General features: G+C 45.6%; 2 long non-coding RNA genes across 3 annotated transcripts; one reads left to right on the forward strand and one right to left on the reverse strand.

Moving 5' to 3' along the window:
- Nucleotides 1-29,201: 29,201 nt before the first annotated feature.
- On the reverse strand, nt 29,202-31,473 carry LOC132538131 (uncharacterized). Its single transcript, XR_009549560.1, has 3 exons — nt 31,353-31,473; nt 30,774-30,939; nt 29,202-29,612 (listed from the first exon to the last, which is right to left on the reverse strand). It is a non-coding gene; the product is annotated as an uncharacterized LOC132538131 (long non-coding RNA).
- Nucleotides 31,249-34,469, forward strand: LOC132538130 (uncharacterized). 2 transcript variants are annotated; one of them, XR_009549559.1, is made up of 3 exons: nt 31,249-31,498; nt 32,047-32,208; nt 32,940-34,469. It is a non-coding gene; the product is annotated as an uncharacterized LOC132538130 (long non-coding RNA). The 2 variants fall into 2 exon arrangements; XR_009549558.1 differs by having other exon boundaries at nt 31,249-31,409.
- The last annotated feature ends 37,379 nt before the right edge of the window (nt 34,470-71,848 follow it).

The following is a 71,848-nucleotide window of genomic DNA, read 5'->3' on the forward strand; positions in this document are numbered from 1 at the left end:
AGATCATTTTCTCGACCACCTTTTGTGTTTACCTGGATATAAATTATCTGGATTTTACACATGGTTGGTGGTGCACAGGCTCTGTCTCTGTCTCTCACTCTGCCTCCCACATCTCTAGGTGACCTGGCTGCTGGTCCTGGGCTCCCTCAGCTCATCACCAGGTGGCTGGCCACCTTTGACCCTCCCCCCACCTTTTGTTAACTGCAGCTGAGGACCAGAGAATCATTTTCTGGTAATCCCTGGTAGGCTTCCTAGAACTGGTGTAGGGGAGCCAGGGGACACCCCAGAATAGCCCACGGCCTTACCTAGGACTCCACCTACAGGAAACCCCCTTGGCTGTGGCTCCTTTGAAAGGCAGTTTTGACCAGCTGTTTGCTGGTAAAATCCAGGGAGACTCAGAATCTTTTGAGCCCTGGTTTCCTCCTTCTAGCCTCTCCACCTCCCCAGCTTCTTGTCCCTGAGGCTAGATGATGAGTTGTGGAGGGGGATGCTAGAAAGTCCATCAACTGCTGTGGCCTTTGCTTCTGGGCAATTCCACCCCCACCCCCACCCCCACCCTCACCATCCACAGCCACCCAGATAGGCTTGCTTTCTTGAAAATTAGGAAGTGATTGACACCTGTCACTGAGGGTGATCAGGGTTCTGTTCCCCTTGTGTATCATTTCCTCATCCTTTCGAAATCAAGTTTCTACTCTAAAGGGTCCATGGCTTCCCAACTCTGAATCTGTTGAATCATCATCATCATTATCATCACTGCCACCATCACCACCACTATCACCATTCCCCCACCACCATAATACCAGCACCATCGCCGTCATCACCACTGTTACCATCATCACCACTACCAACACCCCTGCCATCACCACCATCACCCACATCCATAGCTACAACTACAACCAATACCATCATGGCCACCACCATCGTCACTATCACCATCATTGCCACCAACACTACCACCACCTCCAATACCATCAACATAACCACTACCACTACCATCATAACCACTACCACCATCATCACCACCCTAAGAACCACCACCACTGTCCCTATCACCATCACCACCATTACCACCACCAATACCAACACTGCCACCATCACCACCACCATCACCATTACCATCACCACCACCAGCAGCACCACCATTGAGCTGTGCCAGCTTGATTCCACTGTTCTTGGCAAACACTTTCTTGTTGTTTTCTTGCTCGTTTGTTTCAGACAGAGACAGTAGCAGAGAGAGGAAGGACACCACAGTCCTGTTCCACCATTCATGAAGCTTCCCCTGGTGCTATTCACATGGTGATGGGGATGCAAACTAAGGTCCTCCCCCATGTTGAGGAAGAGGTGAGTTCCACCAGGTGAGATCTATCTCCTGGCCCCTCATTATGTCTAATGAATGGTTAGCTGCATAAGCAAAGGAAAAACAGTTCTTCCTGTCAGACTTGAACCCCTCTGGTAAAGCTCTGTAGAACCCAGCAGAAGCTTGTCCACATGCTGGGGCTCTCGCCTTCCTCTGACTTGTGTGGTAGTCACCTATGAACAGGCAGCCTTGCTCTCACTCCTGTACTTGCCTTGGCTCCCCAGCGGCTAAGGAATGGGTTCAGACAAGGGGCTCACAGTGGCCTGGAAGTGGTTCAAGTCTCTCAAACAGAGAAGAGAACTCCAGGGTCCCAAGTGTTTGGTGTGGTGGGGGTGGTGGTGGTAGGGTGTGTGTGTTTGTGGAATTTGTAGTTAAACCTAGGACTCTCTATCCAGAGGGAGGGGTCCCACTAGTCCGGAGGAGGTACTGGTGTCCTCAGCCACCAAGAGAGTTTCTCCTGATTTACTGACATACAGAATGCTTGCACCTGTGGAACACAGAAGATGGGATGACAAAATAGCTTACTTGGATAGTGCACTGCTTTGCCATGTGTCTGAGCCTGGGCCCATTACATTGAAGACAGCTTCAGTGTTGTGGTCTCTTCCTCCCCACCCCACCCCCACCCTGCATCTCTGTCTGTCTGTATTAAAAAATCAATAGTAATTTCTAAAGGATATAGAAGGTGTTGCTTTGAAGGTTATCCATAATTGGCATCACTCTATGAACTGTGCATTTTCCTCATCCCCACCCCCCACTAATAGAGGAATAGAGGAATGGGGATTTTACCACAGCTCTGCATCTTTCTTCCTATCTTTTTTCTTCCTTTTCTTTTGTGCTGCTCAGCTCTGGCTGATGGTGGTGCTGGAGATTGAACATAGGACTTTGGAGCCTCAGGCAGGAGAATCTCCTTGCATAACCAGTATGTTCTCTACCCTGCTCTTTATTTTATTTTATTTCAATGAGGAGGAGAGAGAGAGAGAGAGAGGAGCACAACTTATCTCTGGCTTATGGTGGTGCTAGGGATTGAATCTGAGACCTCAGAGCCTCAGGTAGGGTAGTCTTTTGCAGAAACATCATGCTGTCTCCCCAGCCCACAATGAACATATGTCCTCCTTTCAGGTAATTGAAATCCTGTTCCCCTCACTGGATCATCATCTGATGATCCAGACCTTGCAAGCAACGGGGCAACAGCAACCAACAGGGCTGGTGGACATTCCAAATAACACATCTTGTGAGGTTGCCTCCAGGGTTAAAGGTCACACACACTTCTGAGAGTGTGGTTTCCTGCAGAGGGTTAGCCCAGCAGGTGGAGGAGGGTGCTGGGCAGGTGAGGCAGGAGGAAGTGCCACCGAGTGCCACCTGCTTCCTGAGATGAGTCTTTTCATCCCCCTCCCTCCCTCCCTCCCTCCTTCTCTGAATGAAAACAATCAGACCAGAAACTGAAATTGTGTATATGTGAGGCCTCAGCTCCAGTCAAAATAAAATAAGATAAGATAAAATAAAATAAAATAAAATAAAATAAAATTCTCTGCACAACTCTCAGAGAGTCCCTGCTGGTCTGTTTGACAAGGTTTTAGGGCACCTTTACCTGTGTCAGGTGAGGCCAGGGAAGGGACTGGAAGAAAGAGAGAGAGGTATGGGGGAGAGATTCCCCTCTGCATGGGGCCAAGGACATAGAGAACAAACAGAGCCAGGCTTGTTTTGGGTTTTGAGAAATTGAAACCAGGGTAGCAACTCCCACTGAGGACTGTGGTCCAGGGCCTTGGTCTGGGGGCTACTCCTGCTGTCATCGGTCACCACCTCTGGGTACACAATGTCACCTCACCCCTCAGGAATCTCCTGCTTGCTTCGCAAGACCCCTGGCTCATGCCAGCAGTGGTGGCTGGAGCTCTCTGGGCTTCCAAAATCCACCCACCTCTGAAAGACTGGTCCTGGTTTCTCAGTCTCTTTTTGTGCCCCACCCCCCCATCGAAGGTGACCATCCTAAGGACACAGGACTGGAAATCCAGTGACAAAGTCCCACATAGAAGTAGAAGGAGAGATAGCACCTTCAAGACATTGATCAAGTATAAAAGCTTAAGTGCTGGATGCCAGCACACTGCCATTTGGGATTAAAAGAGTGCCAAACACAGCCATCTGACAAGATCTATGTATTCCTATGTTCACAGCAGCACAATTTGTAATAGTCAAAACCTGGAAGCAACCCAGGTACCCAACAGCAGATAAGTGGCTGAGTAAGTTGTGTTATATATAAACAGTGGAATACTACTCAGCTATTTAGAATGATGAATTCACTTTCATCATCTCATCTTGGATGGAGCTTGAGGGCATCATGTTAAGTGAGATAATCCAGAAAAAGAAGGATGATTATGGGATGATCTCACTCATGGACAGAAGTTGAGAAATAAGAGCAGAAGGGAAAAAAAAAAGTAGAACTTGAGGAGGACCTAGGTGAGGGTTGGGGGTGGGCGGCTGGGTAGAATGTTTTGCAGAAAACTGAGAAATGTTACACATTTACCAACAACTGTATTGATTGTAAACCATTCATCTCCCCAATAAAAAAACCTTAAAAACTAGTGTGCAGAAATCATCTCTACATGTTAGTGGACATCTCTGGAGTGATGACTGGGAAATTGGTTAACCCTGTCAGCCTGGAGGAAGGGGCAGTGTCAAGTGCAGGGGTGAGGCAATGGGCAGGGAAGGCTCTGCAGCATCCCGGCTTGGAAACAGGAATTTCGAATGATGGGATTCAATGAACTTGAATGACCAGCTGCTCTTATCTGCCATTTAGTGACTCTGGTCTTTTAGTGAGTGACCTCATGGTTTTGGTTCCTCATTCAGAAAAACTATAGCTGCTCCTTAATATCAGATGGGGTAAAATGAAGGAGAAAATGCAAGTAGGAAAGCAGAGTTGAGCTGGGGAGCTAGTATAATGGTTCTGCAAACGACTTTCATGCCTTCATGCTTGAGGTTTTGAGGTCCCAAGTTCAAGCCCCAGTACGAGCAGAGGCCAGAGGTGAACAAGACTCTGGTTAAATAAATAAGCAAAGAAACAAATAAGCAGTAACAACAATAACAATGACAAAATCATAAAAGTAGAGCAAGGTGCCCAACTGGCCCTGAAACTTCACTGAGCATTGAGGGAGTGATCCTTTCTTACATGAAAGGATTTTAGAGCCGCCAGGTGGTGGCACACCTGTTTTTTTTTTATAGTGTGCAAGGACCTGGGTTCAATCCCTCGGCTCCCACCTACAGAAGGGGAGCTTTACAAGCAGTGACCCAGGGCTGCAGGTATCTCTCTATTTTTCTTCCTCTTTCTCTCCCTTTTCCCTCTTAATTTCTCTCTGTCTTTATCTGAAATAAATAAAAAGCTATTTTTTTAAAGAAAATATTTAACTCCAGTGGTCCGGGAGGTGGTGCAGTGATAAAGCTTTGGACTCTTAAGCACAAGGTCCGGAGTTTGATCCCCAGCAGCACATGTGCCAGAGTGTTGTCTGGTTCTTCCTTTCACTCCCTATCTTTCTCATAAATAAATAAATAAATAAAATATTTAAAAACAAACAAAAACCATATTTCACTCCCTTGACTCCAAGTGCCAGACACACAAGACAGTCTCTGTGAGGAAGAACAGAACTCTGCAGAGGGCAGGGCATTACAAGGCTGTGATTGACACACTTTATCTTCACCAGTGTCTAGTGGGGGAACTTGTGGGGCTCTCACATCTTTCCGTTCTGGTTTCCAGGGCCCACACTCCTATAGAGAGGATGCCATTCTGCATTGGTTTGGAGGGTCAGGCTAGGGGTGAGGGTGAGGAGGCTATGTTTATCCTGCCCAGAGATGACCAGGCAGAGAGGCCATTTAATGGGGACTTCCTGACTTGAAGTCACAGCTCGGGGATGCCTACTCTCACTCAGAGCCATCCTTATCAACAGTTTCTTCATGCCTTCTAATCATTGTTTATCCTTTCTAATTCTTTTATTTTATCCTTTAGATAGACATAAGGAGGCAGAAAGGCAGAGAGAGAGAGACCAGAGCATTGAAATTTCCTTCCATGCAGTGGGGGTGGGGCTCCAACTTGGGTTGTGGCAAAGCAACACACTGTCCAAGTGAGTTATTTAATTAATTAATTTATTTATGAGGGTTGGTATAAAAGAATAGAGGTAGAAATAAAGAATAAAAAAAAAAAAAAGAATAGAAATAGAGACTAAAAAAGACCACAGCATCAAAGCTCCCTTTAATGCAGTAGGGATGGGTTTAAACCTCTTTTTAAAAATTTATTTATGTATTTACTTATATGAAAGAGAGAGAGAGAGGTGAGTAGATTATCACTTTTGCACATGTGATGCTCAGGATCTTATGCTTGAGAGTCCAACACTTTAGCCACCGCTTCCTGGGTCTTTTTCCTTCTAATTCCTGCTACCACTTTGTGGGGGCCCAGTCCTTGGGACTACACAGGTGGTTTTCTCAACTTTGAAGGAAGCGGCCCACCTGAATCTCGGGATTCTAGGCCACAGGCATAGATAGAGCAGGTCATCTACCCAATTGTTCTTCCATGTCCAAGGAAGGCAATCAGGGCCTGAGGGGCCACAGTGATATTGCCAGGGTCATGTATTACTTAGTACAATTGTGAGACTCAAACCCATTTCTTCAGATGCTAGAATTAGTGTCAGAGGAGATTCTAGACATTTTTAGCTTCAGGAAATAGCAACACAGCCTGGGAGCTGGCACAGTGGTTAAAGTGCTGGGATCTCAGGCATGAGGTCCTGAATTCGACTTTCTGTGTTATATGTGCCTTAGTGAGGCTCTGGTTCCCCCCCCCCCATAGGTAAATAAATAAATCTGAGAGAAAGGAAGAAAGCAAGGAAGACAAGAAGGAAGGGAAAAAGTGGAGGCCAGTTGTTGGAGCACCCAATTCAGTGCACACCATGTACAAAGACCTAGGTTCAAGCCCCTGCTGCACTTCTGCAGGGGGAAAGCTTCATGAATGGTAAAGCAGTGCTGCAGGTGTCTCTTTCTTTCTCTCTCTCTCTATCTACCCCTTCCCTCTCAATCTCTCTCTGTCCTATTAAATAAAGAGGAAAGAGAGAGAGAGAGAGAGAGAGAAGAAAGGAAGGATGAAAGGAAGAAAAAACAGCATCACAATGAATCAGACACAATGTTCAGAGGAGAGAAAACTGAGGTCCAGAGTGTATGCCAGCTTTCCAGATCTCTCCACTAGGGAGAGATGAAGGCAGACTCTGAAGTCACAGCCAGATCCTCTGAACTCTCCTGTGGCTTCCCAGTCTGTGGTTAGAGGCGGTGCAGGAGCTTTCCTTTAGGGAGTTTCCTAGGGCTCTGTCACTCAGCCACGGGGCCAGGGAAATGGAGCTGACAGCTACTTGCCCAGGACATGGTGAGTCAGCCTCTGAAAGCTGAGGACTGCCAGCAAAACCCCCTCTGACGGTGGGTGCTCTAGGCCTCCTGAACCAGTGTGCCAAGCAACTGCTTCTCAGAACCAGCCCAGGCTGTGTTTTCTTTCTCAGGGTCACAGAAGACTGAGTGTGGGCTGTTCCCCACGGAGCTCAAGATCTGGCTCCCTTGAGGAATCTTGGTTGGGACTGTCCTGTAAAAGCCTTCTGTCTGTCTGAGATGGGGACTCTGGGAGCCATTTGGCTCTGTTCTTTTGGAAAGAATGAGTACCAGGAGCAGCTGGGATCTGTGTCCTGAGCAGTGGTGGGTGAGGGAAAGTTCTAGGAGTCCTGATGGTGATGATGCACACAGCTGTCTCTCAGCAGCCACTGACTGGACTTCCACATCCTCAGCATCAACCAAGGCATCACCCAAGGTTCCCCCATGCACTGACCTTCAGAGAGTGCTCTTTGCCCTGGTGCTCCATGGCCTAGGCTGGAGTGTTCTATCCTGGTAATTGTAGGGAGTCACAGCACATCTGAGAGCATTTCCCTTCCTTTCCCTTCCTTTCCCTTCCTTTCCCTTCCTTTCCCTTCCTTTCCCTTCCTTTCCCTTCCTTTCCCTTCCTTTCCCTTCCTTTCCTTTCCCTTCCCTTCCCTTCCCTTCCCTTCCCTTCCCTTCCCTTCCCTTCCCTTCCCTTCCCTTCCCTTCCCTTCCCTTCCCTTCCCCTCCCTTCCCTCTCCTTCCCTCCCCTTCCCTCCCCTTCCCTCCCCTTCCCTTCCCTCTCCTTCCCTCCCCTTCCCTCCCCTTCCCTCCCCTTCCCTCCCCTTCCCTCCCCTTCCCTCCCCTTCCCTTCCCTTCCCTTCCCTCTCCCTCTCCCTCTCCCTCTCCCTCTCCCTCTCCCTCTCCCTCTCCCTCTCCCTTCCCTTCCCTTCCCTTCCCTTCCCTTCCCTTCCCTTCCCTTCCCTCTCCTTCCCTCCCTTTCCCTCCTCTTCCTTCCCCTTCCCTCCCCTCTCCTTCCCTCCCCTCCCCTCCCCTTCCTTTCTCTCCCTTTCCTTTTGTCACCAGGGTTATCGATGGGGTTTGGTGCCAGAATGATTAATACACCGCTTCTGGCAGCCATTTCCTCCCCGCTATTTTCTTTCTTTTTTTTCTCCAGGGTTATTGCTGGGCTCGGTGCCTGCACCATGAATCCACCGCTCCTGGAGGCCATTATTTCCCCCTTTTGTTGCCTTTGTTGTTATAGCCTCATTGTGGTTATTATTATTACCATTGTTGATGTTGTTCGTTGTTGGATAGGACAGAGAGAAATGGAGAGAGGAGGGGAAGACAAGAGGGGGAGAGAAAGAGAGACACCTGCAGACCTGCTTCACCGCCTGTGAAGCGACTCCCCTGCAGGTGGGGAGCCGGGGGCTGGAACCGGGATCCTTACGCCGGTCCTTGCGCTTTGCGCCACGTGCGCTTAACCCACTGAGACACCGCCCAACCCCCCTCCCTGCTATTTTCTTACTATTTTTATTTTTGATAAGACATAGAAAAATTGAGAGAGAAGGGGGAGATAGAGAGGGGGAAAGATAGACACCTGAAGACCTGCTTCACTGTTCCTGAAGCTCCCCCCCAGCAGGTGGAAGCTGGGGCTCCAGCAGAGGTCCTTGTACATGATGATGTGTGCACTCAACTGGGTGCACTACTGCCCAGCCCCCTAAGAAGCTTTTCTGAGAAGGGGGTGAGAGGAGGTTTTAGAGGCCTCTACCAGTTCCTCCTACTTTTCAACTCTATGGGAAGACAGAAAGGGGAGGACTTGTGAGGAGAGTTATCATCCCAGTGGGTTGTCATGGAATTATTTGCCACCAGGGTTGTTGCTAGGGCTCTGAGCCTACATTTTTTTTTTAAAAAAAAGATTATTTATTTATTTATTCATGAGAAAGATAGGAGGAGAGAGAGGACCAGACATCACTCTGGTACATGTGCTGCCAGGGATTGAACTCAGGACGTCAAGCTTGAGAGATCAATGCCTTATCCACTGTGCCACTTCCCAGACCACTGAGCCTACACTTTTAAGCCACTGATCCTACCAGTCACATCTTTAAAAAAAAAAAAATTAATTAATTAATTAATTTTGTATAGAGACAGAGAGAAATTGAGAGGGAAGGGAGAGATAGAGAGTGAGGGAGAGAAGGAGAGAGAGACCTGTAGTACTGATTGACCACTTGTGAAACTCCCCCTTTGTGAATAGGGATAGAGGATTTGAACATGGGTCCTTACATGCTGTAATGTGTGCTCTCTGTCATGTTTGCCATTGTCTGACTTCTGTCCTTCCTTTTTCCTTCCTCCCTCCCTCCCTTCCTTCTTTCTCTTTCCTTCTATGTCTTTTGATAGAGACAGATAGAAATTAAGAGGGAAGGAGAGAGAGACCTGGAGTTCTGCCTCACTGTGAAGCTTCCCTCCTGCAAATGGGGACCAGGGACTTGAACTTGGGTCCTTGCACACTATAATATGTGCACTCTACCAGGTGTGCTACTGCCTGGCCCTGGTAAGTAGCTACGAAGAAAGGGAGAGGAAAGGACATCAGGTGGGATGGAGTAGGTTTTTTGGGAACTGAGATTGTAGAGGGAGCAAGCTGGCCAAACAAGAGGTAGGATGGAAGTGTGCAGCACAAGAAGTCAAAGTTCTGGTGGGGACTGAGATAAAAGGTGACATCCAAGTCTAGTGTGTGGGGATGGGTGCAGATGACTGGGGGAACAGGGGCATAAATTCAGTGCAAGCAGGGGTCCTTTGGTCCCAGGTCTCTTGAAAAGTAAAATCCCCCAGACTTAGGAGACAGGAGTGATGACAGAGACAGTGAGCTTGAAGCTAGTGGTATGAAGGAATAAGTGACGGAGAAAGAGAGAATCAGTTGGACCAGAGGATGTTAGCACTTGTCCTGGGATTGTATTTTCTTTTCCGAGTCCAGATTTTATAGTGGATTGTTGGGGAAAGGGTGAGCTGCTTGTGAATTTGTCTCTTGGATGATGCAAGGTGATACTCTTTTTAATGGGTCATATGGATACCCTCAGTTCACTGTCATAGGGCTTTTTTTTCTTTTGAAGGAAAGAGCCTATCTTATCTATCTTTCTCTCCTCTTTCTCTCTCTCTCTCTCCTCTCTTTTTCTCTCCCTCTCTCTCTTTCTCTCTCTCCTCTTTTTCTGTCTCCTGCTCTTCCTACATCCTAACTGGGTGATCTTGGTCAAGTTTTCTCAACTTTTCAGACTCCCAGGTAACAGTGTATAGTCACAACAATTCTGTTGCATGGACTGAGAAACAGAAACAAACAAAAAAACCACCAAATTAGCAGTGGCTCAGGAGGTACAATGGATAAAGTAATGGACTCTCAAGCATGAGGTCCCAAGTTCAATTTCCTGCCATCTCAGGTAACACAATGATTTTCTGGTTCTTTCACCTGTCTTTCTCTCTCCTGTTAATAAGTCAATTGATCAATAACTCTTACAAAATGAATTATTGAAGGAGGTGGTTTTTGCAGAAAGGAATTGTAGTAGCTATGCCTTTTATTTCTACAGTGTTTGATTTTATTTTTCTGTCTGAGAGGGTAGTCACTTTTGTATACTTTTTTTTTTTTTACCAGAGCACTGATAAGCCCCGATTTACGATGGTGCAGGGGATGGATCCTGGGATTTCTGGAGCCTCAGGCAAAAGAACCTCTTTGCACAGCCATTATACTATGCCCCTGTATACATGTTGATACATATTTAGTTATTTTTCCCTTTTAATTTTCCATTTTTTAGTTAAAGTGTACAAGCGCAGTGCTGGAACAGCAGGTGGGCTCCAAGCTTTGGGCATTTCATACATCTGATTCATTGTATTTTTATTTGTTTATTTGTATTGCTACCAGAGTTATTGCAGGGGCTCAGTGCTGGCACTATGAATCCACCAGTCCCAGGCGTCAGTTTTACCTTTTTTTTTTTTTTTTGTATTTTATTTGATAAGACAGAAATTGAGAGGGAATTGGAGGGGAGAGAGAAACACTGCAGACATGCTTCACCACTCATGAAGCTTCCTTCTTGCAGGTGGGGAACAGGGTCTCAAACACAGGTCCTTGCACATGGTATTGTGTGTGCTTAACTGGTGCACCCCCACCCGGCCCCTATCTGATCCATTTTTTCAGTGGAAAAATTGGTTCTGATTTAATGTATGGAGCCAAAGCACTGGCTGACCCTGACTCTCAGGAGGCAAGGGGAACAGAAAGGCGGGGTGACTTCTCCCCACCCCCAGAGGTCACCCCTGCCTCTGATTCTCTGTGGGCAGTGGAGAGAGAGAGGTCAGGGTTAGGCTGAGCCTAGCTCAGCACTTGCTGGGGGAAGGGAGCAGGGGGAAGTGGGTGGTTTGAGTTTGACTTTCAGTTTTCACTCCAAGTCATTTCAGAATGAAACCCATTTACTGTTCAGATGTCTTGGTCTTGTTTTCCCAGCAAACCTGGGCTCCGCCCTAAGCCTTAATTGTTCAACCTGAGCTAGAGGCTGGGTTGGGGCAGGCTTGGTGCAGAAGGGACTTCCCACAAGAAGATATATATGACAGCCCATTCTCACTCCCCCAGACCTAGATCTGGGCTGTCAACTCTGCCAACACAACTTGGTAGTAATGGTGCTGAGTCTGCTGACCTCCCTACTCTGTCAATGGAGAAGGACTCAGTAGTTTGCTTCTAGAACCTTCCATAGCTCTATAAATGATCCATTTTCTATCAGCAGATCCTAGACTGGCACTGTGCCTTCAAGGATACAGCAGATCCCATCCTCACCCCCAAGTTAAGGGCAGAAGGCAGAGAAGAGGGGACCAGGCCGTGTAGCACACTGGGCTAAGTGCACATAGTGGAAGCACAAGGACTGGTGCAATGATCCCAGTTTGAGACCCTGGCTCCCCATCTGTATGGGGGTCACTTCATAAACAGTGAAGCAGGTCTGCAGGTATCTCCCCCTTTCTGTCTTCCCTTCCTCTCCAATTTATCTCAGTCTCATCCAACAATAACAACAGCAGCAACAATAACAATAACAACAATGGAAAAAAGATGGCCTCCAGGAGCAGTGGATTTGAGGTGCTAACACTAAGCCGCAGCAATAACCCTGGAGGCAAGAAAAAAAATCAGAGAATAAACACAGTAGGCTAATATCCAGCATTCTTGACCCATTTTATGCTCATTGCTTCCCGTATGTTCATCCATGGGCCTTCCCCAGACTCAGAGACCTCCCAGGTGGTTGTCCAAATGCAGGTACCTAGGCCACACTCAAACCTAAATTAGGGTTAAAGGTTGGGCTAGGGATCTTTATTTCTGACATACCTCCTCTACCATCCTGGTAGATTTCAAAGGTGGCACTCGCAGATGATTACTTAACCCAGGGTGGTCTCACCCAGAAATTTGTGTCCCCCAAACAATCACGCTTGCTCAGGTCAAGGTGCAAGTTGTAGATACTCAATGCAAACCCAGGTCTAGGTCAGAGTCCCTCTTTGCCTGTGACAACCTGGGTGTTTGCCTGTCCTTGGTGTTACTACCTTTGCCTACTCACTCTCACTGGGGGACTCACCAGGTTGGAGGGGAAGTTACATGGCTGAGCTGGTGGGCACCTCAGGGTGTGCTACGTGCTAGCGTCACTCAGTTATGGAAGCACTCTCTTCTCTGTCTTTTGGAGAGTACTGTGGGCAACAGTTTTCACCAAGAAGGAAATGGATAGATAACAGATTTTCTTCTTTTTTCTATATATTTTAATTTACTTTTTTTAATTATATTTATTTATTGCAGAGAGACAGCCAGAAATTGAGAGGGAAGGGGGAGGTAGAGAGGGAGACAGAGACAGAGAGACACCTGCAGCATTGCTTCACCACTCATGAAGCTTTCCCCCTGCAGGTGGGGATCAGAAACTTGAACTCAGGTCCTTGTACATTGTAACATGTGCATTCAACCATTAAAGGCAATTCTAATGCCATCTAACATTACCTGGCACCCACCATACATCTGAGACTCTTCTCACCACTTTGCATGTATCAGAGCAGCTTCAGCAATCAGTCTGACCAGCATGAATGAGCTCACATGCCTTGGGAGCCTGGGGGAGGGGGGTATATCACAATGTATGTAGCAATGACAGAGGACCCCAAGAATCTAGGCATCTAGCTTAGCCTCTAAGCAATTTATAGAAAGTTACATTTATTTATTTATTTATTTATTTATTTATTTATTTATTTATTTTTTCACCAGATCCTTGCTCAGCTCTGGCTTATGGTAGTGCTGGGGATTGAACCTGGAACTCTTGGTGCCTCAGGCAGGAAAGTCCTTTCACAGAACCATTATGCTATCACCCCAGCCTTTCTTTTTTTTTAATTTTTCAAAGATATTTATTTATTATTGGATAGAGACAGAGAGAAATGGAGAAGAGAGGGAGAGATACAAAGAGACACCTGCAACCCGACTTCACCACTTGTGAAGCTTTCCCCCTGCAGGTGGGGACCAGGGGCTTGAACCCAGGTCCTTGCGCACTGTAATGTGAGCGCTTAACAAGGTGTGCCACCACCTGGACCTCTCCCCAGCCTTTCTAAACAATTTCTCATTGCCTTTGTAAGTGGTGACCTTTCTGAACGCTTGTGGCAGGGGAGGGGGGGTAGTGTTCACACCACAATCTCGAAGCTAGTCTTTAATGAAAAGGAGCTCATATTCCCTTCTCTGGTGACTTTGAAGCACAAGACCATCAGGACGTCTTGACTGGTTGAGACTCAGCCCTGCCTGGAAGCAGGAGGCTGGAGAAAATGACCTGTGAGGGCCTTGGAGCCTGAAGGGTCTGTGATAGTCACAACTACAAGGTAGAGTCCAGAGCTCTTCCTGCATCCTGTACCTTCACCTAAATGGGGGGAGGGCTACATTGCCCTTCACATGTGTGTGTGGTAGGTGTGTGTGTGTGTGTATGTGTGTGTGTTTAACCCAAAAGGCTAGGCAGAGGGGACAGCCCTTGAAGACACTTGGTCTCCACAGATAGGGCTTATTTAGCTCATACTGACTTGGGCAGCTAGATGGAGGGGGTTGGCCCAGAGCCCGGCCACATGGAGGTCCCTTGGAGCCAGCTGCTGGCTGGGGCAAGGCAGACAGGCAGCTCAATGGAAAGAAAGAAAATCCTGGTGGTGAGGGGAGTGGGGCACAGGGGAGTGGGAAGGCTGTGAGGAAGAAGAGAAAGACAGGAGAAGGGGAGAAGAGGAAGACAAAGGAGAGAAGAATGTACCTTCTGGGAGAAGCTTCATGAGCAGTGGAGCAGGGCTGCAGGCATCTTTTCCCCTTTCTCTCTCCCTCCCCCATCCCTCTCAATTTCTCTCTCTGTCCAAAATAGATAAAAAGATTTTTAAGGGAGAGAGTACATGTGGGAGATCAGAAGGAAGCTGAGTGCTGTGCTCAGTGTGGGAATCAGGTCCTGGCTCAGAAGCTCCATCCTGGGCTCCTAGCACATCAGAGATGACCAGTGAGCCCTGCAGAGAAGCCATATCTGTAGTGGGCTCTCAAGACTTGCCTTTCAAAATCTTAATTAACTTATTTATTCATTTCTGGATTGAAACCGAAATTGAGAGTGAAGGAGGAGGGGGAGGAGGGGGACTCCTGCAGCCCTGCTCCACTGCCCATGAAGCCCCCCCCCCACACAGGTGAGGATTGGGGGCTTGAACCTGGGTCCTCAAGCATGGTAATGTATACTCTGTACTGGATGTGTCACTGCCTGGCACTGGAGAGGTTGTTCACATCTGAAGGTACATGCCTTGCCATGCACACAGTCCAGGTTTAAGACCAGACTACACTGGGGAGATGCTATGGCATCAGAGGAAGCTCTGGGGCTGTGCTGTCTTTTCCTCTCTCTGTCTCTGTCTGAATGAGAGCAGTGCAGTCATGCAAGTATGAGATTCCCATCTGGGAGCTCAGCTCTTCAGAAGCTCTGAAACCAGTCTATCAGCAGGGGAGGGTAGAGAAAAGAGAGAGAGAGAAAAAAAAAGTAGAATAAAACTCACAGGTGCAAAGATTCAGTTCAGCTCAACTCATTATCTTTTTAAATTATGGCATTCTCATTATACTTATTATGTATTTATACTCGATAGGGTAGAGAGGGGAGGGGAGACAGAGAGGGAGAAAGACAGACACTTTCAACACTGCTTCACCACTTGTGAAGCTTCCCCCTGCAGGTGGGGAGCAGGATTTGAACTCCAGTCCTTATGCCACTACCTGACCCTTCCCATTAAAAAAAAAAAAATTACTTTCTTTATTCATGAAAGAAGGAGGAGGAAGGTGAGATGTAGAAGCAAAGCATAACCTCCCCTTTTATAAAAAAGCTTTCTTATATTTTGGCTGTTTGTTTACTTCTTTTTTAAAATTTATTTTAAAAAGGAGACATTAATAAAACCATAGCATAAGAGGGGTCAACTCCTCACAGTTCCCACTACCCAATCTCCATATCTCATCCCCTCCCCTGATAGCTTTCCTATTCTTTATCCCCCTGGGAGTATGGACCCAAAGTCACTGTGGAATGCAGAAGGTGGAAGGTCTGGCTTCTGTAATTGCTTCCCCGCTGAACATGGGTGTTGACTTGTCGATCCATACTCCCAGCCTGCCTCTCTGTTTCCCTAGTAGGGTGGGGCTCTAGGGAAGCAGAGCTCCAGGACACATTTGTGGGGTCATCTGTCCAGGGAAGTCTGGTTGGCATCATGCTGGCATCTGGAACATGGTGGCTGAAAAGAGAGTTAACATACAAAGACAAACAAATTGTTGACCAATCATGGACCTAAATGCTGGAATAATGCAGATGAAGAGTTGGGGGGGGGTCCTCCATTTTGTAGATAACTAGTATGCATATTTTAGTTATATTTCAAAGGGTCTGTAGCTATACTAGTTTTTTTTTTTTTCTCCTCTCAGCCTGAAATCTGATATGCTGGTGGATCCTAATTATTGTCTGGGGAGGTGATGTCATGGCTGCAAAAGGGACAGAAAGCTGGATCAGGGAAGAAAGTACCTAATATGGGGAAGGGGTATAAGTATTGTTGACTGTAAACCCCATCAATTTGATTTGGTCTGGGGCCCATATTCAGCTTAGGAGCCTATGTGACCTCTGCATCCCTGTAGATCTGAGCTTACATTCTGTGGTCATCAGTAGGAACATTCCAAGCTGCCCCAATATCGACCCATCTTCCTCAGGCATAGCATAGAGTATGTTGTCCAGCCTCCCTTCAGAGGATGAAACATTCTCTACCATTGTTGATCCAAGTTGAGGCAAGGTCCTATGTGGGGCTCACAAAGGGGTCTATTTTGTTGTTCCTGATAGAGATGGCCAGTAACAATGTCTGTTTGGGAATCTCAGGACTCCCTGAATAGGGCCCCAGCTGATGGGGTGGTCTGATAGTGACTAAAGAGTCAGCATTAAAGTATGCCAGTCTCTTGCCCTTATTCAGCATTTGCAGTCCTTGCTTTGCTAAGGTTAGCTTTGGAGTGAGTGAGAGAATTGTAATCGGAAGTAGGTGAGGAGGGTATCTAAGTCTAATCAGATACCATTTCATTAGGAACCTCATACTGACTCACTGCAGTCTATTGTGTACTTTTGCCCTAGTTTATGGATATGTGTGAACACTTGCTCTATCTCACGGGACCTGGTCTATATCTAGGTTTTGGGACTTTGTTAGGAAGTGAACCTCCTGGAATGGAATTTGAGAATACTATGAAAGGAAGCTGAAGAGTTGTCATTCCACACCTGATGTCACTGGACACAGTCTGAAGTGAAGCATGCTGAGGTGGTACTCATTGTGTTGATTAGGTTGGGATCGGCGGGTGCAATATTATTTGATATGAATTGAGAGAAGCATACAGGAAAGTGCACCCCACCCTAGAGGTTCCAGGACTGGAGGAAATATAGGCTCTATAGTGGAAATGTGAAGTTCCGGCTGTCTTAGGGTTCAAGAAGACAATAGATAGTTATTGTTATCATCATATTCTTTGGTAATTGGGTTAACTTTGGAAAATCCCTTTGTTAGAATATGCTGTATCATACCCAACATCACCATAATTTATGTCTTTTGACATTATTTGTATATAGCTGTGCCACCAGTTGCTTCTGTTCTTCCTGGTCTAGGCTTTTGAGAGAGTCAACATTTCAAAGACTCAGCCTATGTATTAAAAAGACTCAGTCTGTGCTTTAAAAAGTTTGAGACATACAATCAATTTTCCCCTCTTATATTAATTAGTGATTTATATGACTACAAATTAATAGGAGTGTACCTAAACACCATTCCCACCACCAAAAGACTGTGTCCCATCTCTCCCCCCAACCCGCCACCCCAGGAAGCTGAATATCCACCCTCACCCTCACCCCAGGGTTTTTACTTTGGTGCCCTACTCCATGTTTACTTCTTATAATTTTTTTTTTCCTCCAGGGTTATTGCTGGGCTCGGTGCCTGCACCATGAATCTACGGCTCCTGGAGGCCAATTTTTTTCCCCTTTTGTTGCCCTTGTTGTTGTAGCCTCATTGTGGTTATTATTGTTGCCATTGTTGATGTCGCTCATTGTTGGATAGGACAGAGAGAAATGGAGAGAGGAGGGGAAGACAGAGAGGGGGAGAGAAAGACAGACACCTGCAGACCTGCTTCACCGCCTGTGAAGCGACTCCCCTGCAAGTGGGGAGCCGGGGGCTCAAACCAGGATCCTTATGCCGGTCCCTGCGCTTTGCCCCACATGCGCTTAACCCACTGCGCCACCGCCCAACCCCCTTACAATTTTTTTATTTAATTTTTTATTTATAAAAAGGAACCACTGACAAAACCATAGGATAAGAGGGCTACAACTTCGCACAACTCCATCACCAGAACTCTGTACCCCATCCCCTCCCCTGATAACTTTCCTATTCTTTATCCCTCTGCGAGCATGGACCCAAGGTCATTGTGGGGTGCAGAAGGTGGAAGGTCTGGCTTCTATAATTGCTTCCCCGCTGAATATGGGTGTTGACTGGTCAATCCATACTCCCAGCCTACCTCTCTCTTTCTCTAGTAGGGAGGGTGCTTAATGGTTTACAGCACAGCTACTGACACATGGGAACGCTTTCTCATCTCCCTGTGAAAGTTCTCTGCAGATGCACAGGTTATCATGCTCAAGGACCTGAGTTCACACACCTAGTCCTCACCTGCATAGGGAAAGCTTCATGAGTAGTGAAGCAGTAATGCACGTGTCTCTTTCTCCCTATCTCTCCCTTCCTCTCAATTTCTCTCTGTCCTATCAAATAAAAAAGTGAATTAAAAATTAAAAAAAAAATTTTTTTCTACACAACATTCACCCACAATCTGGGTCCTTCTATATCACCATGAACCAGGACTCCGAGCACCTCTTTAGTCCTTCCCTTCCCCTCCTCCCCCAGAGTCCTTTTATTCTCCCTCCCTGTCCCTATTTCTTAAGTTCCTCCTATAAGTGAAATCATTTGGTATTTGTCCTTCTCTATTTTAGCCTATCTCACTTTACATGATGTCTCCAAGTTCTATCCAAGATGACACAAAGAAGATGACTTCATCAAAAAAAAATTTTTTTTAAATTTATTAATGAGAAGGAGAACAAGGAGAGATAACCAAAGCATCATGCAAACACAAGCAATGCCAGAGTCCAACACTTTATCCACTGCCCCAATTCCTGGGTCCACTACTTTTGGTTTTTACCTTCATTATGTCTCAGGTTTTTTTTTTTTTCTTTCCCACCAGGGTTGTCAGTGGGCTCAGTGTCAGCAAGACAAATCCACCACTTGAGAGTCAGGTGGTAGCACAGCGGGTTAAGCACACGTGGCACAAAATGCAAGGAATAGTGTAAGGATCCTGGTTCGAGCCCCTGGCTCCCCACCTGCAGGGGATTCGCTTCACAGGTGGTGAAGCAGGTCTGCAGGTATCTGTCTTTCCCTCTCTCTGTCTTCCCCTACTCTCTCCATTTCTCTGCGTCCTATCCAACAATGACGACATCAATAACAACAACAGTAGTAACTACAGCAACAATAAAAAACAACAAAGGCAACAAAAGGGAAAATAAATAAATTAAAAAAGAAAAAAAATCCACCACTCCGGGTGGCCATCCCCTCCCTGTTTTCTTTCTATTTTATTTGCTAGAACAGAAAGAAATTGAAAGGGAAGGGGGGGGGAGACAGAGAGAAAGAGAAACAGAGACACCAGCAGACTTGCTTCATCATTTGTGAAGAAGAGTCCTCTTTGTAGATGCCAACTAGGGGCTTGAACTCAGGTCCCTGTGTTTATAGTAACATGTGCTCAACTGGATGTGTCACCACCCAGCTCCTCTCAGTCTTTACCTGCAAATTTCCCAGCCTTGGATAACACCTCCAGTAACCCTTCTGGGGTCTTATGCTCCAATTGGTACAAAGAACTTTCCAGGCTGAAGCGGGGAGCAGGCTTTAAGTGGGGCACCTCTCTCAAGGTCCCTCCTGGGAGGTCTGGAGCTCTGGAGAGTCACCCCACCTACCCCTCTACCCCCTACCCCCCACAAAGCTCTTTGAAAACTCTTCAGCTGGATGGAAAATTTGATTAACTCTTTGTCCTCAGTGCTGTGACCTTGGGTGACCTGCTCCAGTGCTTTCTTGCCCCTTCGTTTTCTCCTCGGTGAATTGAGAGAAAGGGCTCTCATTCATCCCAGTCTTCAGGGCCTGCAGCACCAGCCTCCACATCCCAGTTTTGCAGTGTGTTATTTCCTTCACATCTTCCCCCCCAGCGAGGTTGAAAGCACCCAAAAGCCACTCAGAGCCTACCAGCAGGTGGTTCTCATTTTCTCCAAGAGTGTGGCCAGGCTAGAAAGAGCAAGACTTCAAGTTGGGGTGCTGATGGGGACCCCCCAATCTGTCCTTCAAGTTCCAGAGGTTTGTTTCCACATTCTGTTAAACAAAGGAAAAGCGATTTCCAGGCTGAGTTTTCCTAGGTCCCTAGTTACTATTCCTGATTAATCAATATTTGATTCACATTGTGTTTGATGTGCATGAGGTCCTGAGTTTGATGCCCAGAATTGCATGCACCAGAGTGAGGCTCTGGTTTGTCCTCTCTATTTCTCTCTTGTGTCTCATTAGAAATAAATAAACATATTTTAGAAACAAAGCAAAACAAAAACCCACTGTCCACAAGCTCTTCTGAACCATTACCCCATTCTCTTCTGGGCTGTCATGGCCATACAAAGATGGAACAAAGACATGGAACACCCCACTTTTAATTAACTCAGGGTGCTAGTATGTCTGAGCTCAGGTGAGCCAGCAGCCAGAGGTGTCAGGAGCAGGGTGGGGTGCAGAGGGAGGTGGGGGGGCCTCGGGATGAATGGAGAAGCTGGTTGCAGATAAATCCCCAACATACAGGGAAGACAGAAACAAGGGAGAGTTGTGAGGCCCTGTGTCCCAAAGGCTGGGGTCTGGTGCCCCCAGGACCACCCTGGGAAGCCCTCTGCAGAGCTCATCCATCACCCACAGCAGTCTGCTTTTTCTTCTGGCAGCTTCGAAATCCACAGTGTAATGGGAACCCTGTGCAGCCTCCTTCAGCATGGACACCTGAAGTCAGGTCAGGGTGCCTGTGACGCCCACCCCTGCAGTCCCCACACACCCAGGGATCCCCATCAGGGGAGGCAAGGAGAGCCTGGCTGTCCCTGCTGCTGTGACAACGATAACAAGGAAGGAGGCAAGGCTGATGCAGCTCCTTCCAGCTGACCAGCTTTCAGAGAGGAGGGGATCACTACCCTTTGCTGTATTTCTCAGAGATTCTGAGGCAGCCTAGGGTGGCTGAGAGGGGTTTGCACTTTGTACCTTGTTGAGGAGGACGAGGGAGAGAAAGACAAAGAGACAGACACACACAGAAAGAGGGAGGAAGAGGCAGAAGCAGAAAGAAAGAAGTATAAAGGGAAAGAAGGGCTGGGGAGAGGGTAGGCAACTCACATACTGGAGGCCACCCAGGCCCCAAGTTCAATCCCTGGCCCCGCCACACACCAGAGCTTAGTGGTACTCTGATCTCTGGTTCCATAAAAACGAGTAACTTTTTTTTTTTCAGGGAAGTCATCAAATTTCAGTTTCCCCCAGTTGTCCTGGGTTTATGTAACTGATGTCATGACTATCATTGTGTGACTATCACCACCTGGGCCCTCAAGGGGCCCAGCACATGTCCCAGAACCCCCTCTGCTACAGCTGTCAGTAGCTCCATTTTCTCTGTTCCTCCTGGGGAGGGTTTGAGCCCTCCAGGGCTGTCTGAAGGAAGCACTTAGCAGGAGCATGACTCCCACTCTGGAGTGTGGGGTCTGAGGGGACTTTGTCCATCTTGAGTGAGGGGCACACCCACTGTTGGAGGAGCCCTGGTCTCTGGTCCTAGATTTGTGGGCCCTGGTTGTGTGCCCTTAGCCTCTCTGATCCCACTGAGAAGGAAAGCCACCATCAGGGCAGCTTCAGAGGATCTGGAGTTTTTGACCTTTGGCGGGAACATTCCCCACGCTGGAGAGCTGCATGAATGAAAAGGCAGGGGCAGGAATAATACAAAACAGGAGGGAACCAACGAAAGCCAGTGTTTGCTATTTCACTTTCTGTTTGCCTTTGGAATGTGACTGGCTCACATGCCCCAGGCACACACTTCCTCTTTCCCTGCATTCCTCCCCCCCCTTTTTTTTTTTCCTTTTCTTTAACTCCTCTGTTCAGCCCCTTCTGGCCTGGACTGGGGGAACCATGTGGTAGACTTCGGGCGGGGCAGAGGGAAGGGGAGGTGTAGGAAGGGAAAGTTTCTGGTGGGGGACAGGAGGTGGTGGTGGTGGAAAGGAATGCTCCAGGCCCTGGGGAACTCGTGGTCTCTAAGATCCTTCTAGTCCCTCCCCCCTCTCCCCAAAGGTAGGAAATTGTGAATAGAACATTCCTGGCTGGCAGTACCGTATATACTGGCATAGAGGGACCACAATCGGACAAGCCGCCAGAGTGTTCACATGCTGAGCTTCAAGGAAGCCCATCAAAGTCGCCCTTGATCTCCCTCTTGTCAGCTGCCCAGTGAGGCCTCAATTCCAGACCCTGAACATCCTGGGATGCCTTTAAGAGTGGACACCGCCCAAGGAAGCCTGCTCTGTGCAGGGAGACCGCGGTGTCCTTGAAGCCATGCGTCTTCCAAGCGACTGGGCAGAAGGGACAGTCTATGCGAGCATTTATGGTACCACAGGCATTCCTGAGGGCCCTGATCCAAGCTAGCCAATCCTGAATCGAGACCTTGCGGCATTTTTTTTTCTTTCAGAAAAACTTTCGCGTCCTGGGACGAGCAGCCAATCAGTTGCGCCCAGAGTCGGCGCCCCTCCCCCAGAGCCCTACGGCCCAGGTGGCCCTCCTGGTGTGAAGTCCTCTGGGGTCCCAAGACGGAGGAGGCAGATACCTCCCCCCCCCCGCCCCCCGCCCCTCCTCACTGCTACTCACTGCCCCAAGTGTTGGCCTGGTAGGGGCTAGGGCGGGGAGAGACCCCCCCAGGCGGGGAGAGACCCCTCCCCCCCGGACCAACTGGAGTGATCTTGGGGTTCAGGGGTGCTGGAGGGAGAAAAGAGACTCTCAGAGAAGGAATAAGGGACATTCTGTGGACAGCAGACATGTGGGCAGAATGTGTGACACCTTCCTGGGCTCCCTGAGCACAACCTGGACAATTGACAGGAACTCAGGGAGTGAGGCCAGCAGCTGCTCCCCAAAGAAAGTGTCATAGAGCAGCTGGCAGCTGGGGGGTGGACCTGATGACAGCCAGCCCCCAGTTGCAGGGGTGGGGGGAGGGATCTCCCTGGATGCTCTCCAGCTCAGAGGCAGCCAGACTGGGGTTCTCCTCCCCAAGGCCTCCTGCCTCAGGTCTCTGCCCCTCCTTCGTGGGGACACACCTAGCCCAGCTCTGACCATGACCTCTGCCCAGGGTTTGGGGTGCCAGTTGTCCTCCTGTTCCTTACTCACTCCCGCCCCTCCCTTCTCCTTTTGTTCCAGGCCAGAAAGACTGTGGTAGGCTAGGGATAGAGCACTGGTCTTCTGCATCTGATGCCCAGTTTGAGCTGAAATATTTGGCTTGTTCTTGTCTCTATTTTTTTGAGCTTTCATAGATAAATATGCTTTCATTTATTTGTTATTTATTGAATAGAGACATAAATCCAGAAGGAGGAGGGAGAGAGAGAAGAGAGAGATACCTTCAACCCTCCCTCACTACTCATGAAGCTTCCCCCCCCTCCCTCTTCCCCCCAGACCCGCAGGTGGAAACTAACAGCTTGAACTTGGATTCTTGAGCATGGTAACCTGTGCACTCAGCCAGGTGTGCCATCACCAGGCCTCTCATTCTCTTTCCTTTCTTTTTTTTTTTTTCTCCTCCAGAGATGGGATGGGAAGGTGGTAGAGACAAAAAGGGAAAGTGAGACACTTCAGCACTGCTCTACCACTCTTGAAGCTTCTCCTGTGCATAGTGCTCCCATGTGGTGTCTGGGGGCTGGAACCCAGGGCCTTGTGCATGTGAAAATGTGTGCTCTACCATGATACATAGCTCTTGTCAGTCTACCCTGGTACTTCCGATTTATGGCAAGTTCTTATGCAGATGCAGGACTGGAGAGTAAGAGCAAATTTCCTGAGAGGCTGCCCCAAAGTTGGGACAGGTCAGTGACCTCAGCATGTTCACTGAGTGTGGCCCCTACCACCCTGAGGGTCCCCCTACCCCCAGCAGCTGCATTCCTTAGGAACTTCTGAGAAATGTAGAGCCTTCTGTCTCGGACAGACCTGCTAAATCAGCCACTGGGAGCGGTCCCTACAGATCTGTATCTTTTTCCTCAAGACCAGCCCTCCCCCATTCAGCTGCTCAGATGACCCAGAGAATAGCCTCAAGGACCTCTTCCTCCTTCTAGGGGACACACACACTTGAGGCCAGTCTCCCAGCTTCCTCTTTCAATGGATTTGCCAAGGAAAGAAGTTGATTATCCTTTTTAAAGATTTGTTTATTTAAGTGTGTGGGGGTGTGGTGGGGTGGGGGGATTCAGCATCTGCACTGTCTGGGGCTGAACCCAGCCAGGGCCCTAGGTGGGAAAGCCCTGAGCTCTGTCTGCTGAGCCACCTCCCTGGCTTGGGACGCTGGCATTCACTCACAGCAGACCTCACTCTCACCTCATTTTCAGATGCAGTGGTCTGGGTCCTGACCCTTTTGAGAACAAGAATGGTCAACTGCAGCCCAATTTACTCTCTATTCCTTCTCTCCCTTAAAAGGAGGATTGTTTGGCTTTTAGTCTTCCTCCTTCCTTCCTTCCTTCCTTCCTTCCTTCCTTCCTTCTTCCTTCCTTCCTCCTTCCTTCCTTCCTTCCTTCCTTCTTCCTTCCTTCCTCCTTCCTTCCTTCCTTCCTTCCTTCCTTCTTCCTTCCTTCCTCCCTCCTTCCTTCCTTCCTTCCTTCCTTCCTTCCTTCCTTCTTCCTTCCTTCCTCCTTCCTTCCTTCCTTCCTTTTCTTCTTTCATCTCTCTCTCCCATCTCTCCTTTTTTCTCCCTTCCTTCCTCTTTCTTCTTTCCTTTCTTTCCTTTCCCCCAACTTTATTACTATGGCACAGAATCTATGCAACGATTCCACCATTCTTATCTGCCATTATTCTCTTCCTTATTTCTTCCCACCCTTTCTCCTTTTCTTCCTTCATCCTTTCTTTTCTTCCTTCCTTTCTTTTATGATAGAGACAAAGAAATAAGAGAGAAAGGAAGAAAGAGAGAGAGAGAGAGAGAGAGAGAGAGAGAGAGAGACCAAGAAAGACACCTGTAATCTTGTTCTACCACTCCTGAAGCTCCCCAACTGCAGGGGGAGAGTGGAATTTGAGCCCAGGTCCTTGCTCATGCTGATGTGTGCAATCGCTTGGAGTGTCCATTTTCTTGCTAAGAAGATGAGCATTGTAGTGCCTACCTAATGTGTTCTTGGATCTGCCTTGAAGTGGAGAAAGACAGCCTGACAGTGCAATAGCAGGTTCAGGACAGACTGACGTCTTGGTGAGTACTCTAGTTAGACCATTGTTCGTCCCCACCCTGCATTTTTAACAGGGTTCCTGGAGGACAGGACCAAGTCAGCCTCCCAGAGCCAGCTGTGGACATCCGGACAGCACTGACTGGAGCCAGGCCCCATTCTCCCTGTGAGGAGAAAGCCCTCAGGAAGTGAAGCTCCGGTCACAAGGCTGCTTAGTGAGCACAGAATGAAAGTGTAGAAGTTAGCGGGAGATTGAAGCATCCAGTGGGGTCATGTGATGGTGAGTCAGTGTGTCCATCTCCACAAGAAAGGCGCAGCTGCCTTAAGCACTGAGGTCATCTCCGTCCAGGCTAGCGCCTGGGTTATTCTAGGGTGATTTTCTTTGTGTCTCTGTGACTCCCCCTGAGGACCCCTTCTTTTCCTATAGACAATCCTTGAGAATCAGGGTCTCTTGGAGGTCATGGTTTTAATCTTTGTTAATAGTTTTAACTCTCCTGTTTTCCAACTTCTTGGGTACAGAGTGGATGGGAAAAGGATGTAGCATTTTAATAATTGATTTATTTAAGAGAGAGAGAGAGAGACAGACAGACATTGCTGTCAAGGGTTGAATCTTTAGCGTCTGTGACCTCAAGCATGAAACCAGTATGCCACCACTGCCACCACTGTGCTTTCTCCCCTGTCCCCAAAAGGGTGCACCTTTAACATCCACTTAAACATCCACTATATGCATCTCCACATGGGGAAGGGATTCCCTGATTCACTACATGTGTCTTTTACTGAAGGCGTGTGTGCCTATGTGTGGCATGAATATTGTGTCAGCAGTGTGTAGGCTCTGAACTAATGCTGGGTGTCTGTTACACTGCTTGTGAGTTTTTCTGTTGATGGAGAGAAACAGCCAGACCCTAGTTTACCAAGGAACAGAGAGGCTGTTCTATTGAGACTAGAGATGAACTAAGGGTACAGTCTCCTCCTCACACTTCCCAGCCAATCAATATCCTAGAATAGTCACCAAACTCCAGGGAAGGAAGGGACAGTAGTTGCCTATCTAAGGCCATTCTGCCCACACCAGCCACTGTGTTAAGTTACTCATACACATCTTCCTTCTTTATTTTCTTTCTTTCTTTCTTTCTTTCTTTCTTTCTTCCTTCCTTCCTTCCTTCCTTCTTTCCTTCCTGCTCTCTTTCTCTTCACTTTGTGGACCTGGGACCTCATGCTTGTGCAACTTCACTACTCTAGGAAATTTCTTTTTTATTTATTATTATTACTATTTTTTTATTGCCACCAGGGTTATATTGCTGGGGCTCAAGACCATCACTGTTCCTGGCAGCCACCACCCTTCACACACCTTTTTTAAAGTTTTCTTTCTGTTTTATTTGATTGGATAGAGACAAAATGGGAAGGGGGAGGGGAAGGAAGAGAGAGAGAGAAAGATGGAGAGAGGCAGTAGAGACACAGCTTGGTGTAGGTGCTAAGAACTTAAGTTTTGGACTCTCTCAAGAGACAGAGAGGAAGAGGGAGGGAGACAGGGAGGGAAGGAGGGAGAGGGGGGGAGGGAGGGAGGGAGAGAGAGAGAGATCTTCCTTCCATGTGGGGGGTTGGTGGGTAGAGCTTAAACCTGGGTCTTGCACATGGCAAAACAGCACAGTATCCAAGTGAGCTATTTCACTGACTCCAAAAAAGCTATGTAGTCTGACAGGGTTTGAACCTGAGCTCTGTCACTTCAGCACTCCATCTCTGGGCTTTCATGCTGACACTGGTGAAGAGATGGAGCCAGGTTGTGGACTAAATCAGACCTTCTATACACAGAGGTTTGGCACAGAGGGAATGTTCCAGTAAAGGGACACTGACTTGAGCAGAGAGCAGAAGGGGAGTGTAGGGAAGATTTGGAGGAGAGTGGATGCTTGTCCCCAAGCTCTGTCACTATCATAGTCTGGGCAAAGACAGCTTGAAGCCTGCCTTCCCTCCCCCCCTTCTGTTCTGGAAGGGGCAGCAATGGCTGTCTGCTGAGGGGTGGAGTGGCTGCCGGGAGCTGGGAGTGATGGCTAATCACACAGTGGGGTGGGCGGGAGGGGGGGGCAGGGGGAGGAAAGGAGCTTCCACTGAACCGCTGAGCCGTTGGCTTGTGTCAAGGTTGCAAGACACTTAGCTATCTCTTCCGATGAGCCCCCGACAGGAGGCCACAGGGCCGGACAGGGGCAGATGTTTCCTCTCTCTCGCTATTGATGGGCCCCAGGGGCCTGGAGAGGAAGGAAGCCCAGGCAGGCAGAAAGATGCCTTCACTGGGGATGCATCCTCATCTGCTGGGGGGGGGGTGGTGGTGGTCTGCAGACTCCCTGAAGTTCTAAGAAGTGCTCAGCTGGGTGTTAACGGATGGTCCTGGCTGGGCTCATACCACACCCAGGACCAGGGGTGGGGGATGAGGAAGAGGTGGAGGGAGGGTGGGGGCCACCCTTCCTAGAAGAGCCCCTGGGGAGAGGGCTGGGAGGTAGGTAGAAGCATCTGTCCCCCTGGGGGAAGAGTACACCAGGATCTGAGAAGATAAGAATAGGGGGTTGGTTCACCCAGTAGAGCACACAGGCTATCATGCTCAGGGACTCAGATTTAAGCCCCCACTCACCACGTGTAGGGGGAAGCTTCTTGAGTGGTGAGGCAGGTCTACAGGTGTCTCTCTTCCTCTTTCCCTATCTCCTCCTCCCCTCTCATTTCTCTCTGTCTCAATCAATCAATCAATCAATCAATCAATTAAATAATCAGTAAGAACAGCTCTTGTGTTGTCTCCAGTAGTCTGGGATGACCATCTCTTAGTCTGAGACAGCAGCATGGGGTTATTCCAGTGGTCTGAAATGACTCTAACTTCAAGGTCAGCCCTGGGTCTCAGTCTCCCCTTCTGGGAAGTGGGGAGACTCAGGTCACTTGTGCAAATGACTACACTGCCCTCCCTGGAAGGTCATCTGGCAGGTAAGGACTGTGAGGGTGGGGCCTTGCAAAGGTGCAGCATCAGCCATAATGGCATTTGCCCTGGCTGTGAGCCACTGGTGGGCAAGTACCTAAGAGCCCTTCCTTCCACCCCAGAAGACAGGTGCACCTCTTCCCAAGACTCTGAGAGCTTCTGAGGCTCCTCAAATCACTTCTGAGAGCCACGACTAAAAAGTTGCTTCGCATCTGAGGCCTCCTCTAGCCACTCATCACTGTACTCAGGGGACTTTAGCTTTGCCCAACCCCTGCCCTAGAGGTGGCTCCTTTCTCATGAGAGTGGCTGCCGGGCTCTTGTGATCTTGTGAGTCAGAGTTCAGCATGATCTTGCTGAGCTGGGCACTGCTTTTTTTTTTTTTAATTCTTAATTTTAAAACTTTATTTGATAGGACAGAGAGAAATCGAAGGGGAATAGAGAAAGAGAGACAGAGAGATGGGGTGGGGAGAGAGTGTCTGTCTTGCAGCACCGCTCCACTGCTCATAGGCTTTTCCTCTGCAGGTGGGGACGGGGGTGTGGGGGGGGCTTTAACCCGGTCCTTGTGCATGGTAGCATGTGGACACAGATTTTTTTTTTTCCCTAGTTGGTAGTCACTCCAGTTTCTGCTTCCAGAGGAAGGGCCTCTATCTCTCCCACAAGGCTCAGGAGTGCAGTTGGTAGCGTCCTTACAGTGTCACTGGAAAGGTGACAGTTGGCCTCTAGTGGAGAGGTCCTCGGGATATCAGTGTTGCCTGAACAAACGCTTAGTGTGGGTTTCAGTGATGGCTAGCCCTTGTGACTCTCCTTCCCACTGAACAGATGGGGAAACTGAGGTTGCAGGAGCTGAGCTATCACAGCCTTAGGGAATCCTGCCTCAGAGCAGCAAACCCCCCCCCCCCCATCGGTGGCCTAACTTCCAGCAGCTGTCTTTCTGCCTCCAGAAAGGCCTGGGTTCAACCTCAGAAAGCACCCCCTCCCCACAACCATAGGCCAGCTTTGACCACTACCCCATCTCTGGTTGGGCTTGTCTGTGTTGGAAGCTGACTACCACCTTGAGCCAGGGAGGCTGGATGATGAGCAGTGTATGGGGGGTGGGGGGAGGTTAATACAGATAGACCTGGGACCAGAGGGCAGGCTGGAAACTGTGTTCTCATCCATTTATTAATAACTTCATTAACTAACCAGAGTACTGCTTAGCTCTGGCTGATAGTGGTGCTGGGGATTGAACCTGGGACCTTTGGTGCCTCAGGCATGCAAGTCTTTTTGCATAACCATTATTATCTTCCCCAGCCCTGTTTTATTCTTTTTAGTGAGAAACTCCAGAAAGATACAGAGAGAGACTGGAGAGCACTACTCACCCTGACGTATGGTGGTGCTAGGAATTGAACCTGGGACTTCAGAGCCTTGAGCATGAGAGTCCTTTACAGAGCCATTATGCTGTCTCCCTTGCAGCTTCATTTTATAATAGAGAGAGAGAGAGAGAAATGGAAGGAGGGAGAGAGTACTGCCTTTATGTAAATGTATACCTCTTTATTTATTTATTTTTTAGCAAACCACAAACCAGTTGCACATTCTTTGGTAGTTTCCTGAGGAGGAACTTTACATTTTTGTGGAAAGAAGGGAGAGAGAGAGAGCAGAAGAATAAGGGCAGGGAGAAATGAGACAGAGCAACAGAGTATGAGTGGCCATGTGTGTACATATGTATACACACACACACACACACACACACACATGCTTGCACGCGCCTGGCTCCTGGCAGTAGGAAGTGAGAGGAGATCTTTTTCATGAATGGGCTGAGCTCAGCCTGGCCACACTTCCGCTGCCCCATTCAGCTGCAGTCACACTTCACCTTCTGACCATCCCAGGCAGCTGGCTGCGGGCCCAGCGGAAGCGGGTGGAGATCTTTCCCCAACCACAGGCGAGTGCTTGTAGGATCTTCCCTAATCTGCAGGGGAGGCAACAAATTAGAAATAATATGAATAAAATATAAAGATGTCAGGCTGTTCACAGGTCTCCCAGCTTAGGGTCCCCCTCCCCCCACCCCTCCTTCACCTCTGTTCTGCTTCTTACATCCTGGGGAAGTTCAAAAACCCCAGCTCAGAGAAAGAATGAACTTGCAGAGTTCTTCTTCCCTTCCCTTCCCTTCCCTTCCCTTCCCTTCCCTTCCCTTCCCTTCCCTTCCCTTCCCTTCCCTTCCCGTCTGTTTGTTTACATGAGAGAGATACAGAGAAAGGCACACTGCTCAGCTCTGGCTTGCAGTTGGTGTGGAGGACTGAACCTGGGACTTTGGAGTTTCGGCATGAGAATATCTTTGCATAGTCCTTTCCTTCTCCTCTTCCCCCTCTTCCTTCTTTTTCTTGTTTTATTTTTGCCACTAGGTTTATGGCTGGGACTCAGAGCCTATACAACTCCACTGTTCTTAGTGCCTTTTTCTTTTTTTTTTTTTTTTTGCTAAAAAAAAAAGGGTGTGAGACAGAGAGATACAGAGGAAGACAGAGAAGAGATACCTGCAGATCTGCTTCACTGCTTCTGAAGCTTCCTCCCCTCCCCTCACAGACGAGAATCAGGGAGCTTGAGCCCGGTTCTTATGCATTGTAATGTGTATGCTATATGTAACGTGTAGGCGCACCACTGCCTAGCCCCTTAATATTTTATTTATTTGTTTTGGATAAAGACAGAGAGAAATTGAGGGTGTGAAAAAGAGGAAGAGAGACAGAGAGATGCCCATAGTACTTGTTTCACCACCTGTGAAACTGCCCTCCTGCAGGTGGACTCCTGGGATTTGAACCCTGGACCTTGTGCATGGTGATATGTATGTTCTACTAAGTCTGCCACCACCTGGCCCTGCCTTGGGAGTTTCAGCCACTGTAGAAACAGCCCTGTTTTTTGGGGTGGTGGTGGTGGAGAGTGAGTCCTGCTTCCAGGTCTGGGAGGTGCATCCTCTCCTCTCCAGTTCGAGTGGACTGGAGAGCAGGTGGGGAACCACTGAACCTGCTGTCCTTGGCTATCAGCCTGGCCTAAAGGTTCCAGAACATTCATCCAGATGGGGGAGGGGAAGGGAATCTTGAGCACATCGCTGCCATTTGCTGTGCCTCAGTTTCCTTACTTGTGAAAGCAGGGTGCTGATTCAGACCCAGGCTCCTCAATGAAGCCTTCCTGAGCCAGGGGAAGCTCATTTTCTGAAGGAAGTAGGAGAGACAGCCAGAGCTCTTGCAGCAATGAGCTCGGGGAGTGGCGCCTGCAGCAGGCTGTCCATTCCTGGCTCAGGAGGCCTGAAATGGGCATGGGGGAGAGGGGGAAGATGGGGCTGCAGAAACAGCAGGAGGGTCTGAGTTGTTCTCTACCCTTCTCCGCCCCCCCCCCCCCCCAGGAAGAACAAGGAGACTTTTCCAGGTCTACACATTCAAATGACTGAAATGGGCTCCCTGGAAGCATCCGCCCCCACCCCGTCTTTTCATATTTGGTCCAGAGGCAGGGGCGAGAGTGAGGCGACCTTCACAGAGTGTCCTCGACTTCCGGGCCAGGCGCCTTTCCGGGGAGGCTAGATCCGGGCCAAGGCTCTGGGAGGCAAAGGCGGGGGGGGGGGGGGGGGGGGGGGGTGTTGCTGGCTCTCCAGCGCCTGCAGCTTCCTCCCGGGGAAGGGCCTCGGAAATACCAGCGGGCTTTGTTGGGGCTGGTTACTCACGGCAAAGGAATGACAGCCGGACTCCGCTGGACTTTCTAGGAACTGCAGCTGAGCTAGGTCAGTTGGTCCTGAGCCCCTGTCACAGAGAGGTGGGGAGCAGGCGAGTGTGGCTTGTGGTGACCCCAGCACAGCAGCCTCAGGACCCGGTGACGGGATCTCCTTCCATGGAGTTGGGCTCTGGCATCTACCCCTGTGTAAAGCTGCCCACAGTCTTCTCACCCTCCTCTGCTTCCCTGAAACCCCAGAGTGGGTGTGTGGGGGGGGTGGTGGGGGGTGGGGGTGGAGGGGGTGGAGAGAAAGAATTGTACTCCAGGGTACCCTCAGTGACTAGGCCACTGGATCTCATTTACCTCCCCCAACCTAACCTCAGCTGAGGAGTTGTGATATCTCTTTCTCTCTCTCTCTCTCTCTTTCCCCCTCTCCCCACCTCTCTTCTCTCTCCCTTCCTTTTTCTTTCTTTTTGCTCTCCCCCCCCCCTTAGTATTTTATTTACTTATTGGATAGAGACAGAAGTCGAGAAAGGGGAGGGGAGAGAGACAGAGAGACACCTGTAGACATGCTTCATTGCTCACGAAGCTTCCCCCTCTGCATGTGGGAAGGGAGTGGGGCTTGAACCCTGGTCCTTATGTGTGGTAACAACCAGGTGTACCACTGCCCGGTCCTGCTTAATTTTTTTAACCTTTTGTTATTTCAGGGGTTCCACCACTACTGGCTGATTTTTTTTTTCTCCTGAGAAAAAGACAGAGAAAGAGACCGAGGTGAATGTATCTCGTCTTCCAGCACTCAAGTTTCCTCCAGTGCACAGGGGTCAGGCGTGACCCTGGTGAGTGCATGATGGAGCTGGCGCATTCTCCAGGTGAGCTATTTAGCTGGTTTTCCTCTCAGTCTCTTTCTCTCTTTTAAATAATATATATATATATATATATATGTTTCCTTTGACAGAAATTGAGAGGGGAGAGGGAAATAGAGGAGAGAGACAGAGAGACACCCGCAGAACTGTTTCTTCACTTGTGAAGAGTCCTTCCCAATGTCTACTCAGTAGCCTTATGCCTCTTCTGATTAGTATCACCCCCACCCCCTGCAGGTTTTTTATGGCATTAAATAAAGACCCTTAAGTTTGACATAGTATCACTTGAGGAGTGATGACATTGGTAATGATAACACATTACTAACTAAAAAAACATTTTTATCTTTTTTTATTGTTAGGTAGAGACAAATTGAGAGGGGAGGGGAAGAAAGAGGGAAAGAGACAGAGAGACACCTGCAGCCCAGCTTCACTACTTGCAAAGCTTTCTCCCTGCAGGTGGGGACCAGGGGCTTGAACCTGTGTCCTTGTTAACCAGGTGCACCATCACCCGGCCCCCATATTATTAATTTGTAGCATACTTTTTCTGCTATTTGAAAAACAAACATACTTTCAGGAGCCAACAGAACTACTACTTATCTTATTGCCAAGGCTTATTTAAAATAAAGGGATAGCAGAGTAATGACCATGCTGAAGATCCTTGAGTTAAGAAGGTTGGCTCTTGCTGCCTCCAGCTGGCCATGTGATCTGTGGTAATGGAATGTCCCTCTGGGTTCCATCAGGTGAGAGGCTCATCCTTCAACCGAGAGACACAGGCTGAAGAATCTCCAGGACACTGTCTAGCTCCTATAGTCCACACATCAGCACTGAATGTTGAAACCCTTATGGTATCTGACTGTAAGAACTGAATAGACAGGCTCTTGCCTTCGTTCTAGAGAAGACTTCTTGCTTGGGTTGTGCTGCCTGGTTAGAGGATTTCCTCCATGTTGGGCTTATCAAACAGTCCACACCAGGTCCACTCCCACTGTTCTCATCTGCTGGACTAGCTGAGTAGCATAATTTCCATGCATCCAGCAACTGTTGATAGCTGGAGCCCTGGGGGTGGTCTCTGTTACCTCAGCAGCTGCTTAAATAGCAGGTGGAAGGAATTTCCTCTGGACCACAGCTGCTCAGAGGATCACTGGAACAATGGTTGATGGCCACCACAAGAATGTGTCAAAATCAGTTTTCATCAAAGGCAGAGAATTGTCTCAGGTTGACGGACAGGCTAGCCTGAGTATATTCTCTGGCCTCTAAAACTGGGTTGTGAAGTATTCCCCCTTCCCCCCCCAGAAAAAGCCCCACACATGTTAAATATTCAGTAAACATTAACTCTTTATTATTAATATCAGATCTCATGGAATTATGAGATTAAGAGGATGATGATAGCTAAACTCTGCTAATCCTTCCAAGGCCAGTTCAGATTTCCTTTCCTTTGGAATCTTCCCCCCCCCCCTTGGACTTCTCAGTCTCTGCTCATCTCTGGCATTCCTTCATCAATTATTTGTCAAGTGCTAGGGGTCGTAGGTATTGAGACTATGCTAAGAACAGCAAGTTCATGGTCCCTGACTTTAAGGATTTTGTATTCTACTTGGACAATGGAGAAACAAGAGTTAGCATCATCATTCACCGGGTCTACAGGACATATACATGCATGTTTTTGTTTTTTTTTTTTTAACCAGAATACTGCTCACCTCTGGTTTAGGTGCAGGGGATTGAACCTTGAGGACTTTGGAGCCTTAGGGATGAGAGTCTCTGCATAGTCATTATGCTGTCTATCCATGCCCTACATCCATTCTTCACTTTTCTATACATTGAGCATAATTATCTGAGTTGAGGTATTTTTATCTTCGGAGAATGAACTTCCATCTTTTTGGGCTTTAGCTGTTGCTGAGCATTCTCTGTCCTTCACACCAATATTCTCTGTCTCACACCTTCCTCTTGGATGGTGAGGGAAGGAACTGGGCAGTGTGGGAGGTGGACACGGGGCTATAGCTCACTGTTACTGCACTGGATTATGGGAGAGTGCACATGAGCCCTTAGTCTGCACTGGTCCAGCTCAAATGTCAGCGAGAGTGTTGACCAGAATGGCGAGTGGCTGGTGAATGAGAATGTCCTGGTCTCAAGCCAGACTTCTATCTTCTTCTGGGCTTTATGTTCCTTTGAAAATATACACAAGACTTGGTATGAGTGGGCACTGCCTTGTGAACATTTAGAAAGAAGGAAGTTATTTCTTTTAAGATTTCTTTATCTATTTATTTGAAAGCAGGAGGGGGGGGAGAGAGAGAGCCAGCCAGAGCATAACTCTGGTATATGTGATATAAGTGTTAGAACTCAGAACCACATGCTTGAGACTCCAACACTTTATCCACTGCACCATCTCCCAGGTCAATAATAAGAGTCTGTATTTTATTTAAATTTTGGGAACCAGGCAGCGGCACAGTCCCAGTTTGAGCCCCCGCCCGGCCCCCCACCTGCAGGAGGTTCACTTCACAGGCAGTGAAGCAGGTTAGCAGGTGTCTATCTTTCTCTCTTCCTCCCTCTGTCTTCCCCTCCTCTCTCTGTCCTATCCAACAACAACGATAGCAATAACAACAACAACAATGATGATAAACAACAAGGGCAACAAAAGGGAAAAAATAAATAAAGTTTAAAAAATAGATACATAAATTTAACTGACTTCTACCGAGTGTTTATTCTCTTTTCTAAGATTTCACCAAAGGCAGAACCTTGTATTTTTGGGCTGTCAGAAAAGTCATGGTGCATTTTTGCATAGAAAAAACATAGGAAAATGCATCATGACTTTTCCAACATCCAAATATTTAACCATATCTTTAGTTTTTCTTAGCTATGGCAGTTTATTATAGGTTTTTTTTTCTTTAAACATTTTATTTACTTTGTGGATGGAGATGGAGAGACATTGAGAGAGAAGGGGAAATAGAGGGAGAGAGAAAGACGCCTGCAACCCTGTTTCACTGCTCATGAAGTTTTCTCTTTGAAACAGGTGGGAACTGGGAGCTTGGCCCTGGGTCCATGTACAATTTACCTGGCACACCACTACCCAGCCCGGTATTCCCTTAGACTTTCCTTAACTTTGATGTCCTTGAGAGGACATCAAAAGTGGAGCAGGGTTCAAGCCCTTTGTAGGGAGTCTTTCAGCTGGTTACTTTTTAATTTTTCCCCTCCAGGGTTATCGTTGGGACTCAGTACCAGCACTACAAATCCACTACTTCTGGCAGCATTTTTTCCTTTTTAATTTTTTTCTTTTTCTATTTTATTTGATAGGACAGAGAGAAATTGAGAGGGGAGGGGGAGATGGAGAAGGAGAGAGAAAGATAGACACTTGCAGATCTGCTTCACCACTCATGAAGATTCCCTGCTGTAGGTGGGGGAGCTTGAATCCGGGTCATTGCACAAGTCCTTGCAGATAATACTCTTATCTGCTCTAATCCTACTTTTTGATTCCTGCTCATTAACCATTTTGTCTCAATTTAGGTCATGTGATTAACACTGTGAGCGCTTAACCAGGTGACCCACCCTTCTCTTTTTTGTATTTTTTATTAGTGATTTAATAGTGACTTACAGTGTTATAAAATCATAGGGATATAGTTCTTTTTTTTTTAATTAATTTATTTATTTAAGAAAGGAGACATTAACAAAATCATAGGATGGGGGGGTACAACTCCACACAATTCCCACCACCCAATCTCCATATCCCATCCCCTCCCCAATAGTTTTCCCACTCTCTATCCCTCTGGGAGCATGGACCCAGGGTCGTTGTGGGTTGCAGAAGGTGGGAGGTCTGGCTTCCCCTCTGAACATGGGCATTGACTGGTTGATCCATACTCCCAGTCTGCCTCTCTCTTTCCCTAGTAGGGTGGGTCTCTAGGGAAGCTGAGCTCCAGGACGCACTGGTGGGGTCTTCAGTCCAGGGAAGCCTGGCCGGCATCTGATGGCATCTGGAACCTGGGGGCTGAAATCTCTGGACACAGTCTGAAGTAGGGATATAGTTCTATACTACTCCCACCACCAAAGTTCTGTGAGGCAGAATTGCTTTGGTTACTGAGAAAAAGGGGCACAGGATGGGGAGGCATATAGGGCACAAAGGGTGTCCAGTCCATGTGAAGGAGGAATGTCAATACTTTGGCAGTGGACTTGATGTTTTGAAGAGACATAAAAAAGCATTCCTGAAATTTAGACAATGATGTGAACCTATGATCAATAAATACATGAGGAACTGTTCACTTCCTTCCCCTCCTCTTATCCCCAGCCTCCTGCTCTTCCCTTTAGTAACCTAATCTCTCAGTTCCTAGGCTGCTCCATGCATATTTGTTAAACAAAGGAATCCACTACCCTAAAGGTTAGGAAGAGCTTTGAGATCATAGAATGGCCTGAGTCTCCTCTTTGACTTTCCCAATTCTGCTTCCTTGCTTATGTGCAGGCAGCCTTGCTCAGGTTCTTTCTGGGCCTGACAGCAAATTCTTCTGTTTCCTGTTTCCTCATCTGTAAAGGGGTGATGTTAACAAAAACACTCACTTTGAGGGAATGCTGGGAGGATAAAATGACATCAGTCATATGATCAGTCAGTGTGAGCTATTCTCACCATACTCATCATGGATCTGTCTTCAGATGGCTGTGACACAGTGAGGTTTTTCCTTATGCCACATGGTGATCTAGCTTTTCCTAAGTGTGGTTCTACCTCCAGACCTACACAAAATGTTCTAGCATGTTCCACAGGCCCATTGAGTCTTCAATGGCTGACTAGTTAGATGTGAGATTTCTCTTCATTAACTTCCCATGAGTCAGACACTGCCTCCATTTCAAACTCTTCACCTCCTTGGTCCCTTTCTGAATAATTATTTACTCTTTTGTTGAAGTGTCCTCACTTCTCAGACCATCCTAGTGACAAAAACAGAGGACAGTGTCTTGGACATCAGAACACAGAGTAACAAGGAATCTTTGACTTCTGTTCTGACCAAGGTGTTGGACTGCATGGGCAGTTCAGTGAAACCATTAGGTCTCTGCTCTTCATGGTAGATTAGAAACTGAAAGAAGCAGTGTTTCCTGGGGAGGAGAGTAGAGATCTGATTGTAGGCAAACAGACCTTGCTGACCTATTGCCTTTTTTTTCCCCAACTTTTTATTATATATATATATTCCAGATGCCTAGTGCCTACATGCTGTTCAAGCTCACACATAAAATTTTCTACCTAAACAACTACCAAAGCTGTACAGATTCTCTTTGAAGACTTGGCCAGTCTTTTGTGATTCATTTTCTTTCTCTCCCAAGTTAATAAGGCAAACTAGTTCCTGCTACAGTGTTAATGACTAATCTTCCTGTACCTTCCTGCCTGCCACTCCCCCAAAAGGTAGGATGAATTTGAACTTTAGACACAAATGGTGGGGGCTGAGAGGGAGGGGATTTTCAGCAGGTGGTGATTTCACTGAAGACTCTCTAGCTCAGACTGTGTGGGGGCAGCTTCTTAAAGCATCTATGCTTTCAGTCAGCCAACTCTACAAGTAGAGTTTGGTGGAAAGAAGGGCTGCTCCAAGGAATTATCAGTTAATATGAAGACCGCCATCTACTGGCAGGTGGAATCTACTAGTCCTATTGGTGTGATGGAGCTATTGAGACTGCATGGAGTTTCCTGATTGGATGATCTGAGTGATGGGAACTGTCCCCCCCCCCATACCCCCACACCCTCTTTTCTTTCATTTTTTTCTTTATACTTTTAACTGTTGACTCCCTAATTTAGACGGCATGTCACAGAGCCTTTGACCTAAGTGAGCTCTTTACGGGTATAACTCTTATATGTCATTAACACTTTAGTATAAATTAACCCCTTTGATGACCGTCTAGTGCAGAAGCTCTAATTCCAAGAAGATGACAAATTGGTTAGTTTCCTTTCATCCACCCATCCTTCTTTCTTTTCTTCTCTTTTTTTCTTTTTCTTGATCTCTACTGTCCTCCCTCCTTTCCCATACTCTCTTCTCCTCTGTACTCTCTTTCTTTTTGATGATTTCATTTTATTTTTAAATTAAAAAATAGCTTTATAAGTTGATAGACATTTATGACTTTTCACTTTTTGGCTAATATAAATAATAATGCTATAAACATTATTTAAAAATTTCATTAGCAATTTAATAGTGTCTCCCAAAATTATAAGATTTCAGAGGTATAATTCACGTCTACCCATGGTGTAAGTCACTGCGTCTTCCACCACGATCCTGTCTGTTCCCCATCCCTGAATAACCACCATAGTTCTGACAAAATCTGGAAACCACTTTGGCTGCATTATTTTTACAAGTTCCTTTGGTTTAGTCCTCTGTATTCTGCATATGAGCAAAACCATCAAGTAGTTTCCTTCATCTCTATACTTCATTTACTTGCTTCCAATTCCATTCATTTTGTCCCAAACAATACAAAAATCATTTTATTTATTGCATAGTAGTATTCCAACCCTTTCATATTATTTTTCTCCCTTCTTTCTTCTCTTTCTATACCCACTTCACCCCAGTCATTAGATGCAGAAACCTGGCTCAAAAGCAAAGTGTTACCTATAGAGAATAAGATGATAAAACATTTCTGCTTCTCAAGAGATCATGGTAGACTTTAAAAAAGGGGAAGGCGTCTGTCTACTGACTTTATTCTGTTGAATCTCATTTATTCCCATTTCTGAATCTCTGAAACAGTTGCAGCTTCTCCTAGAATTTCTCTAATCTCTGGAATCCAAATTTCTGACTTCTCTAGAAAGTCTCCACTCTCTCCTCTAGGAAAAAACATAAGCTTATTTGTCACATATTTATGTACATTTCATGTACAACGTGCTTGGCTATAGGCTGGTCTCTGGCCTTTGGTCATGGGCTACTTAAATCCTGAAGACATTTGACTTTGTTTCCTCACCACTGCAATAAGTGTTTGTTTCAGCTCTTGTTGCCTGAATAGATATGTTCTTTGGTTAGGGCTTAAACATTGGTGAAATGGCAGGTGAAGTGTTTACTATGTCCAAAAGATATTCTTGGTCTTCATATTCCTGCTTATTCATGTGGGTTGCAAGGAGACAGTAGAATAGTTGTTCTCCAACTGGAATGTGAGTGTCCCCAAAGTGGCAAAAACCTCCCAAAGGATAATCAGGCATGGATTGCTTCAGGGTATAAATCTATAGATCCTTGTCCCATTTCTATTTGGGGGCATGGTGTGTGTGTGTGTGTGTGTGTGTGTGTGTGTGCGCAGGCCAACTCTCTAGTCTTGCCTGATTCTTCTCAGCACTTTAACCACTGTAAAAAAAAAAAAAAAAGCAAAAAAAAATTACTCTCTTGTAGCTGGGGAAGTGACTCAACTGGCAGAACTTTGGACTTGCCTGCTCAAGGTTCCCAGTTTGCTCCTTTGGGTAGCATTAGAGTGGTACTCTAGCTCTTCTCTCTCACTCTGTATCATGTGAAACTCTCTGTCATATGTATGAATGAAACAAAGTTTAAAAATATAGAACAAAATAAATCATTTTCACATATCCACAGAATTATTATGGCACATTAGATCAACTGTAAAAAAAATTATGGCTTCATGCTGGGCCAGGCTAGCTTCACGGGCGGTAGAGAGACGACCAGGGACTCATGGCTGAGTTGGGAAGCAGTATCTCGTTTATTAATCAGATACATCACCTTTTATGCATCTCTTCACCGGAAGTGGCAAAGAAAGCAAATGACTAGGAGAGGGGGCGGAGCAAAAAAGAGCAGGAACAGAACATAGAAAGCTTCCATCTAACCAGTGGGAATTAAACCAATACCCTGCAGGCAGGGCGGGACCCAGGTAAAACAGTGATTATGTAAATAGACTATATCGTAAGTAATACAAGCGAACCTAACATGATGATCAAAACAGAAGGTCTTTAGAAGCATACCAACAGCTTCAAAGTACAACTGAATATATCACAAAACTATCCTTTCCCCACTTTTATATACATTTCTATTAAGGGAAAAGGATGATACTCGAACACAATAGTTTGGTTTGTTTGGGAAATATTTTGAATTTGAATATATTGAAGATAATGAGGCAGTAAACATGAGAATTTGTATTATTTAATCTTCCTGTCCATCACCCACTGACTATCAAAAAGTGTATTGCCATCATGACCTTCCTAGGAAGATCAAGTGTTAAAATAAAGTGAGCAAAGGTAGGTAATGCAAAAGGGTGGCAGTGTCTTATTTAATCCAGATGACAAAATTCATGGTAAGATTTAAAACTGTCATATATTTATCTTCCTACCTATGCACCTATCTATCTATCTATCATCACCTTAGAGCTAGGGTGTCATAGAGACATTGAGTTGGACTGAAAAAATTGAAGACTAAGGGGTCAAAGAGTGGAGCATAAGGTTGAATACACATGTCACCATGTGCCAGGACCTGGGTTTAAGCCCCTGGTCCATACCTATCAGGGGAAAGTTTCACAAAGGGAGAAGAAGGTGTGCAGGTTTCTCTCTCTCTCTCTCTTTCTCTTCCTTCCCTCTTGATAGATCTCTGTCTCTATCCAATACATAGTAAATGAAATAGTTTTTAAAAGAAAAATGAAGACTAAGTGCTATTTTTATTTTGATTATTTTATTTTGCTCTAATGCACATTTTACAGTGTGATTGGTCTCAGAGATTAGATTACTTTGTATGCTATTCATAAATTGACTGCTCTTTTCGTAGCTTTATATAAGTTTGAAAACAGTAGAACTAAGGTATATGACAATATAAACTGCTTTTACAAAATATTTTGAAAAATCTGGATGAATGTAAACAATATTTCAATTTTTTTGTAAACTTCCCAAGTGTGTCAAAATAGAAGATGTCTCTAGAAAAACAAAGCAGTTAATAACAATTTGATAAGTCCTGATTAAGCAAGTTCATCTTGTCTTCTCAGAAACAGAGAAAGTTAATGACCACAAAGCCTGGGAAACAGAGATTCGTAAGACAGATGTTTTCGGCTTCTTTGCTTCCAATGATATCAGAGAGGAGGACCTAATGGAGCTGTCAGCTGAGAGATTATTAAAAATAATTCCTGGTGATAGGGCAGTGTGTTATTTTTGGCAAAGAACTTGGAAAGAGTTCAGAGAGTTAAATCATATTTCTATAATAAACCTTGATCTCACTTATTTACGTAAAGCAAGTTTCCCAGCATTAGTTCTATAAAAACTAAAAACAAGAATAGAATGGACACAGCTTCTGGCTCAGATCTAATAGCGACTAATATCATGCATGAATGTATATATTAGTTAAGAATAAAGCTATTATCGTTTGATTAAGTGGTAACCTAACACAAACTTCCAAATTGAACATTTTTTTATTTTAAGAAAATAGCTTCGGGGAGTCGTGCTGTAGCATAGAGGGTTAAGTGCAGGTGGCGCAAAGCGCAAGGACCAGTGAAAGGATCCTGGTTCCAGCCCCTTGACTCCCCACCTGCAGGGGAGTCGCTTCAAAAGTGACTCTTTCTCTCCCCCTCTCTGCCTTCTCCATCTCTCTCCATTTCTCTCTGTCTTATCCAACAACGACGACATCAATAACATCAACAACAATAAAACAACAAGGACAACAAAAGGAAACAAATACATATTAAAAAAAAAAAAAAGAAAATAGCTTCACTCTCAGAAGGCTAGAAATGGACCTACCCTATGACCTGGGAATTGCCTAAGGAATCAAATACATGAATCCAAAAAGATCTGTGTATACCTATGTTCATAGCAGCACAATTTGTAATAGCCAAAACCTGGAAGCAATCCAACTGTACAACAGATGAGTGGCTGAGAAAGTTGTGGTGTGTATACATAATAGAATACTACTCTTAAAGAATGATGACGTTTCCTTCTTCACCTCATTTTGGATGGAGTTGAATCATGTTAAGTGAGGTAAGCCAGAAAGAGAAAGGTGAATATGGGATGATCTCACTCATAGACAGAAATTGAGAAATAAGAACAGAAGGGAAAACACAAAGCAGAACTTGGACTGGGTTTGGTGTACTGCATCAAAGTAAAGGAATCTGGGGTGGGAAAGGGTTTTCGGGTCCTGATGTGTGGTGGTGGAGGACCTAGGCATGGGGAAAGGGTGTGTGTTTGAGAATATTTTACATAAAATGGAAAATTTACACATTTACCAGCAGTTTTTACTGTATTTACTGTAAACCACTGATCGCTTGAATAAATAAAAAGACAATATTCTAATGTAGTTGTAAGAATTGATATGCCACAGATTTCCTTTGTATCCTTTTTCCAACACTGATAAATTACCTACTTCACTATAGATAGTTCAGTATTATAACTGGAATGTTGAAAATGATTCATTTCAATCACTGCAAGGGCTCTTCTTTCTTTTCTTTATAACCACACTTACTTCTTCAATCCTGCCCTTCCTTGAAGACCATTTTTCCATTTCACTTCTACAATTTTAACAATGCTATGTAACTTTTGGGGATTGGCTTTTTTATTTTTAAACTTTGCATTATTCTCTGAAGATTCATTCTCGTTGTTGTTTGTATCAATAGTTAATTTACTCCCCACACCTATGGACATCTAATCTTTGACAAAGTTGCCCAGACTATTAGATGGGGAAAGCAGAGTCTCTTCAGCAAATGGTGTTGGAAAAAATGGGTTGAAACATGCAGAAGAATGAAACTGAACCACTATATTTCACCAAATACAAAAGTAAATTCCAAGTGGATTAAGGACTTGGATGTTTGTCGTATGCTTTACATTGGTTTGTCCTAGCCCTCCCCCCCCCCCCCCCCCCCGCCAAGAGAATTGGATCAGGCCTGCTAATTTCGCGGGCCCGCTTGGCCCCGCCCCAGAGAAAACTAAGGGAGGGTTCCTGAGTTCGAGAGTGCCAGAGTTGGAGAGTTCCTGGGTTCCTGAGTTCCAGAGTGAGAGGGTTCCTGAGTTCGAGAGTTGGAGAGTTCCCGAGTTACAGAAAAGGAAAGAGTGCTTGCGCCGCCGCAAAGAGACAGCAGAGTTCTGTTTGGTGATTAGTTTGTCTTAGTTTGTGAATCGTTGTTCCTGAATAAAGAAATACAGCTTCCCTGCCCAGCCGTTGTCTCCGCGTCTCTGTTACCCGCCGTGAAGCAAGCCAGCCCGGCAAGAGCCTCCGAAATTTTAACAACAGATGTTAGACCACAAACTATCAGATAATTAGAGGAAAATATTGGCAGAACTCTTTTCTGCATAAATTTTAAAGACATCTTCAATGAAACGAATCCAATTACAAAGAAGACTAAGGCAAGCATAAGCCTATGGGACTACATAAAATTAAAAAGCTTCTGACAGCTAAAGAAACTACTACCCAAACAAAGAGACCCCTCACAGAATAGGAGAAGTTCTTTATATGCCATACATCAGATAAGAGGCTAATAACCAGAATATATAAAGAACTTACAAATCTCAACAACAAGACAACAAATAACCCATCCAAAAATTGGGGGAGGATATGGACAGAATATTCACCACAGAAGAGATCTCAAAGGCCGAGAAACACATGAAAAAATGCTCCAAGTCTCTGATTGTCAGAGAAATGCAAATAAAGACAACAAAGAGATATCACTTCACTCCTGTGAGAATGTCATACTTCAGAAAAGGTAATAGCAGCAAATGCTGGAGAGGTTGTGGGGTCAAAGGAACCCTCCTACACTGCTGTTGGGAATGTAAATTGGTCCAGCCTCTGTGAATAGCAGTCTGGTGAACTCTTAGAAGGCTAGAAATGGACCTACCCTATGATCCTGCAATCCCTCTCCTGGGGATATATCCTAAGGAACTCAACACACCCTTACAAAAAGATCTGTGTACACATATGTTCTTAGCAGCACAATTTGTAATAGCCAAAACCTGGAAGCAACCCAGGTGTCCAACAACAGATGAGTGGCTGAACAAATTGTGGTATATATATACAGTGGAATACTACTCAGCTATAAAAAATGGTGACTTCACCATTTTCAGCCGATCTTGGATGGACCTTGAAAAAATCATGTTAAGTGAAATAAGTCAGAAGCAGAAGGACGAATATGGGATGATCTCACTCTCAGGCAGAAGCTGAAAAACAAGGTCAGAAGAGAAACACAAGTAGAACCTGAACTGGAATTGGCGTATTGCACCAAAGTAAAAGACTCTGGGTTGGGTGGGTGGGGAGAATATAGATCCAAGAAGGATGACAGAGGACCTAGTGTGGGTTGTATTGCTATATGGAAAACTGGGAAATGCTATGCATGTACAAACCATTTTACTCTTGAATGTAAAACATTAGTTCCCCAATAAAGAAATAAGAAAAATAGTTAATTTACTTTTATTGCTAAGTGAAATTGCATAGTGTAGTTGTCTAACCACACCATATTCATCTATTCATGCAGGAAAAGATATCTGGGATATTTCCAGCATTGGAATTTTACAAATAAAGCCTCCATAAAATTTTATGTACATGGTGTGTGTGTGTGTGTGTGTGTGTGTGTGTGTGTGTAGCTAGGGTCTCACAAATGGGAAATTTTACTGCTTCCAGATTGATTTTTTTCATTCAAATATATATGTATACACACACACACACACATATACATATATACATACATATATATATATATACATATATATATATATATGGAGAGAGAGAGAGAGAGAGAGAGAGAGAGAGAGAACAATACCTGAGTTGTGGTGCTGGGCTTCAGCCCAGGCAGTGTGTGTAGAAAGTATAAGCTTTATCCACTGAGCTTTCTCTCTGACTTCATATGCAGGCTATGTGTGAATATTGACTTTTATTTTTTGAACAAGGATCTAGGAATGCTACTGCTTGTCCATGTCCTCACCTTCTCCCCCCCCCAAAAAAAAAAGATGTTTAAGCTGTAATCAGTCCAACTACTTTCTAGAGTGGTTGCACTAATTCACATGCCTTCCATCACTGCACTAGTGATCAAGCTCCTCTGTGTCTTCAACATTTCATGCTGTCATACATTATGTGGTAATACACTTCTCAAGTTAGAAGGGGTGTAGCAAGGAGGCAGGAAGGTTACAAAGATGGGACAGAGAGTCCCATGTACTTCTCACTCTCTCTCCCTTTTGCTGCTAATACCTTTCTCTCTCTCTCTTTTTTTTTTTTTTTTTTTAACCGTCAAAAGGGTTATTGCTGGGGCATGGTGCCTGCACAGGAATCCACTGCTCCCAGTGGCCATTTTTCATTTTCCCCTTCTCCCCTCCCCTCTCTTTTCTTGAAGGGCAGATAGAAATTGAGAAGAAGGGGTGATAGAGAGGGAGAGAGGCTGAGAGACACATATAGTACTTGTTTCATTGCTTGTGATGCCTCCTCCTACAGGTGGGGAGGAGGGCCTCAAACCTGAGTCTTTGTACATTAATAACATGCACATGTAAACTAACAGGCTGCTGCCTAATCCTCTACTGCTAACATTTAATATAAGAAGAAGCTGTCACTACCAGGGAGCCATCATTGTTTGATATATTACTTTAACCAAAAGCCTCTACTTCGACCTGCCAAGCCCTTTTCTTTTTTAGATATTTTTATTTATTTATTTATTTATTTATTTATTTATTTATTTATTTATTTATTTATTTTTACCAGAGTGCTGCTCGGCTCTGGCTTATGGTGGTGTGGGGGATTGAACCTGGGACTTTGGAGCCTCAGGCACGAGAGTTTCTTTGCATAACCATTATGCTACCTACCCTCCACCCTCTAATCCCATTTCTGTCCAAGGACCCCACCCAGCACACCACATTACCTATAACTGTTTTCTGGCCTGTGATAGTTCCTCCTATTTCCTTGGGTTTTTGATGACCTTATGTTTCTGAGTTGTGCTGGCCAGGCATTTCATGGAATATCCTTCATTTGATGATTATTTTGAAATCAGTCGATAAAACATAGATAAGAATGTGTTAAAATAAAACACCCACTAGGTATTTACTCCATCCTTCAACTGCATGTACATATTAAATGCTACTTCCTCTGCTAAGTGCCAGGAGACAAAGGTGTGGGATCCCAGGGCCAGCTCTCAATAAGCGCTTCACTTTCTGAGACAAACAGAAGCCCACTGTTGTCTGGTTGTCTGGGTCTAACCAGCCTTGGCTGCCATCACAGGACAAAATATGAAGGGACACTGGGGTGTCATGCTTTCACCCACACCAGGGAACTGCAGAGTCCCATGCTTCACTGTCTAGAGCTGCTCTAGCCCTTAGCACCTCAGCCTCAGAGCTAATTAGTCCACATGGTGCGAGGAATAACAGCACACACAGCAGATGGACTTTGCAAATTACAGGCTGACAGCTTCGTCCCAGTTTACTTGAGCTGTCTGATCACAAATTAAGTCTGACTTTACTGTGCAGACTTCCTCCACACCAAACTGGCCCCTTCTCACCAGTCAGCCACCACTCTCCGAGAAAGGACTGGACAGTGTGATGGAGTGGGGAGGGCTTGGTGAGACCCAGGGGCCAGGCTTCTTGTCTTGTCCTAATTGTCATCACCTGTCACTTTAAATAAGCGATTTCTCTTTTCAGAACTGCAGCATGTATGTATGTGTGTGTGTGTGTGTGTGTGTGTGTGTGTGTGTGTGATTTGCCAAAACTTCACTGCTATATGGTCTGGGAGGCAATGGATAAAGCATTGGACTCTGAAGCATGAGGTCTTGAGTCCGATCCCCGGCAGCACATGTACCAGAGTGATGACTGGTTCTTCCTCTCTCTCCTATCTTTCTCATCAATAAGTAAATAAATCTAAAACAAAACAAAACAAAACAAAATAAAAACAAACAAACAAAAAAACTTCACTGCTCCTGGGCAACTTTTTCAGAAAATGAGAGAAACAGCTGAGAAACAGAGGGAAGGAGACCACAACATCCAAGTTTCCCACAGTGCAGTGGTGACTGGACTTGAACCTGGGTTGTGCAGTGGTAAAGCAGGTGCCTTCCCAGGTGAGCTATCTCAGTGACTCTGAGCCCCTGTGTCTTCCTGCACACAAGGAGGGCCTTAGATCAGATGATTTATCATCAAGCTGCGGATGCTATAATTTTCTCTCTTCTGGCTGGGCTCCAATGGATTCTTAAGTTTGCAAGCACTCTTCTCACAGTTTATTAGAGTTCCTCACTCTGGATAAACTTCCTTTTTCAAAAGAGTTATTTCTGGGTCTGGGCAATGGCACATGCAGTTGAGTGCAAGGACCCCAGTACAAGCCCCCAGCCCCTACCTGTGTACATATTTTTTTTGGGGGGAGAGCTTCACAAACTTCTCTGTATCCCCCTTCTTTCTCAATTTCTCTTTGCCTCTATCAACAAACAAAGGGAAAAAGGCAAAAATATGGGGGTTGTGGATTTTACTGTGCTGATACTGAGACCCAGGAATAACCCTGATGGCAATAAAAAGTGATTAGAAAATATATTTATTCACTTAATAATGGAGTTGAGGAAAAAGAGAACCAGGGTATAACTCTGGCACAAATGATGCTGAGTATTGAACTCAGGACCTTATGCTTGAAAAGTCCAACATTTTATCTACTGCTGTACCTTCTGGGCTTCTTCTTCACACACTCTATTTAACCCTACCATGTCTTGCTCCATGTTTTGCCAACTAATTATTTCTTCCTGCTTCTTGAGGATGTCAGGACTTCTCTCCGCTCTCTCCTTCGTACACAGGTGCATGCCTGGCTTTCTCTCTGCTGGGTGCAGAATCCCTATCTTAGGGGTGCTCCATTGGTGCCAAAGTCAGTCCTGGACTTCTACTTCTTGCACTGCTGGTCCATGACTTCAGACCAAATCTGTAGGAGAGCATTCTGAAAAACACTGCCTATCTCTATACATCAACAAAAGTGTTGGAACTTCATCTCAGATTTGACTCTTCTCTCCTTAGCATGGAAGTTCCTTTTTCAAAGGTTGCAGCCCTGCTGAAGCTGAAGCACTAATTTCCCCCTGTAGACAAGATTTGCTTTCAAATCTAGCACTCAAGAGAATGTAGAAGAGAGTCGAGAGCGTCTAGGACCATGTGGAATTGAACTATTCTATCTTTTGTCCTGATGAGTCATGCTGGGCAGCCATATTGATACCTTCATGCTATTGTGAGTTCTAGTTGAGATAACTAGCTATCAGATACCTCAGGAAGTAATGTCAGAGTACATTACTCCCTGTGTCTTCTTGCTAAAAAAAAAAAAAAAAAAAAGGATCCCCTCAAGGCTTCAGATGTGTATACCTTTACAGGAGAGAGAGGAAGTGGAATGGTACCGCCAGGGAGCAACACAACAACTCTAAGATGAGAAACTTTCTCCAGGAAAGTGCACATAGAGTTTCTTTTATGATCAATGACATAAGCAAGCAAGAAGGAGGATAAAGCTAAAAAGACTTAGAAGACATGAGAACAAAGGCTGTGTGAAAGTCTTATCTGAGTTAGTACTTGAATAAGTCAAATGTATGTATGTATGTGTTGGTGGAGGGGGGAGGCTTTTTTTTTTTTTTTGACATACTAGAAGAAATTACATCTGACCTGGGTATTAGGTGACACTGAGAATTGTTTTTACTTATTTAAATCTGTGTTAGGTATTTGGCTTTGTGGTTCCACTCTCTTCCCTTCTTAGAGTTACATATCGAAGTATTTAGAGGCAAAAATGACACAGTGTTAGGAATTTTCTTTAAAATACTACTGGGGTGGAGGGGGTGATACAGAAGACATGTATCCATGGAGTAAGGAATGTTCAATTTTGGTGACAATAGAACCAGAGAAAATGGGAGTTCATTTTCTATTCTCATGACTATTTTTTTTCTTTTTCTCTTTCTTTTTTTTTTATTTCCTTTCTTCCTTTCTTGTTTTTTTGTATGATTAAAGGCTTTCAATGTATGCATCTGGGAAATGCCAATGTTTTGGTGTCAAAATGATATGTGACTCTTTGCAAAGCCCATAATTACATCCATGAGTTTGGTGTTATGGTAGAGGGCATAAGCATCAGCTGGAACAGGACTGTACTTCCAGCTGTATTCTTACTAGCTGGGTGAGCTCTGTACTTCGGGTTATAGTCATACTATCTGGGTGAGCTAGAAGAACTCACCCAAGGTCTCTCAGTCCAGTCTCCTTACTTGGTTGCCCTGAGAAGCCATGGAAGAGCACTCAGTAAACTGGATCTCCAGCCTATAGTTTCCAGAGAAACTGTTACCATGGTTCATCTTAAACCCCTAATGCATCACAAAAAACAGGACTTGTGTTCCTGGTGTGGTTCAGAAAGACAAGTGGCCCCCAGCCCCAGAGCTCTGAGACTTGGTACTTCCTGAGGGTGAAACTCTAGGGGCAGTAATGCTTCATTGCCAAGGTCAGGTGGTGGTGGTGGTGGTGGTGGTGATGGGATGTCATTTCTTCAGCATCTGCAGAAGAAACACAGAAAGCAGTCAGAGAAATGAATAGGAGGAGAAGGGAAAGGAGGAGAAGGAGCAGGAGGAGAAAGAAGAGGAGGAGGGGAGGAAGAGGTGGAGGAGGCAGAGGCTGGAGGCCCAGGAGAAGGGAGTTTGCCTCCCAGCTTGGGCCGCACCCACCAGGAGCCTTAGTTGCTAGGAAGAAGCTAAATATATAGTGTGTTGCTGTGGGGCTGTTCCCCTTCTGACAACCCGCTGTGCATTCTCTCTCATGGAGCTCAGATTCCCCAAACTGCAAAGTGAAATCGCTTACAGACTCCCAGGGGAAGCTGGAGCCCCGGATTCATTTTTCCCTAGAGAAAGCATGCTTGCTGGAAACCGAGAAGGTAATTGGAGAGGCCCCAGGAAGAAAGGGACCTGCAGGGGTCACTGAATCCATCCTCTGGCCTCCTCCAGGCAGGAGTGAACTAACCCATTCCAGATGGCGAGTGGATCCAGCTGAAGACCGCCAGGAGATACCCCAAAGCCTGACTCAGCAGCTCACCCCACAGGAGCCTGAGTGTGGACTCCTGGGCTAACCTTGGCCTGGCCAGTCCCTCATGTGGGTGTTGAACTAGTAGTTCACCAAGGACCCTGGTCAGCAGAGCTAGACAGTGAGGGGAGATGGTGCTGCCTCACTGCTATGAGATTCGATCCTAATAGCAAAGCGGAAAGAAGCTGTGTGTGTGTGTGCCTGGGGTGGGGCTGGTATGTGAAAGGCCTTGCAGCATTCCTTGTCAGCTCTTTAGAGAGGTTTAGAAAAATCTTTTGCAGTTTATGGGAATAATAGCTTATCCTCCCAGTTCCTTCTCTTCTCATAGAAAACAATGGAAAAGGGGCTTGGCTGTGGTACATCCAGTAGAGTACACGTGTTACTATGCAGAAGGAACTCTGCATAAGCCCCTGGTCCCACTTGCAGGGGGGAAAGTTTCACAAGTGGTGAAGAGTGCTACAGGTCTCTTTCTCCCTCTCATTCCCTCTCAGTTTCTTTCTGTCCTATGGAATAAAAAGAAAAAAAAATGGCTACTGGGAACAGTGGATTTGTCTTGCACTGAGTGTCAGTGATAACTTTGGTGGCAATAGAAATTAAAAACTTTTTTTTTAAAAAAAGAAGTAAAAGAGGAAGAAGGAGCAGGAGAAGGAGTAGGAGGAGGAGAAGGAAGAGGAGAAGGAAAAGAAGGAGAAAGAAGGAGGAGAAGAAAATGGAAAGTGGTAATATTTTCTAAGAGAAACTAATTCTTACCAGTGATGCAAAAAACAGCTATTGGTATCATTTGCCTAGAACAAACCAGGTCAGTGAGGAGACACCCAAAGGTCTTATTGGGATCACAACAACATGAAGGAATAACTCAGTTGTGGCCAGGCTGCTTATTCTCATCGTGTCTGCGGAAGTCCAGAAAACAACTAAGTGAGGAGCTGCAGGCCAAGAAATGAGACTCAAGTTCAAATACAGCAGTGGAAGGCTGACAAGGGCAGACCCAACCATGTCCTGAGTTCCTGCTTTGTACTATACTGGTGGGTGGTGAAGAAGATGGTATAGAACGAGGTGGTAGGGGGAAGATTTATGAGCAGCAGAGCAGTGCTGCAGGTGTCTCTCTGTCTCTCTCCCTTTCTGTCTCCCCCTTCCCTCTCAATTTCTCTCTGTTTCTATTAAATATAAGAAAATTAAAATTAAGCAAAATTCTTTTTATAAATTTGTTTTAATTTTTAAGTATTTATATTTATTTTTCCCTTTTTGTTGCCCTTGTTTTTTATTGTTGTTGTAGTTATTATTGTTGTTGATGTTGTAATTGTTAGGACAAAGAGAAATGGAGAGAGGAAGGGAAGATAAGGGGAGAGAAAGAGAGACATGTGCAGACCTGCTTCACTGCCTGTGAAGCGACTCCCCTGCAGGCGGGGAGCCGTGGGTTTGAACCGGGATCCTTAGCAAAATTCTTTTTTTTTAATTTTGGTGAAGTCAGCTTTCTATAACATGAACTGGACCTTGTAAAATTGGACAGCTGAGTAACATTTAGTACAATCACTATATGTGTATGTGTGTGTGTGTGTGTGTGTGTATGTGTGTGTGTGTAGACAGCACCTCTGTTGAGTTCCAAAAACATTTTCATCACCACCAAATAAAATCCCACACCATTACTACCTGTACCTTCCTGGCCCTAGCCCCTGACAAACAACAGGGTGATTTCTGTATCTGTGGAATTGCCTGTCTGAATATTCACATGCAAGGCATCACATAATATGGACGTTTTCTAGTCTGGCTTCTTTCACTTAGCATAGTGTTTTGGAGGTTCATGTGCATTGCAGCATATATCAGCACTTCACTCCTCTTTATGACTGAGTAATAGCAATGGTGTTTGCATAAGGTCAACCTATGAGTGTTCTTTCTAGAAAGAGCACAGGGCTCAAGAAAGAGAAACCCAATTTTATAAAATATAAATTGATGACTCTGCATTTCAGTTTTCTCATCTACAGTTAGATATATTTGAAGTTCCTTGGTAATAATTATCCCGTTTTCTACCTTCACAATACTTAAAATTATGCCTACAACTTACTAAGCAAAAATAGGTCATAACTTTTCTGACAACCCAGTAAATGCCTCTTGGGTAGATAGCTACTTGAATGAATGAATGAATGAATGAATGAATGAATGAATGAAGCATAGTATCACTTGTGAGGAAAACAGCTTTTTTCTTCCTTCCAAGTTACCCAGTCAATGTTTGTTGACTGGAGGAAGGAAAGAAGTGGAGAGGAACAGCACCATGTTCACAATGAGAAGACTTGTTTCCTGCTCTCTGCTGTGCTGCACTAGCTTATTTTAACAGCTCAAACAGGGTGACCATGACAATAGCAATGGCCACCACTGAACAGACGTGGAAACAGTGCCCCAGGCAAAGAAGAGTGGGTGTTCTGGGACCATCAGTTTTGATACCAAGAACAGGATCTACCTTTATTGCTTAGATTCAGAGAGGATTAAGTAGGGGCTAGACCTATAAATCCAAGCTTAAATGCCTCACTTAAAAATGATACAACCTGGGGACCAGATGGTAGCACAGTGGGTTAAGCGTACATGGTGCAAAGCCCAAGTGTTGTTAAAATTCGTAGGCTCTAGCTGGGCAGGTTGGCCTCGGCCGGCTAGCTTCACGGTGGTGAACAGAGACGCGGAGACAACGGCTGGGCAGGGCAGCTGTATTTCTTTATTCAGGAACAACGATTCACAAACTAAGACAAACTAATCACCAAACAGAACTCTGCTGTCTCTTTGCGGCGGCGCAAGCACTCTCTCTTTTACTCTGGAACTCAGGAACCCTCTCCCTTACTCTCGAACTCAGAAACTCTCGCACTCTCGCACTCTTGAACTCCAGAACTCAGGAACTCTGTCACTGGGGAACTCAGGAACTCTCGGACTCCGGAACCCTCTCCCAGGGTCCCTTGGGGCGGGGCCAAGCAGGCCCGCGAAATTAACAGGACTCATCCAATTCTCTTGGAGGGGGAGGGCTAGAACAAGCCAATGTAAAACATACGACACCCAAGGAATGACATTAGAATCCCAGTTCAAGCCCCCGGCTCCCCACCTGCAGGGGAAGGTCTTTTCACAAGCGGTGAAGCAGGTCTGCAGGTGTCTATCTTTCTCTTCCCTTCTCTGTCTTCCCCTCCTCTCTCCATTTCTCTCTGTCCTATCCAACAACAACGGCAGCAACAACAACAACAACAATAACAACAACAGTGATAAGCAACAAGGGCAACAAAAGAAAAAACGGCTTCCAGGAGCCATGGATTCATAGGGCAGGTACCAAGCCCCAGCAACAAACCGGGAGACAAACAAACAAACAAACAAACAAAAAAAAACCTGTGGCCTGGGAGGTGGCTTAGTGGGGGTAAAGTTGGTCTCTCAAGCAGGAGGTTCTGAGTTCAATTCCCAGCATTGCATATATCAAAGTGATGCTCCATTTTTTTTCCCTCTCTTTTTCTTTCAAATAAGTAAATGAATGTTTAAATTATAATAATCATATAACCTAAATGGATTTCTCTGGTGTTGGCTGCTGTAGGTTAGAGTATCGTTGGCCAGTGCTGTGCTATTGTGAAGGCATACAAGGGACTTTCCTGTCATCTGAAAACGCATTGCTCCCACTGTAGTGTCATGAGGTGATTAAGAAGACCCCTCAACTCAGAAATACTCAGTAATGAACTGATCTCTTGTAAAATTCTTTCACCTTCTTAACAGAAGTATATATATTTTTCCAAGCCATATTTTATTTGCGATTCATAGTGGTTTGGAAGACTGTAAATTACAGGTTAGAGTTGCACGTGCACCGTTCTTTGCCCTGACCCTCCCAACAATAACCACCAGAGTTCTCACAAATTCTCTGAGGCAGTTTGTTTGCTTCTGTTTCCCCCCTCCAGTTTCATGTATTTAAATTCTCTAGATTTCACATGTGAGTGAAACCATGTGGTGATATTTTTCACCTCTTATATTGCTAAGCATAATCACTTCCAATTCTCTCATTTTACCCCCAAGAACACAATATCAAGTAGTATTCTAGGGAGAATATATCCCATAACTTCTCTAAGCAGGCATCAGCCAATAGGCTGTTTCCCCTCTTCAGCTGTTGTGAATAATGCAGCTGTGAACATAGGGGTGCATATGTCTCAGTGAAAGGGCAAACTTTGTAAAAGAGGCTAAATCTGATCCAATGGATGAAAAAAATTTAGGGAACTGCAGGTCTTAGAGTTTTTCACTAGAAAGGACTGGCTGGGCAGCCTCAACCAGTGAGTGGAAGAGGCTGAGAAGTGAAGGGTTTCTCACAGAGAAAGGACTTAGCATCAAAGGGTTAAAACAGAGCCCTTGAGGTAATCAAGAAAGGAATTATCTCTATCGTTCTACTTTGCAAGGCAAAAACTTAACTGAAAGATATGGTCCCATCATAAAACGTTCAAGAACAATTAAGCCCCAGAAGATCTTTCTGATTGATCATTCCTGAGAATGCTTTGCCTATGGCAGCAACTGCGTCTCCACTCACATGTCATTCTCTCCAACATTTTCTTTTATGGTCTAATGATAAAGTTCCAGAATCTGTGGCCCCGGGAGGTAGCTCAGCAGCAGCAGAATGTAGGACCTGAATGAATGAGGTCTTGAGTTCAAGTCCCAGCACTCTCTAGTCTCTATGGCCAAGTAGCGCTGCATCTTTTCCCTTCCTCCCTCAATTTTCCTTTCCCTTTCCTTCTCCTCTCCCCTCCTCTCCTCTCCTCTCCCCTCCTCTCTCCTCTCCTCTCCTCTCCTCTCCTCTCCTCTCCTCTCCTCTCCTCTCCTCTCCCCTCCTCTCTCCTCTCCTCTCCTCTCCTCTCCTCTCCTCTCCTCTCCTCTCCTCTCCTCTCCTCTCCCCTCCTCTCTCCTCTCCTCTCCTTCCCTCCCCTCCCCTCCCCTCTCCTCTCCTCTGCTCTCTTCCCCTCCCCTCTCCTCTGCTCTCTTCCCCTCTTCTCCCCTCCCCTCCCCTCCCCTCCCCTCTCCTCTCCTCTCCTCTCCTCCCCTCTCCTCCCCTCCCCTCCCCTCCCCTCTCCTCTCCTCTCTTCCCCTCCCCTCCCCTCCCCTCCCCTCCCCTCCTCTCTCCTCTCCTCTCCTCCCCTCTCCTCCCCTCCCCTCCCCTCCCCTCCCCTCCCCTCTCCTCTCCTCTGCTCTCTTCCCCTCCCCTCCCCTCCCCTCCCCTCTCCTCTCCTCTGCTCTCTTCCCCTCCCCTCCCCTCCCCTCCCCTCTCCTCTCCTCTCCTCTCCCCTCCCCTCCCCTTCTCCCCTCCCCTCCTCCCCTCCCCACCTCCCCTCCCCTCCCCTCTCCTCTCCCCTCCTCTCCTCTCTTCTCCTCTCCCCTCCCCTCCCCTCCACTCCCCTCTCCTCTCCCCTACCCTTCTCTTCTCTCCTCTCTTTTCTCCCCTCCCCACCCCTCCCCTCCCCTCTCCTCTCCTCTCCTCCCCTTCTCTCCCCTCCCCTCTCCTCTCCTCTCCTCTCCTCTCCGCCCCTCTCCTCTCCTTTCTTCCCCTCTCCTCCCCTCCCCTCCCCTCTCCTCTCCTCTCCTCTCCTCCCCTCCCCTCCCCTCTCCTCTCCTCTTCCCTCCTCTCCTCTCCCCTCCACTCCCCTCTCCTCTCCTCTACCCTCTCCTCTCCTGTCCTGTCTTCTCTTCTCTTCTCACCTCTCTTTCCTCCCCTCCCCTCCCCTCCCCTCCCCTCCCCTCCCCTCCCCTCCCCTCCCCTCCCCTCCCCTCCCCTCCCCTCCCCTCCCCTCCCCTCCCCTCCCCTCCCCTCCCCTCTCCTCTCCTCTCCTCTCCTCTCCTCTCCTCTCCTCTCCTCTCCTCTCCTCTCCCTTAACACTGCTCAGCTCTGGATTATGGTAGTGCTGGTGACTGAACCTGAGTCCTCCAGGATGTTATTTTTCGTGACCCCATCCTAGTCTAATTTGGTCTATGACCAGAATTCCCTGAATTTTGTTTAGAGAGGAGGACTGGTCTCATTCTGAGATCATTTGCATGGGGGTCCTCCATTGGGGAAAAGACCTAAATTGTGTCCCAGATCCATGTCGTTTGCTGTGTGATACCAGTAAAGCAGCTGAAGGTCTTTGTGTCCTGGTCCCCAAGTCAATAGAAGCGAGACTAGCAAACCCTGCCTTCCTCTGCTCCACAGAGGTCTGGCGGAAACAATGTTAGGACCCTTACCAAAGTAAATGGTGGCCCCTATGGAGAGGAGATACCAGTGCTTGGTGGGTCCAGATTATCCATGATACAGAATTGAAAAGCCCAAAGGGGTTGGGGCTATAGCACAAGATTTTATGCAACAGACTCCCATACCTGAGTCTTATAGGTTCCAGGTCCAAGCCCAGGCACTGCCAGAGCTGAGAGCTACTCTGGTTAAAGAGAAAAAGAAAGCCCCCAAATGTAGATGATTAAACTTGGATTCTTGGTGACCCTACAGACTCACTCAAGTAGCACTTCATCCATTCGGCCATTATCTGCTTGATTCTCTTACTGAGAATCAACAAAGGGCTCTTAAATTTCAAGACTGCACTTCTCTGGCCTGTGTCCTCACAGCAGCTCTACCTATTGATTTCTGGTGTTTCCTGGGAAACTCTAACTGCTTTTCCTGAGCGCGCTGTTACCTGTGGGTGTGTGGGAGTGTTAGACTTGGGCTGTTATCAGTGAATCTGCAGGCAGACTCTCGACAGGCCCAGAGGAATCTGAAGCAATATTACCCTGTCTGTGGTTCACTGTGCCCGTGCTATACCATGAGGTTAAAGGCCCTGGACTTTTCTCCCTGGGTGTCAGAGAAGGACACTGAGACTATGAGACTGACTCTGAAACCAGTGAATCCTTTCATTTACTCTGCACTAAAATCAGGGTCTTGGGCTCCTACCTTCCTATCCCCACCTCCCTCTAATGTTGCTGCTTCCTTTGCAAACTCCACAGGGACAGAAACTGGAGCCAGTGGTGGTGCAGGCCACGGGGTCCCTTTGAGTTGCTGTGTTTGGAGGCAGGGGATGCTGGGGCCAGAGGACCTTGGGCAACGTCTCTGGATCTCTGTGCTGGACTCCACTCTACATCTGTGATGCCAAGCCCTTTCCTCTTAATTGTGGTAGCTGGGGATTTATCAGCATGTAAGGGGGCCAGAGTGTTTTGTAAGCTCCCTTGGTGCCTGTGCTGGGTCTCCATTTAGTAGCAAGAGAAAGTGTTCTGTGGAAGAAGTTGCATTTCACTATCCACCTTGGCTAGGAGCTGGAGCTGGGAGAGTCTCTGGGGACAGGAGAAGGGGTGGGGAGAATGTGTGGCTCGGTCAGATCAAGAACATGACCCCTGTAGAGTCCTTTTACTGGCTGGGCTGGACCTCTCCTTAGAGCATGATCTGTACCCCAATGCAGTCTATGTACCCCCTCAGCAGAAGCCCCTCCTCAGATTTGGGAAACTGAGGCCTGAGAAATAGCCCACAGAAGGAGCGGTCAGCACGGTAGGACACAGCCTGGTAGGAGTCAGGTGGGCGGATGCAGGGTGGTTTCCTGCCAAGCTTTGCTACAATGTGGGTTCAAATCTGGCGTCTGCGTGATGCTGGCGCATCAGTGAATCATCATATAGCTTAGCTCTGCTCACCTCTGACGTGAGAACTCTGGTGCTCCCCTTTTGGGGTATTGGGAATAGGAAAATTTCTCTCCCCTCCTCCCTCCCTCCCTTCCTTCCTCCTTCTTCCTTCTCAGGCTCCTTCTCCTTCCCCTTCTCCTCCTCCTTCTTCTTGTTGTTCTCATTCTTCTCCTTCAGCTTCCCCTCCTCCTCCTCTCCCTCCTCCTTCTTCCTTTTCTCCAGAGCACTGCTCAGCTCTGGCTTACGGTTGTATAGGATATTGAACCTGGGACTTTGGAGCATAGGCATTATGCTATCTCCTCTGCTGGGGATAGGAAAATTAGAAAGGATATACACAGGGGCTTGGTGGTGGTGCATCTAGTTGAGTGCACATCTCACTCTGCACAAGCACCCAGGTTCAAGCCCTCAGTCCCCACCTGTGGAGGGTGGGGGGGGTGAGTAGACACTTCATAAGTGGCGAAGCATATTCCAAGTCTCTCTCTCTCTTAAATTTCTTTATTGGGGAATTAATGGTTTATATTCAACAGTAAATACAATAGTTTCTACATGCATAACATTTGCCACTTTTCTATATAACAGTACAATCCCCACTAGGTCCTTTATCATTCTTTTTGGACCTGTATTCCTCCCCCGTCCCACAATGTCTCTCTCTTTTCCCCTCTCTCTACCTTTCCTTTCCTTCTCAATTTATCTATGTCCTATAAAAAAAAAGTGGGGGTGGGGGGAGGAGAAGGATATATACAAGATACCCAGGTTGTGGCCAGAGTTTTCTGAATTGTGATAATTATCTATGAAAAACCATGTGGGATATTTGGGGGCAAAGGGGAGATAGAGAGGTCACATCAGTACCTTCAGGGATCTCCCAGTGAAGGTGTGGGGGTGAAGGGGGAAAGGGGAAGCCCTGGCCAGATCAGCTGGAGCCCTACATAAACAGCACAGAACAACCCATGCATCCACCAGCAACAAGTACCCCAGAAGTCAAGAAGCAAATGCAGCAGGCAGGAAGCAGATCAAGGAAGACTTCTCGGAAGAAGCAGCAAAAGTAGACATTTTTGTTTGGTTTTCCACAGAGCACTGGAGTGCATTGTGACTCCTAGCTAAGCACACTCAGTTTTGAACTCATCCAGAAGCTAGCTTGCTTCTGACAGCTGAACATCTCCTAGGACTAGCTGGATCTGGGTAGATGGAGATCTCTCTCTCTCTCTAACTCTGCTGGAATCCTAGGTGGGTGGTAGTGCTGGGAGGCCTGCTGGCTGAGCTCCCTCCACAGGCACTAGTGGGCATGAAACAAATCCACTATCATGGCACTGGTGGTCACTATGTTAGAAGTGAAGCCACCTACCACTCTGCCTAAAAGCCTTCACAGCAAGCATCCCACCCACTTCTTGCCCTGGAAACACTCCTGACAAGGGAGGGATCAAGGCTTTTGCTCACTGGGGGGGGGGGGGGGGGAGGGGGGAGGGGGTCACAAGGCACAGGGGTGCCCAGCCATGAAAGTCTGAACCCTTATCCCAGAGAGAAATGGTCTCTACAAAGCAATCCCCCACCCCAAGGAGTTAGCTTCCTAGTGTGGCATTAGCAAATGCCTGAGCCTGTGTGTGTGTGTGTGGGGGGGGGGGGGTTGGGGAGGGAAATGCAAGCAGGGCCACTGAGCACAGCACTGCAAAGTTTGCTTTCCACACGGCCTCTTTATCTGGTGTCAGATACCTCTCCTGGGAAAAGAAAACATTTCTCAAGGCAAACCCTTGGGAACTATTTTTGCCCCTCCTTGATGTGACTTATGTAGAGGCTGCTGGAGGAGGTGGCAGCCCTGGGGGAGGTGGTATGAGGGGGCTCAGGGCACTGTAGGCAGAGATAGGGAGGGAGGGTAGAGAAACACGACCCCCTTCTCCATCTCAGCCTACTGCTAGGTCCTGAGCTGGCTTCGGTCTTGACTACACAAAGCATCCTGGACATTGTGGCCAGGTGGAAAGGCCCTCCTTATAAAGAAAGGAAACCCACTCTGTGGAGCACACAAGCCAGTATGAGGGACTGACAGTGCTGCGTTCAAGTCCTCATCTCCTGACTTCATCACTGCTGTGCTTGAGTTTCCTGGCTATAAGGGCCTTTTCACCCACCTCACAAGGTTTCTGTGGAGATGCAATTGGGAGAGGGTTCACTTGGTGGAATACACACATTCTCATGCATGAGGATCTGGGTTCGAGCTTCCAGTCACCACATGGGAATACCTACATGGACAAAGCTTCACAAGAAGTGGAACAGTGCTGTGCTGTTTCCTTCTGTCTCAATGAGAGAAAGAGACAGAGAAGAGACCACTAGAAGTAGAGAAATTGTGCTCCTGTCCCCAGCATTACTATTGGTGGAAAAAAAGGAAGATGGCGGGGAGGGGGGGCTGGGGGGGACAGGAGAAAAGAAAGAAAGGTTGGAGGATAGAAAGGTGTATTTATGATTCTAGGAAACGTGCATGGCATACACTTATTAGCTAATGGCAGTGTAACAACCAAGGGTTCTTATATCGCAGACATCTTGAGTACTCTACCAGTGTAACTATGGTTAGCAATTTAGTTTTTTACATTTAAGATTTATTTATCTATTTATTTACTTAATTTATTTATTTTACCAGAGCCCTGCTCAGCTCTGGCTTATGGTAGCGCCGGTGATTGAACCTGGAACTTCAAAGCCTCTGGTATGAAAGTCGTTTGCAGAACTACTATGCTATCTCTCTGGCCCTGAGACTTATTTATTTACTTGCTGTATGAGACAGAGAAAGAGACATACAGGGTGCTGAGGAAGGAAGCTGCCAGTCCTGTGCTACACTCTGATCCCCCCTCCCCCCAGCTCCAGCAACCAGTCATTTAGAGGTTTCCAGCAGAGTCTGCTTCACCTGAAACATCAGGCTAACTCCACTCAGCCATCCTCCCTGGGCTACAGAGTGGAGTGAGTGAGTCCAGGACTGGAGAGTTTTTTTCTCGTGGTAAACTGCTTTACAGCACATGTAGGTGGCAGCCCAGGAGGTGGCTCAGAGATAAAGCACATGTCTTTCATGCCTGAGGCCCTGGGTTCATGTCCCAGACAGCATAAAAGTAACAAGGCCAAGATGAGTAGAACTAGGGTATAGTGTGCAAGGACCCAAGTTCAAACCCCTGGTCCCTTACCTGCAGGGGGAAAACTTCACAAGTGGTGAAGCAGTGCTGCAGGTATCTCTCTGTCTCTCTCCCTCACTATTACCCCCCCTTCCCTCTTGGTTTCTGGCTGTGTTTATCCAATAAATAAATATTAAAAAAAAAACACAAAAGATGGGTGAGTCGGGTGGTAGCAGAGAGGGTTAAGCGCACGTGGCACAAATTTCAAGGACCGGCATAAGGATCCCGGTTCGAGCCACGGCTCCCCACCTGCAGGGGAGTTGCTTCACAAGCGGTGAAGCAGATCTGCAGGTGTCTGTCTTTCTTTCCCCCTCTGTCTTCCCCTCCTCTCTCCATTTCTCTCTGTCCTATCTAAGAACGATGACATCAACAACAACAATAACTACAACAATAAAAAAGGGCAACAAAAGGGAAAATAAATAAATAAAAACAAAAAAGCAAAAACAACAAAAAAAAGATGAAGGGAACTGGGTGGGAGTGCAGTGGGTTAAGTGCACATGGCGTGAAGTGCAAGGGCCTGTGTGAGGATCCTGGTTTAAGCCCCCAGCTCCCCACCCAAAGGGGGGCGCTTTGCAAGTGGTGAAGCAGGTCTTCAGGTGCCTATTTTTCTCTCCTCCTCTCTGTCTTCCCCTCCTCTCTTGATTTTTCTTGTCCTATCCAACAACAACAGCTATGACAATAATAATAACAAGTGCAACAACAAGGACAACAAAATGAGAAAAATGGCCTCCAGGAGCAGTGGATTTGTAGTGTAGGTACTGAGCCCCAGTGATAACCCTGAAGGAAAAATAAATAAATAAATAAATAAATAAGACATGAGTAAAAAAAAAAAAAAAGATGAGTAGAACTCCAAGAATGGTAGAACAGTGCTTTTGTTTCATTCTTTTTATGACTCTAAAGATAGAAAGTGAAAATTGGGCCAGGTAGGTGGCTCAGCTCTGCTGTCCATGTACAAGGCCCTGGGTTTGATCCATGGAAATGTATATATAATGCGAATAACCCAGGTTTGAACTCAGCCCTCCCTCACCACACTGGAGGAAGCTGTAGTGATATGGTGTCATTCCCTCTCTGTTTCTATCTGAAAAATTAATCCAGAGACAACAAAAATAATAGAGTACATGATTAATATGGTTAAGCTTTTTTGTATTCAGGATTGAATAACTCAAGAGAAATGGGAACTTGTAAAGAAGCATTTTTCCTTTGAAGTATTTATTTGTTAACAAAAGACAGAAAAAGAGAGAAGAAAGAGGAAAGGAGAAAAGAAAGAGAGAGAGAGAGAGAGAAGAAAAGCATTAGTTTGACACATTTGATGCTGGAGATCACACTCAGGACCTTGTGCTTGAGTGTCTAGTGCTTTGGACATGTCACCACTTCCCAGGCTACTATTTTCTGCCCTTTAATTCAGCCATCTGAATGCTAGACTTCCCCAGGGGCTGGGCAACTTGAAAATATTGTTGCTTTGAGCAAAACATTTTAGTCATGAATAAGTACACTTAGTCTAGAATTACCGGATATTGGAGGCCACTAATCATAGCATCAAGGCATAAGTTGCAGTCTGTGGCTGTTCACCAGATAGCTATTTTTCCTTTCACTCTATTTATGCCTTGTTTGTGAGTGAAGGTGGTCATGTGCTTTGATAAAAAAAAAAAAGCTATTTCTTAAGCCTCCCCTTGCAAAAAAAAAAAAAGGGAAATACAAGTAAATGGCTAAATTTGGGTCAGTGAGAAATATCTGAAGTTCTTAGGGAGACTTAAGGAGACTTCCTATATGTCTTTCTCTCTCTCTCTTTTTTGCTTTCCCAACATCTGTAAAGGAAAAATGATAGTTGTGAGTTCCAATAACCTTTTTCCTAACAGGGGGCCGAGGATAGAGATAGTGTGTAAAAGGTCATGAAACAGAATAACAAAAGTATCTGGAATGTTAATGGCATGGCTGGACTGCTGCTTGACCTTCTGGATCTGTATTAAATAAAGGAAAATTATTACAGCTGTTTTTTTTTTTCTTTCAAGGTTTCTATTGCCACTGAAAACAATCCCTAAGTGGACACCTGATCTAAAGTTACATAGCACTGTCTCCATATGGTAGATCCTTATTACTTTTCTTTTAGGAGTTAAATTTAGCTTGCTAATAGTGTTTTTCTTACTCCTGCAAGGGAGTTCCTAGAACATAAGCTATGCACTTAGGTGAGCAGAGGCCCAAGACATGATTGGAGCTGAAGAAAGTCAAGAGAAAACATATGTGTTCATTTCTGGTCAGATATGTCCTTACTTGTAAATCTTTGTAAATTCTCCTAGGATTATTTTTTTTTGGGGGAGGGGCAGGAGATGTGGATGTCATGTGGTGCTAGGGATGAGGAGGCAGGGGACATGGGCTGGGTAGTGGTGGTGTTGAGCCAGGGTCCTTACATACAATAAAATATGTGCTCTACCAGGTGTGCTGTCTCTCACCCTCAGAACCACCTTTTGACTGTGGAAAAGATACAAAACATGACAGTTAGAATTTGGGTCTTTAAAATAGCAATTCAGAGAGCTGAAGTTCTCTGATCAGAACATCCAGAGGGCTGATGATCAGAAAGTCTTCAAATTCACTAAACAACAGAGAAGGGAAAAACAGAGAGAAGGAAGCAGAGTGACAAGAATGAAGTCAAGGAGCCCAAAGGATGTTTACTACGGAGCACACACCCTTTCATACCTGATCAAGCCACTCCCCACATTATGTGAACAATGAATGCACAAAGGCACTAGTCCTTCAAACCCCTACCTGCCACCCCAAAGTTTGTGAGACATAGGCCATATGTCATATAGCACTAACACACCTGAATAAAAATGGGAAAACTTTGACCTCTGCATGTCCAGAATTCATCAAATGTCTCTTTGGAAACATCTGGAAGTTTGCCAGATTTTTTGTTCTTAAAATAGATGTCTTTTCATAGCTGAGGCTTGGCATTGTATATCTTTAGACCTACAGTCTACATGGAAACACCAGACCCACTGCCTCGTTTGTGTAATATGACTCACCATCATTTTTCTCTGAAAAATACACACACTGATAGAATTGAGTACTGTGACAGTAACATGGAAATAAGCCCTGTCTATGCAAATAAATAGCTCATGTAATTACCAGTTAATTTTCAAACTGCCAGGTGGTGAAGCAAGAGTTCACCTTTGACTATCCAAATAAAATGTTGTACAGTGTACATGAGTATACAGATGTTTGCACTGGCCTTGTTCTCAAAAAGGAACCCTTTTCCTTTGGGTTCCTGGTGTTTAAGCCCTGTACTAATTAACTTTTAATTAAATTTTGTCAAATATTGGTTCCTAGTTCATGTATGTTAACTGTGCTCCTTCACCTTGATTGTAAACTTTTTGTTTGTTTTTTAGATAGAGAGGGCAAGGACTAGAGCACTTCCTTCAATGTGACGGGGCTAGGCTCACCTGGGTCACACACATATGCCAAAGTAACATACTATTCAAGTGAGCTATTTTGCCAACTTCTTAAGGCAAAGATGTGATGAAACATCAGTTGGAATTTGACTTCTGTTTTCAGAAAGATTAAAGAGATAAACTTTTCTTTATTTTTCCCATTAAGTACAAGAAAAATCCTGGACACTGTATATCAATACCTCTTTCTCTTTCTTTCTTTCTTTCTTTCTTTCTTTCTTTCTTTCTTTCTTTCTTTCTTTCTTTCTTTCTTTCTTACCAGGGCTTCACTAGTCTGAACTGACGTTTTTAGATAGAAAGAGTGAGGCAGCTAGTCGGGGAGTCCTGAGATTCCCAAACAGACATGATGGGCCTAGACCTTGAATAAATCCCTCTCTCCATTGTTACCAGTCATTTCTATCAGTAACAACAAAATAGACCCCTATGTGGGCCCCCATAAGACATTGCCCTCAACCTGGATCAACAATGGCAGAGAATGTTCCATCCTCTGAAGGGAGGATGGACAACATACTCTATGCTACACCTGAGGAAGATGGGTCCTGATATTGGGGCAGCATGGAATGTTCCTACTCATGACCAGAGAATGTGAGCTCAGATCTACAGGGATGCAAAGGTCACATAGGCTCCTAAGATGAATATGGGCCCCAGATCACATCAAATCAATGGGGTTTACAGTCAGCAATATTTATACCCCTTTCCCATATTAGGGAGCTACTCTTTTCTCTGATCCAGCTTTCTGGTCCTTTTTCCAGCCATGACATCATCTCCCCAGACAATAACTTGGATCTACTGGCATATCAGATTTCATGCTCATGGGAAAAAAGAAAAAGAAAAAAAAAAACCAAAACACTAGTATAGCCACAGGCCCTTTGGAATTTAACTAAAATATGACTACTAGTTATCTACAAAATGGAGGACCCCCCCCCAAACTCTTCATCTACACTATTCCAGCCCTTAGGTCCATGATTGGTCAACAGTTTGTTTGGCTTTGTATGTTAACTCTCTTGTCAACCATCAGGTTTCAGATGCAGCATGATGCCAACCAGACTTTCCTGGATAGACAACCCCACCAATGTGTCTTGGAGCTCTGATTCCCCAGAGCCCTTCCCCACTAGGGAAAGAGAGAGTCTCACAGGCTGGGAGTATGGATCAACCTGTCAATGCCCATGTTCAGTGGGGAAGCAATACAGAAGCCAGACCTTCCACCTTCTGCATCCCACAATGACCTTGTGTCCATACTACCAGAGGGTTAAAGAATAGGAAAGCTATCAGGGGAGAGGATGGGATACAGAGTTCTGGTGGTGGGAATTGTGTGAAGCTGTACTACTCTTATCCTATGGTTTTGTCCATGTTTCCTTTTAATAAATTAAAAAAAAAAGAGTGAAGCAGAAGAAGAGGAGAGACACCACAGCAACAAAACTTTTTCTAGTGGTGAAGCAGGTCTGCAGGTGTCTTTCTCTCCTCCTCTCTGTCTTCCTCTCCTCTTTCCATTTCTCTCTGTCCTGTCTAACAACAATGACATCAATAACAATAATAACTATACCAGTAAAACAATAAGGGCAACAAAAGGAAAAATAAATAAATAAAAAAGAACAACAATAACAACAAAAAAACTTTCTCTAGTGCAGTGGGAACTGGAATTGAATCTGGATTGTGTGTATGACAAAGCTGACACACTATGCAGGTGAGCTATTTTGCCAGCTCCCTTTCAGGTTACATTGTATTTTCATTATATATAATATCAAAGAAAGCACACAAATGTTGGCAAATGAGGAAATGTTGACCCCAGGAATAGCAGTGAGTTCCCTACATGAAGATGATGAGGATGATTGTGGTGCTGGGGACCAGTTCCAGAGTTGGAAGAAGATGGTAGCCTGAAAGCACCAAAAGACACATCAAAGCCCCAACAAAGTTTACTTCCTCTAGCCAAATGAACAAGGAAGGGTAGTCTCATGGAATAGAAAATTTTAGACAATCAACGGCTCTCATCTAAGCAAAGCTGTAGAGGGACTGTGGTTCTAGCTTCGCACAGACTGACAAAGGCCAAGTAGGGAATCTAGACCTCTATTCTTGCCAGGCTGGAACAGGGTATGAGTGAAACAAGAACAATCTCTACAGATCCTACAAGTATCACAGAGACAATAAAAGACTGCAACAAACAACTCTAGCTATGTAAATTTGAAACCTAGAGGACATGGATCACTTCCTAGTAAATGCAAACTGCCACAACTCAAACAACATGAAATGAAAATTTTGAATAGCTTTGTACCAACTAAAATAACTGAATTCATTCTTCTTAAAACTCCCCCAAATCTCTGAAGCCAGTGGCTTCACTGGCATATTCTCCAAGGTTTTAAGAAATAACTAACAGCAATGGTATTATTTAACCTCTTCCAGAAGATTAATGAAGAGAAAGCACCTTGAAACCTAATTTATTAAGTTGCTGTCAACTCTGGTCAGAAAATCAGAGACTACAACAAAGAAACAAAAACAACTATAGAATAGTAGTCCAATACATAAACCTCAATAAAATATTAGCAAAACTAAGTCTGCAATATATAAAAGAGACTATGTTCATGACCCAGTGGGGACTGCTCTAGGGGTGCAGTGCTAGCTTACTAGTTGAAGGCCACTCAATTCACCATATTACCGGGTCAGTCGCCATCATCTTTATCACCACCTGGTTGCATCAACTACTGTAGGAAAGCATTTGACAACATTCAGTTTTCATTTATGTTGAAAACTCTCAGCAAAAGAGAAGAATGCTTCCTGAGTTTGATTTAAAACAAGTTTTATACATCCAGAAAGGTTGAATGCTTTCCCACTAAAACCAGGAACAAGTAATGTTGCTTTTTTTTTTTTCTTACCATTGTTTTTCAATATGGTGCTGGATGTTCTAGCTAGTGTAATGAGGCAAGAAAAAGGGGGATACAACTCATATAGATTATAGAGTTCCTTTCTGCAGGTGAAATGATTATCTATAGAAAGACAGAATCCCAATAAATCTGCAAACATTCTAAATAAAGTGAGTTCTACAAAATTTCAAGGTATAGGGAGTCGGGCGGTAGTGTAGCTGGTTAAGCACAGGTGGCACAAAGCGCTAGGACCAGCGTAATGATCCTGGCTGGAGCCCCCAGCTCCCCACCTGCAGGGGAGTCGCTTCACAGGCAGTGAAGCAGGTCTGTAGGTGTCTGTCTTTCTCTCCACCTCTCTGCCCTCCTCTCTCCATTTATTTCTGTCCTATCCAACAACAATGACAACAATGACTACAGCAATAAAAAAACAAGGGCAACAAAAGGGAATAAATAAATAAAATAAATATTTAAAAAAAATTTCAAGGTATAAAATAGACACATAGACATTGAATTATTTCTGTATAGTATTGATGAGCATGTAAATACCAGAATTAATAATACCATTTATACTTGCTAAAGTATTTTGATATAAATGTTTGACAAAACAGGAATCAGATTTTATGCTGACAACTATGTGATACCATGAAAGAAACCAAAAAAGATGACCAATAAATAGATGGATGGCCATATAATAACAGTGAATTGAAGACTGCACTCAGCAGAGATATCTGTTCCTTCCAAATTTATGTTCAGATATGATATCATTTCTATCAAAATCCCAGGAAGATTCCTGGTAGACATGCACAAGATACATCTAAAGTTTATATAGAAATGCAGAGAAACTAGAAAGATTAAAATCAAGTCTGAAAAAAAAAATAAAGTGGAAAGAATCAGTCTACTGAATTTTAAAACTTATTTTTATAGTTACAGTAAATCTAAATTACATTATTGGCAGAAATATAGTCACAGGTATTAATGGTATGGCATTCTTGGAATTAAGAGCCAAAAATTAGACCCATAAATATATGGTCACCTTTTTTTTTTGACTGGCACACTATAAATCAAGAGAGATATATGATATATATTTAAAAATAAAAGATATATATTTTAAAATAAAATACGCTGGAACAAGTGGATGTGAATGGACATAAAAATGAACACCAAGTCTCACACTTTATCATAAAAATACAAAAATAGAATATTCTTCTGTCACTCTGAATGAAAGGTTGGTTCTGGAAAGGTGGAAAAATACATGTGTGAAACCCCCACTATACACACACACACCACAGTCAAAACAAAAACAACCCAATTAGAAAGTAGTCCAGAGACATGAACAGGCAATTCACTCAAGAGGATGTAGAGATAGATGGTAGATAAAGCACATGAAAAGATGCTTCAAAATATCATTAGCCATCAGGGAAATGCAAATTACAGCCCAGTGTGATATCATTATGTACTTATCAGAAGGCTAAAGTCAAAAATAGCACAAAAGACAGAACCATGGTGGCTATAATGGGTGGGGGTGGGGGTGACAGAACTTTGGTGGCGGATGCAGCACAGAATGATAGCCTGTAATCTTATACTCTTGTAAACCATTAAATAAAACACTAGAAATAAAACAACGCAGTTCCAAATAGTTTATACTGATATTTATTCCATGAGTAAAGCCGAACTAAACCCCATCCTTGTGAGTATGACTGTGAGAAGGACTTACATTTACGGAGGCAGGAGGAAGGTAACTTGACAGTGAAGAAAGCCAGCAAACATGCCTGCACCAGAGGGTCAAGGCTAACAGCATCTCTCATGCTGATTGCATCCATCTTGCATGGGATGGGATGGGAAGGGCACTGGACCAGCCTAACTATGGACCAACAGAACAAGCACATAGTGAAGGATATTCCACAAAATTTCTGGCCAGCACATCTCAGAAGCTAAAGGTCATCAAAATCCAAGGAAATAGAAACTATCACAGACCAGAAAGGATGAACGAGGTATGGCAGTTACAGGTAATGTGGTATCCTAGATGGGATCCTTGGACAGAAAAGGGATGGTTGGATGTAGCCTTGATAGAAAACAGAACGGGGAAGTTGGGCGGTAACGCAGCGGGTTAAGCACAGGTGGCACAAAGTGCAAGGACTGGCTTAAGGATCCTGGTTTGAGCCCCCAGCTACCCACTTGCAGGGGAGTCGCTTCACAGGTGATGAAGCAGGTCTACCGGTGTCTATCTTTCTCTCCCCCTTTCTGTTTTCCCCTCCTCTCTCCATTTCTCTCTGTCCTATCTAACAACAACGACATCAATAACAACAACAATAATAACTACAACAATAAAACAAGGGCAATAAAAGGGAATAAATAAATAATAAAAAAACAGAATAGAAAGTCCTCAAATAAAAATGTTGATATTTTATAGTCCAGCAATGCCATTCCTAAGCATATATCAAAGGGAAATGAAAACAATAATTTGAAGGGCCATATGCATCCCTGTGTTGGTAGCTGCATACTCACAATATTCAAGGAGAGGAAGCAGTCTAAATCCCCTTTGATAAATGACTGGGAACAGAAGTTGTGGGACATCACCAAAATATATAAAGAGCTCAGCAAACTTAGCACCAAAAAAGCAAATGACCCCATCCAAAAATGGGCAGAGGATATGAACAAAACATTCACTACAGAGGAGATCCAAAAGGCTAACAAACATATGAAAAACTGCTCCAGGTCACTGATTGTCAGAGAAATGCAAATTAAGACAACACTAAAATACCACCTCACTCCTGTGAGAATGGCATACATCAAAAACGATAGCAGCAACAAATGCTGGAGAGGTTGTGGGGACAGAGGAACCCTTTTACATTGCTGGTGGGAATATAAACTGGTACAGCCTCTGTGGAGAGCAGTCTGGAAAACTCTCAGAAGGCTAGACATGGACCTTCCATAAGATCCAGTAATTCCTCTCCTGGGGTTATACCCCAAGGACTCCATAACACCCAACCAAAAAGAGGTGTGTACTCCTATGTTCATAGCAGCACAATTCATAATAGCTAAAACCTGGAAGCAACCCAGGTGCCCAACAACAGATGAGTGGCTGAGAAAGCTGTGGTATATATACACAATGGAATGCTATGCAGCTATCAAGAACAATGAACCCACCTTCTCTGACCCATCTTGGACGGAGCTAGAAGGTATTATGTTAAGTGAGCTAAGTCAGAAAGATAAAGATGAGTATGGGATGATCCCACTCATCAACAGAAGTTGAGGAAGAAGATCTGAAAGGGAAACTAAAAGCAAGATCTGACTTAATTGAAAGTAGGGCACCAAAGTAATAACCCTGAGGTGAGGGGTAGACATGCAGCTTCCTGGGACAGTGGGGGGTGGGAGTGGGTGGGAGGGATGGTTCACAGTCTTTTGGTGGTGGGAATGGTGTTTATGTACACTCCTAGTAAAATGTAGTCATATACATCACTAGTTAATTAATATGAGAGGGGAAAAATTAATTGTATGTCTCAAAGTTTTTCAAAACACAAACTGAATCTTTTCTCATTATATGCAGTGTAATTGATATGCAGACTCTCTCAAAAGCCTAGACCAAGTAGATCAGAAGCAACCAATAGCACAGCTATATACAAGATACTGGGTACTGTACAGCAAACCCTAACAAAAGGACTTTTCAAAGTTAACCCAATTACCAAATAATGAGATGATAACATTAACTATCGATTGTCTTTTTGAACCCTAAGACAGCAGGAATCTCACATCTCCACTATGGAGCCTCTACTTCCCCCAGTCCTGGAACCATTGGATAGGGCCCACTTTCCCGTATGCCTCTCCCAATCCATACCAAATAATATTGCATCTGCCGATCACAACCTAACCAACGCAACGATTGCCACCTCAACATGCTTCACTTCAGACTGTGTCCAGAGACTACACCTGTGGAATGACAACCCTTCAGTTTCATTACTCGGGTGAGACCTTTCCTTTCATAGTATACTCTAATTCCATCTCAGGTGGTTCACTTTCTAACAAAGTCCCAAAACCTAGATATACACCAGTTTCTGTGAGAGAGAGCATATGTTCACACGTATCCATAAACTAGTGTAAAATATATACCTGAAAGCACAAGTACACTAGAGTTTGCAGTGAGTATCCCCCTAACACTTCCTCTCCACTATTCCAAGCTTTGGGTCCATGATTGCTCAACAATTTGTTTGGCTTTGTATGTTAACTCTCTTTTCAGTCACCAGGTTCCAGATGTTGTCAGGATGCTGGCCAGGCTTCCCTGGACTGAAGACCCCACCAATGTGTCCTGGAGCTCCGCTTCCCCAGAGACCCACCCTACGGGGGAGAGAGAGAGGCAGACTGGGAGTATGGACTGACCAGTCAATGCCCATGTTCAGCGGGGAAGCAATTACAGAAGCCAGACCTTCTGCAACCCACAATGACCCTGAGTCCATGCTCCCAGAGGGATAGAGAATGGGAAAGCTATCAGGGGAGGGGGTGGGATATGGAGAATGGGTGGTGGGAATTGTGTGGAATTGTACTCCTCCTACCCTATGGTTTTGTTAATTAACACTTTCTTAAATTAAAAAAAAAAAGAAGTTGTGGGACATTTAATGAAATAAAAAAAGGTGATTGTGTCCTTTGTGGATGGAGCTGGAAGTGATTATGCCTAGCAAGATGGAGCTGGAAGTGATTATGCCTAGCAAGGAGGTGATTATGCCTAGCAAGATG

The sequence above is a fragment of the Erinaceus europaeus genome, chromosome 4, assembly GCF_950295315.1.
Source record: "Erinaceus europaeus chromosome 4, mEriEur2.1, whole genome shotgun sequence".
NCBI lineage: Eukaryota > Metazoa > Chordata > Mammalia > Eulipotyphla > Erinaceidae > Erinaceus > Erinaceus europaeus.